The following is a 72,089-nucleotide window of genomic DNA, read 5'->3' as shown; positions in this document are numbered from 1 at the left end:
TGCCATAGTTTATTTTTTGACGCTGCACAATCGTATCAAGAAACACGTTTCGGCGTTGCCGCCTTCGTCAGTGTCGATAGATACAGACTTTCAAACTGTTTAAATAAAGTTACAAAGCATCATTTTCACGTGATTAAAGTCAAAATAAGAATGAAAATAAAAGAAGGCACAGTGAATTTTCTGCATTACTGTGGCAGCCATCTTAGAATGTCAGAGGAACGCCTAATCCAGTTATAACATCTATTGCCACATAATGTGCAATTGATTACAGACATTGTATTGTTAAATTTCAGCAATATAATACAATGTACATTTCATTCTGAATATTGTCATATTTACATTTCAATTTATTTCGCCCTTAATGGGCTTTCCCTGTTCTAATCACAGGATGTTCTAAGCGCTTTTTTCTCACTTGATGGCCTATGTATGTGCCAACGATTTCACATTTATCCCCTTTGACTATTGCCCTGAATGGGCCAAATGTGAAAAACCATGTTCTCATAGAGGGAGTAGTCTTTGCAGGTTAACATTTTACTTTGTTCTCTTTTTCTTACAGTACAGATAATCACCTTACCCAATATGCACCCACATTTCTTCCTCATTGTTAAGGCCTGTCGGGCTCTTTGTCTGTAGCATTATTATGTATCGTGATTCGAGGGTTCTTAATTTTTTATCCCAGTCTCCCCCACATTCTGTTCTTGTTAACTGGTCTAGGATGAAGAATGAGAGCAGATTGCTATTGCTTTGGTGCATTTTCTCATAGTGTCGAGCTACCGGGTAGCTCTGGTCTCTGGTGTTAATCCTTCTCATATGCCCCAACACCCTAGGTTTTGTCTGTTTGATCATGCTTCCCATATATCTTTTACCACATGGGCACACCAGACAGTACACAGTGAACTTTGAGTGACAATTTAAGAGTTTGGATGATTATAATTGCGGACCGGACCTGGGAGTGAGGACCGTGTGTGTTTGGAAATATTTACACACTTCCTCGTGCGGTAAGGAGGCACCCGAGGCAAAGAGAAGTGACGGGTGGTGAAAAGGAGAAACGGAATATATATATATGTATATATATCACTGAAAAAACCATAGGTTTCACACCAGTTATAGTTAGGAATTAGCATTTAAAAAACCTATTAAATTCACTGAAAAAACCATAGGTTTCACACCAGTTATAGTTAGCTGGAAATTTTACTGACATAAAACCATTGAAGTTCCCACATTATAGTTAGTTGGACTCACTATAACTTGTGCGTCTGCAATGCACGGCTGATGACGTCACATATTACATCACTCATGACATGGTCAGTGACATCACTCATGACGTCACTGATGACACCATCCTTGTGACAGAGTGACAGACCTCCTTTCAGTGTAATGTAACCCTTGAAACACATATTCAAAAATAGAAACTAACATTTTCAAAAAAATGGAGATACCCATACCAGTTACAACAACCAATTCAGTAATTCCACCATCTATATACACATCCACTCATTCACCAACAGTTCTTTATAGTCACTCATACATATACTCACTCATCATATGTAGTGATACACCTATACATCCTGTTACACACCGACAGTCATCCAAAAGTTACTCACACACATACTCACACATGAAACCATTGACACACCAATACCAGTTACTACATACGCACTCACTGATTCCTAGGTCTACACACACATTCACTCATTCACCTATAAAATCACTCATACATACAGTCACTCATCAAAACAACACTATCATATGCACTCATACACCTATACAGACACTCACAGACTGCCACTCATCCATGGAGTTACTCACACACCTAGTCAGTCATGCAAAGAATCAATCACACTTCCATTTCCTCAACTATACAGTTATACACACAACACCTTACTTATTCAAACATATACTAACACATACTTACTCTCTTATACAATCACTGATACAAGTACACAATGATCCATATAGCCACTCGCACATTCACTGGCTCTCATGTATAGTCATTTATATATGCCAACTCTCACATGCACTGTGTTTTACATATGTACTTACTTGCACATGTAGCACTGAGTAAGGAAAAGAGAAGTAAACATGAAGGATAAGAATAAGTGAGGGAAGCAGAGTAAGGAAACAGGGGTGAGGTAGGGTGAGAGAATAGTAGTGAGGTTAAAGCAAAGGGCGATGACAAACTACATTTTTTAGTCACACTTACCATATAATTATTGTAAACTTAATTACATGTTTTTACTACACTTTATATCTGTGAAAGAGAGAAGAAAAAATAAGTTATAATTAATAAAATATATATTTTAAAATAAAAGAGACAGGTCAAGAGGTTAAAAATCATAAACGTGTACTAAGAAATGAAGTAAGAATGAGGGACACAGAAAGGGAATTAAAGTAATGTAGAAGGACAAAAAGAGGGAAAAAGAAATAGAAGGAGAGCAAATTACTAAGAGTAAGGCAGATACATTCAGTGACAGAGTGGAAGAGAAGAAGAGAGAAATGAACTGAAGGTAAGTAGGATACTAAAAAATTGTGAGTTAGCAAAACTAAATCAGGAAAGAGGAGTAAATAAAAGGGGAATGAGTGAGAGAGAAAGGAGTCTGATTGAGGATGCATTTACAAGAATGAGGAATGGAAGATGACTGAGAGTGAGTGAAGGGGAGTCACAGAGTGAAGGGGTGAAGGGAGTGAGGATAATATAGAAGGATTGAGGGAAAAGGAGTGAACTATAGAATAAATTGTACAACATGTTAGATAGTTTATTTTTGCTGTTCTCAGAATATATTGAATTTCACTGAAAACAGTGAGTTCAAACTATTCATCATATGACAGCGGGAAAAAAAACACAATCTAAAAGATTGTGTTTAAAAAAAACCATATAAACTTACAAATCACATATGTACACTAATCTTTGATTCACATACTTTTCCTTTAAGCCAAATAGTAGATCGTGAAGGTCCTTTTCGTTGGAAAATACTCTGCTGTTCTCTAAAACTTCCATTTCATCGACTTTCTATAAAAAAAAAGCTGCAAGAACATCTGAAATATGTCTCAAAGTTATCATTTCCTCCTTGTGTTAAGCCATGACTCTTTGCTCATTCCTTCACCTTTCCTTAAGGCCAAATAGTGTCAGATATATCAGTATGTTTTCAAATTACTCAAAACAAACTCTGAAATTACTGTTTTCCCGACGTTCTGAAAGAAAAGCTCATACAACATTTTCATAATGTTTAAATATTCATATTCCCATCTCTGGATCACTTATGTTCAACATTTCCTATAATACTTATATCACTTACTATGAGATCCACTTAAGTACCTATATGAGAACTTGATTTTTTATATTATGTTGATCACTTTTACTCACAATATAATTTTAAACAGTAGACTAACTTTTATTAACTGCTCCCGTCTTCATAGGCCAATTACCTTTACTTAAATTTTGGTTCTAAAAACACTAGGTTAGAATTTTTTAAGTCAAAAGGCAAACGTTTGAAAGTCAAATGAGTATCATTACAGTAAGTCCAGCCTTTTCGACATTTTAAATAAGCCGTATAATGCCCTGATGTTGTCAAAGGACCGTTATGATAAATAATAGCTACAGTTGCAAAGGTTCTTCTTGAAATTGATAACTGAGAAGCCACAACATTTTTAATAGAAGTTGTCAATTTAGTTCCATCAGGTTCACATCGTTGGAACATTAAAATGACATACTGACCATAAGTTTGTATAAATAATGTAGATAGCATTGGACATTTACATTGGGTACACACCATATTATGATCAGCTGCTTTAACTAGATTATTAAAAGACACTGATTTGCAGTCTGTTAAAGTCAAATATATAAATCTTGCAGTGTCTATTCTAGTACTACTTGATAAACTACAATTATCGCAGCCATGCTGCCATTGATAAGAAAGGCTAAAAAGATTTTGTACATCTAAACCTTCATCTTCCAATACACCAAACATATACATTAAAAATTCCTGACAATCCTGCTGAATGTTCTGTGAAATATTTTTTTGACCAGAACATATGTCTAAAAGATTTCGAATTTCTGAAACACTTTCTATTTTTGCTCTATCACTGCTTCATTTCTCAAACACAGAATTCAATAAACCGCAGAATCTTTGATTCCGATTTTCAACAATCTGTTCTTGTAAAGTTTGAAGAAAAAAAACAACATTAACCACTACATTAGCATAGCAGTTGACACCAGAACTGTTTTCAAACTGAAATCCAACAACATCTTCAACAGAATCCTTTTTCTTTCTGCTTACAATTATAGTTTCATCTACTTTTTGTCTTTTTGCTACTACCTCACTGCAATTATTCTTATTTCTTCTTTTTCGGCCTACCATACATTTTTCAAACAGAGGATATTGAGGCAAATGTGGAGCATACTCTCTTCTTAACCTATTGTATTCTTTAACACAATCTAGATCTCCACAAATCTTTGTCCCATCACACTTAATCAAGTGCAATCCTGATAAAGTTCTGACTCATGATAATGCCACATATGCCATACCCTCTTTAAACACAGAACATCCAATGTTCACCAAAGCACTATCTACCCTTAAACCTTGAGATTTATGAATTGTCACCGCATATGCCAAACAAACAGGAAACTGTTTTCGGCGAACATAAAGGTCTTTTACAAGCAGAAATCTAGCAGAACAACGACTGATTTGTTGTACTTGCAAAATGCCATCAAATTTAATTTTTAAAAATTCAATTCCATCTTTATTTCTATAATTCACAAAATCAACAACATGACCCATTGCTCCATTTAGCAGACCTCTTTCAACATTTAAATTCTTTCTCAAAATGATACGACAATTTAAACACACATTCAGAGTCTTTTCAAAACCAGCAGTTTTAGATATACTCTTCTCTAATGAATTCAATTTTGATTTCAAATTTTCTGACAAAATAATTGTTGCTCCCATATGCTCTATTTTATCTATAGCTTCCAGTTTCACAATCTCTTCGATTTCTAATTTTAACATTTTGTTGTTGAAAATGGAACATTCTTGCAGAGTTGGCATCAAACATATCCCAGATTTGTTTTCAGTAATTTTCTTTAAAATATTCTCTAAAAGAATGTTTTCATTTGGATACAAATTTGAAATTAATCGTGCATGTAAAGCTTCTTTCCCATGCTCACTTAGTTTTCCGATTCTTACATCTTGTAGAATATTTTTATAATCTTCATCCTTTGCCTGTCGCATATTTTGAAGCAGTTCTGCATATTTGAAATATAACCATATATTAATGTTTCCAATGCTTCCTAGGGACTTCCTGGTATCTTCATGCGTGAGCATTTTAAACACTGGTTGTCCTTTCACTGGAGTCAACTGCAGTAGATCTCCAAAAACAATAATGTGTTTCCCTCCAAATAACACATCATACTCTGTTCTAAGAATTTCTTGCATTCTCAAATGCACAAAAGCAAGCATTAGATTTGAGACCATGCTTACTTCATCAATGATAAGAAGTTTCATTTTCTTCAGGACTCTGGAAACTTCAGAACCCGCATCTCCAGATAGCTTGTTGTATTGCAATTTATTATCATGCTCAACTGGTAGCATCAGTAAACGATGTAGAGTAATCCCTTTAATGTTATGTGCTGCCAGCCCAGTTGGAGCGGTAACAACACAAGACAGCGGTGATTCAGTCTTGTTCTGCCGATAAGTTGCAATTGCTTTAATCAGAAAACTTTTTCCAGTTGCCACTTCTCCACTCACGTACAGTCGGACAGGCTTAAATGATGTACATGAGCACTCTTTTTTCTCATGACTGAATCCATGTTCAATCTGTTCTGTGATTTCGTCATATATCTGTTTCTGCTCAACGTTTAGTTGTTTCACCAAATCTTCTAAGTTAACTACATCCTCTGGAGCTTGTTCCATAGCTCTTTCCACCTCATCCATGGCAGTGTCAGCTTAATTTTGGATAATTGGTCCTCCTAGTGGATCCTGATTCAATGAAGTAGAACTCTGACTGTCTTGAGAACTGTCTCTAGCAATCTCTGCAGCAATTGTGGCTTCTTGCTCTATTTCTTTGTTCAACATTTGCAGATCATTTGGAAAAACAGGACATTCTATGGTATCCTTGGTTGCATTAAAAGAATCTTCGTAACAGAGAAAATCTCCAAGTAATTCCTCTTCTGTACGCCATGGCTTAAAGAGTTGCAAAAGAGCTAAACAGTAAAATTCCCTTTTGTCTGGAGATTCGCAACTCAATTTTCGATGATTAATCAAATGGCCTTTTCTCTGCTTCACTAGACATCCTTCACACCCAATGACAGCAATATTTTCCATTATTGATATCTTCTGTGATGTTCCTCTTATAACTATAGTTTTGCAGAACAGAGACAGTGAGGGTAAGAGAGACGGAGTGAGGGAACAGGAGTGAGGAACTGTGAGGACAGAGGGACTGAGAGAAGAAGTGAGAGGAGTTGAGTAAGGGAAAGGGAATGAGTGAGGGAGTGAACGAAGCGAACAAAGGATAAGGGAAGTAAAGCAGGAGGACTGAAAGAAGTTGAATGTGGTAGGAAAGTAAGGAAAAGAGAAGTAAACATGGAGGATAAGAATAAGTGAGGGAAGCAGAGTAAGGAAACAGGGGTGAGGTAGGGTGAGAGGATAGTAGTGAGGTTAAAGCAAAGGGCGATGACAAACTACATTTTTTTAGTCACACTTACCATATAATTAATGTAAACTTAATTACATGTTTTTACTACACTGTATATCTGTGAAAGAGAGAAGAAAAAATAAGTTATAATTAGTAAAATATATATTTTAAAATAGAAGAGACAGATCAAGAGGTTAAAAATCATAAAAGTGTACTAAGAAATGAAGTAAGAATGAAGGACACAGAAAGGGAATTAAAGTAATGTAGAAGGACAAAAAGAGGGGAAAAGAAATAGAAGGAGAGAAAATTACTAAGAGTAAGGCAGATACATTCAGTGACAGAGAGGAAGAGAAGAAGAGAGAAATAAACTGAAGGTAAGTAAGATACTAAAAGAATGTGAGTTAGCAAAACTATATCAGGAAAGAGGAGTAAATAAAAGGGGAATGATTGAGAGAGAAAGGAGTCTGATTGAGGATGCATTTACAAGAATGAGGAATGGAAGATGACTAGGAGTGAGTGAAGGGGAGTCACAGAGTGAAGGGATGAAGGGAGTGAGGATAATATAGAAGGATTGAGGGAAGAGGAGTGAACTATAGAATAAATTGTACAACATGTTAGATAGTTTATTTTTGCTGTTCTCAGAATATATTGAATTTCACTAAAAACGGTGAGTTCAAACTATTCATCATATTACAGCGGGAAAAAAACCACAATCTAAAAGATTGTGTTTAAAAAAAACATATAAACTTACAAATCACATATGTACACTAATCTTTGATTCACTTACTTTTCCTTTGAGCCAAATAGTAGATCGTGAAGGTCCTTTTCGTTGGAAAATACTCTGCTGTTCTCTAAAACTTCCATTTCATCGACTTTCTATAAAAAAAGCTCCAAGAACATCTGAAATATGTCTCAATGTTATCATTTCCTCCTTGTGTTAAGTCATGACTCTTTGCTCATTCCTTCACCTTTCCTTAAGGCCAAATAGTGTCAGATATATCAGTATGTTTTCAAATTACTCAAAACAAACTCTGAAATTACAGTTTTCCCGACGTTCTGAAAGAAAAGCTCATACAACATTTTCACAATGTTTAAATATTCATATTCCCATGTCTGAATCACTCATGTTCAACATTTCCTATAATACTGATATCACTTACTATGAGATCCACTTAAGTACCTATATGAGAACTTGATATTTTTATATTATGTTGATCACTTTTACTCACAATATAATTTTAAACAGTAGACTAACTTTTATTAACTGCTCCCGTCTTCATAGGCCAATTACCTTTACTTAAATTTTGGTTCTAAAAACACTAGGTAAGAATTTTTTAAGTCAAAAGGCAAACGTTTGAAAGTCAAATGAGTATCATTACAGTAAGTCCAGCCTTTTTTGACATTTTAAATAAGCTGTATAATGCCCTGATGTTGTCGAAGGATAGCGACTGTTGCAAAGGTTCTTCTTGAAATTATTGCAGATAATTTGGAAAAACAGGACATTCTATGGTATCCTTGGTTGCATTAAAAGAATCTTCATAACAGAGAAAATGTCCAAGTAATTCCTCTTCTGTACGCCATGGCTTAAAGAGTTGCAAAAGAGCTAAACAGTAAAATTCCTTTTTGTCTGGAGATTCACAACTCAATTTTCGATGATTAATCAAATGGCCTTTTCTCAGCTTCACTAGACATCCTTCACACCCAATGACAGCATATTTTCCATTATTGATATCTTCTGTGATGTTCCTCTTATAACTATAGTTTTGCAGAACTTCATACAAACAGGTGTTCTCAAGATGACTACTTCTATTTGGATACTATGTATCCAACATGTTTGTCTTCAAAATATCTGTACTGTTTGGTTCTTTCTCCACCAAATACTCAATTTCTTGTACAGATTTCAAAACTCGGTTTCGTGTTGCAGCAAGACCTAGACTCACCCAAATGATTGTTCTAGATTTGGCATAGAGACTTGCTGATGATAACCGATCAGAACATTCATATGCTCCAATTTCTTGATGCGACAACATCTTCAGACTGAAACTGTACAATTTTTTACTTATACTCTTTTCATGTGAAATGTCCTCCCACATTTCCTTCAGTTCTGTCTTTTCTTTTTTTGTGATGTAAGACGTCACATATCGAGCCACAGCAATAGAGTTGTCAGCAACGAACTGAATATCCATGTTAGCATTCCACATTGACAAAATCACTGGGTTGTAGTCGTTGATGTACTTGGACTCTTCGTTTCTTTTTAAATTGTATGTATTTTTTGGTGATTTCCTCGTCACAGTATGTAGCAGAGAAGACATCAAATGATTTACTTTTCCTTTAGAAATCACTGGTCGTGGAAACCCTAAACAACATTTTGTGTAGAACTTGTCCTTGTTTCTGAATTTTTGACGACAGTACTTTCCACAACGATGGGATTGAAAGCGTAAAACCTGTTGCCTTAAACTGTTTTCTTCTGTAGTTTTCGGAACAGCACATGTTGAATATTCTTCAATGAAACTCATCACTGTGTCATCCGAATCAGTTCCAAATTTGGGTGCATCTTTAATCCATAACAACATATGTATGTGAGGAACACCTCTCGCTTGATACTCCTTTCTCCAAAAGAAATCCAAAACCTCTCCAAGGGGAGGATTTTTTTTGTTGGTAATAAAAGACATCATAGCTTCAAATCTATGATTGAAATATCTGCATACATTCACTGGATCCAAAGAACACAGTTCTCCAGGTGTTTTGAATTCTATATTTTGTAGTCGTCCCATGCATACTCAGCACAGCTAAGAGTGAGGAACAATGTAGGAGTTCCTACGTTTCTTAGCATACATTTCAATTCCCCATGACGACTGAACCAATACTCGTTTGTACCACGCTGACATGCCATGAGATTGATTAGCTGAGATTCCAAATTACTGCCTTGCAGATTGACTTTCTCCATAAAGTCCCTCGCCGAAATATTTTGCAGATGTGCTCCACTTTTCAGTATATGGTTCACTGCATAGGAAAGCCCAGACAAGTCACTTTCATACAGTAGATGAAACAAATACGGAATGCATTGATGAAACCTTGGATCTTCAGCATATAATCTTAAAGTCTGGTATTCAGCAGCAGGAATTTGAACTGGCCGATCGTCATATCGTCCACCTCGACCTGTTGGAAATAACTGTGGAAAACAACGAGCTTCCAAACTTTCTTTCCATACACTAATGGGACTTCCTTTTGCTGCTTTCATTTGAAACAAGTCAATTGCATTCCCCATTAATTCTTTGGAATGCAAAGGATGAACAGTATAATGTTCATATATTTCTTCACTTCTAGACACATCAACTTTTTCAATTTGGCCGGCTGAACAATCACTGTCTTCTTCTGTAGCTGTTTCCTCTGCTCCAACACATACATGTTTGTAGTACTCATTGTTTTTGACCAAATACAACGTTGTCTTTTTGACTTTCCTAACATCCACTAAATCTTGCCAGATTTTCTTACTCTTTGTCGGAATCCCATTAACTAGAATAACCAGAGGTTCCTCTTCCACTCTTTCTACACCAATTGTATCAATATTTTTCTTGAAATCTAGAGGCAAAAAAACAACTCTTCCCTTTAATCCTCTCTGTAAACCTGAAGGAGGCAATTTCTCTATCTTAAGCTCCATGCGAACAATAGCCTGAAAAGGATGGACACATTGAATCTAAATAGATTCATAGGTTTTTAAATCCATCAATTCAGAAGGAATGTCTACCAACTCAAGATCATTATGAACAGCTCTAGCAGGCATTCTGTTTTCATTTAATTTTTTAAAACAATAATTACAAATACGCTGATCAGAACTCAAATCAAAAGAATTCTCTACCAACAAATAAGTTACAAAATCCTTCCATTCACTATTATTTTCCATTTCACTTTTTGCATATAAATCAACTAACCTAGTCTGAATCTTATAATGAGTCCGTCGACAACACACACAAGTAAAATTAGGCCTTTCACTTGATTTTACCTTAAACTTGGTAATTTCCTGGTCAAACTTTTCTGTACTTGAAATCTGTACATTGTCTTCCACATTACCTTCTATTACTATATCAATGTATACACTGTCCTCTTTGTCACCAAAATAACAAAACTCAATTTCTTCACAAATGTTTTTCACATCTAATTCAGATCAATGCAAAAGAGCACTGTTTAACTGTTTAAGCTTAAGTGCTGGACTTTTTGCATAATACAACCTTCTCACTAATTTCCTCATTTTATTATGATGCACTGCTAACATCCTAAAATGATGAAAAACACCCTGACATACTTTTCTAGAAAGACAAGCCAGTGAATGCCCATGCAAACCTGTGTTTTCTCTCACTCTGCCAAGGATCTAAGTCTTGCAACATCTTCATTTTCTGTTTAAGACTTTTCTTACTATATGTACATAAGAGATTATGAAGCAAATCGATTTTATCCTGTCACACACTACAAATACTACTACACTTCCAAGTGTAGACAGGACCCTTAGTACGTCTCCCTAAAACTTCATCAGCTAACACCTCTTCTGCATCTCTAGACACAAGTTTCTCTTTTTCCATCGGACAACAGTCTTTCACCTCATATGCTCGACCATTGGTGTCAACTGCATGCACAAAAACATTTTCCTGGAAGTAACTCTCCTCATTAAAAAATGGATCAGAACTTGAACTATGCATCCATTCTCCAGAAAAAACTTCACAAAAACTAGTCTGATTAATTATTCTTTTCCATCTACTGTTCAATTTGAAAACATCAATTGCCTTGTTAAGTATCCTAATTCTATTGATTACTAAAATAAATAATTGTTTCTTAACTTCAAAAGCCTGATCAACAATCTTCTCTACACTTTTCTTTTTCTTGTAAAAAGCAGCTCTCTGTTTACCTTTCTTAACATTTTTTAACAAATTTAAAATTATCCTATTGCGAAACATTCTTCTACGAATGTCCCTAAATTGGTTTTGCCTTCTATTCCTATACATACTGTTCTCTCCTGCTCCAGTAGTAACATTTTTGGGGGGCCTCTCCTTCCTTTTCAAATTTGCTCTCTCCTTCTGTATATTCACATTCCCATTAACATCTTTTTTATCTACATATGTTCCGAAAAAAATACTTAGTTGTCTTACCAGGAGCTTTTTTTGTGTTTTTTGAAGTACTTGTTGTAGGGGAGTGCTTTAATTCCGTTGCTGTTTTTGATTTTTTCCGCTTGGCATCTTTCCTTCTCCTCTGCCTTGAGGGCATATTTCCTTACTATTGAAATCTTGATTTCAATCTGTGGTAAAGAAAAAAATAACACATTATAGACCACTATTAGCAAACAACAAAGCAATGACAATAAGCAAACGATATAAACACTAGTTTACAACATATCTAAGTTTATACCCCAGCAGCTATATAACTAGGAGTAAGACAGAGAAAAAGAGCTAGAGGGAGTAACACAAAGAGACAGAGAGAGTCAGGCAAAGAAACAGGTAGAGGGAGTAAAACATAGAGAAGGAGTAAGACAGAGAGAGTGTATAATATGTTGTAAGACAGAGAAAGGATGTAATAGGGAGAGGGAGTAAGTCAAAGAAAGGGAGAAAGTCAGAAAAAGGGTGTAACAGGGTGTAAAACAGAGAAAGGGTGTAAGAGGATGGAAGACAGAGAGAGGGTGTTAGAAGGGAAGAGGATGTAAAAGAGACTCAAACAGAGAGAGCCTGTAAATGGGAGAGAGAGAGAGTAAGTTTGAGAGAGGGTGTAAGAGGAAGTAAATCAGAGAGAGGATATAACAAGAAGTAGGTCAGACAGAGGGTGTAACAGGAAGAGAAGAAGAGAATAAAAAGTCAGAAAGAGGGAGAGAGGGTGTAAAACAGACAAAAGGTGTAATAGGGAGTAAGTCAGGGAGAGAATGTTACAAAGAGAAAGGTTGTAAGACGGAGTAAATCAGGAAGTGGATGTAAGAGAGTATGACTTAGAAATTGCTGTAAAAAAGAGAGAGGGAATAAATCAGATACAGGGTGTAAGAGAAAGTAAGTCAAAGAGAGAGTGTAAGAGAGTGTAACACAGAGTCAGGATGTAAAAAGGAATAAGTCAGAGAGAGGGTGTTAGAAGGGGACAGGTGGAAAAATAATAATAATGCTTGGTAAAGAAATGTTGGTGCATAAAGGAATTGTATTTTGTAAATTAGTGAGGTTTCAGTAGTGTGATGAAATGGTTGTACATATGACCTGTGCTCTGTTTTTTTTAATGGTATTTAAAAAAAGATTTCGGGCACCTGAATTGGTTTTACATTATTGACAAGGATTAGATAGTATCTGCATGATTAAAAAATTATATTAGCACATTTCACAATCATGTCACCTGTGTTTCCTCAGATTAGTAAACAGATTGTGCAGATGAGGTGAGGCCTGTCCAGGGGTGCAGAGGAGGTGAGGCCTGTGTCCAATAGTGCAATGGACAGGACTCACCTCCTCTGACCCTTGGGCAAGCCTTACCTCCTCTGTGCCCCCTGGACAGGCCTCAATGTATTGGGTATAATTGATGGTAACAGGGTGCAGATGAGGTGAGGCCTGACCAGGAGTGCAGATGAGGTGATGCCTGTCCAGGGGAACAGAGGAGGTGAGGCCTGTGTCCAAGAGTGCAGTTAACAGGACTTCATAAAGCCTCTTCCCCACTGCACTCTTAGACACAGGCCTCACCTCCTCAGCACCTTTCACAATCATGAAAGCCATTTGGGCTTTCCTCACCTCCTCTGCACCTTTCGCAATCAAGTCAGGTGTGTTTTCTCAGATTAGGAATCAGATTGTGTTTTTTATTGTTGCTTTCTGTTGGACCTGCGATGGCTCAAGTGTCAAGGCAAGTGAAGGCTATCGTGTTAAGCCGGCTTTGACCCAATAATATCTCCTTGTACAACCACCAAAAAGAAGGACACCACACCACTGTTGTAGAAAAATACGATTCCTTTATGTAAAAATTCTCTGTTGTGAATGGTGATCAATTAGGAAAACACATACACATTTCTTTTGGCCACAATTTGCTGGGTTTCGATTTCGAGTTAAATACAATAAATAAGCTCAGGAATAAATATCATCAATAAATCGAATAAATATCAGGGATAAATATCATCAATAAATAGAATAAATATCACTTTTTGTTTAGCAGAATAAATACTGGTTCATTTAAATAAACAAACACATGTTCATTCTGGTATCGCTGCCACCAATTAAATACTTCAGGAACATTAACTTGCAATACGTTTCAGGATGGAAAGATTACTCTTACAGTTTATGATGACTTCACTGATAATGAATACAGGCTTCTCTGGGCACAAAAGGAGTGTTGGGACTCTTTAAGAATAACTCGGGGGATATGCGCGTGTATCTAAAAAGCAAGGAAACACAGTGATCACTTCATTTACACTCGGCTGCTCCGGGTTGAGTTCTCTGTTTGCCGGTGGGGTCTAAGCGCGCCTACGGGCTTTGTCACCGCTAGCACTCAGGCGGCACCAGTTCAAAGTCTTTAGACTGACGAACGGGGCTGCCGAAGAGGTCACACAATCTTCGCGCTCAGTCAAATAAATGCTGGTTCACAGTTCCTTTATAGCACCGCTTCCCACCTGAAGAAATGGGCCCACCTCACATCGGCTGCAATCGGAAAGCGATTCAGTCGGGTTCAGCACTTCTCTCGCCAGCGACGGGTTCTCAGGGGCTCCACGGACCTCCCTCTGACTTCCTCAAACAGGGATGGTTCCCGCCCACAGCGACAGCCGCCGATTCACTGGGGAGGGGCAGAGACAGTAGTCTCGCCCAACGAAGGCCGGCCTTTCCCCGCCCCCGTGCACCACCTCACCTCAGTCTGCGCAGGAAGCACTCTACGCCGGTGGAGCTCGAAGACATCCGAGCTCCTCGCTGGAGGCGCCTGTCACAAAAGGGGCACAGAAGACGCTTGCGGCGAACTTGCTCTTGCCTCGCGACCCGAGTCTGTCGTAATTCACCACCGGGGGGCGGGGAAGGCACACGAAAACGGCCACAGTCTCTTGGGGGTGACGAGGCACTCGCTGGGCAGGCGCTGTAGGCGCGAGGTCACCGCTCACACAGCTGACTGGAACGCCAGTCAGGATCCACGCCAGTGACCCTTGCTTGCTCTACTGCCCGCGCTACCAGCCGCCTCAGGGGTCAACAGGGCAGGTGTCAATCTGGTGTCAAGTCTGGAATCTCCTTCTTCACCTAGATCTGGAACATCATTATCCTATCTAGTCTTCTGGTCATCTAAAATGGCCGCCAGGGACTGGACCTTATATAGCCAGTGCCCTGAGGTGCTGGCTCGTGCCAGTAGGTTCTAGAACCTTCTTTGGGCTAGGCCAATGACATGGCACTTCTGAGAGGTATTTGGGACCCTAACAGCCACCATACTGGGGTTCTAGAGCAGCCATTTTGTGTACCTGAGGAAAATAAAGTAATTCCTGTCAGGAATGCGCGCCAAGTAAAAGGGCGCCAAAACCTTGAAAGGTCAAGGTTCATGGAGGCACCAAGGGGAGTCACTCACATGAGGAAAAGGGATGGCCACCATTTTGAGGTCATTCATACAGGTTGCCAATCCCAGTCTATAATGTCACAGGTTTCGCTAGGTGCCTTGTAAATAGGTACCAAAAACCTTGTGAACAACTGGGCGTCAAGGAACATCTAGCCCCATGAAACAGCACACAAAAGGTCCTGGTATACAAAGAAAAGCGAGAAATTTTGGGAGGTACAGGGGAACAAAAGAAATCATAGTGGTGAGGGGACTCTCAGAAGCAGACGGGTCTAACACGCGTCCCCCCAGCTGAAAGTGGGGAGAGCTACCCAACCCCTTGGGAGTTCTCAACACTAAGGCGGAAATACCTGGAGAGACCGTCTGCATTGGCGTGGTCAACTCCGGGTCGGTGTTCCACCCGAAAGTCCATTCCCTGTAGGGAGATAGACCACCTCAACAGTTTGGGGTTTTCCCCCTTCATCTGCATGAGCCAGCGAAGGGGTCGGTGGTCTGTCTGAACAAGGAAGTGTGAACCAACCAAGTATGGTTGCAGCTTCTTCAGTGCCCAGACCACCGCAAAGGCTTCCCGTTCAATGGCACTCCACCTCTGTTCCCGGGGAAGCAGTCTCCGTGACAGAAAGACCACGGGTTGATCCAGACCCTCTTCATTGAGTTGCGATAACACAGCTCCAATGCCAATGTCGGATGCATCTGTCTGGACAATGATTCCTTCGTGAAGTCTGGAGCCTTCAAGATGAGAGCGTTACACAATGCTTGTTTCAGAGTGTCGAAGGCTCGCCGACAAGCCTCCGTCCAGATGACTCTCCTGGGTTGCTTCTTGGCCGTGAGTTCAGTAAGGGGTGCCACAATAGTGCCATACCCCTTCACGAACCGTCTGTAGTAACCTGTGAGGCCCAGGAAGGCTCGGACCTCAGTCTGGGTCTTGGGGGGTTTCCAGGCCATGATTGCCTCAATCTTCGCCTGAAGGGGCTGCACCTTTCCCCTGCCCACCAAGTGACCTAAGTACACTACCGACCCCTGTCCAATCTGACATTTGCTGACCTTGATCGTCAAGCCAGCCCTTTCCAGGGTTTGGAGAACGGCTTGCAAGTGCTGCAAGTGATCCTCCCAACTGCTACTGAAGACAGCTATGTCATCCAAGTAGGCAGCAGAGAAGGACTCCATCCCGGTGAGGATCGTGTTCACCATCCGCTGAAAATTGGCAGGAGCGTTCTTGAACCTAAAGGGCATGACGCAGAACTGGTAGTGTCCATCAGGTGTGGAGAAGGCTGACCTTTCCTTGGCTCCATCAGTCATGGGAATCTGCCAGTACCCTGCAGTGAGGTCAATGGTACTGAGATATTGGGCAGCTCCCAACCGGTCAATCAGTTCATTCGCCCGAGGGATCGGATGAGCATCCGTTTTGGTTACCGAATTTAGTCCTCGGTAATCCACACAAAATCGCAATTCTGGTGTGGCGCCAGGTGGAGCAGCTTTGGGCACCAAAACCACCGGGCTAGACCAAGGGCTACTTGAAGGTTCAATGACTCCTAGCTCCAGCATCTTAGCTACTTCACTTCAAATGCTGGCCTTCACCTTGTCAGACAGCTGGTAAGACTTGGACTTCACAGGTGGGCTGTCTCCTGTGTCCATATCATGGGTACACAGGTGGGTCTTACCCGGCACAAGGGAGAACAGAGGAGCGAATGACCCCAAGACCTGGCGACATTCCTCCTGCTGCTCAGGAGTCAGGGATGGCGAGAGTTTCACTCCCTCCACCGACCCATCCTTTTTTTGAGACGCAAAAAGGTCAGGGAGAGGCTCTGTGTCCTCTTCCTCTGATCCGTCAGTCACCATAACCAACATGACTTCGGGCCTCTCATAGTGGGGCTTGAGGCGGTTGGCATGTAACACCCGATGTGGGTGCGGAGGGGTCTTCACGTCCACCAAGTAGGTAGCCTTGCCCATCTTCTCCAACACCTCATAGGGGCCTGTCCAACGGTCCTGGAGGGCACTCAGCTCCCCAGGCTCCAGCACCCACACCTTCTGTCCAGGCTCCAGCTCCACCGGGTGAGCATTGTGGTCATACCACGATTTCATCACAGACTGGCTGGCTTCCAAGTTGTCAGAAGCTTGCTTCCACAACTTAGCCATTTGGCTCCGGAAGGCCAGCATGTAGCTCACCACGTCCCGGGGAACTTTCCGAGGAGACTTTTCCCAGGAGTCCCTCACCAGGCTGAGAGGTCCACGTACAGGGTGCCCGTACAAAAGCTCAAAGGGGCTAAAGCCCACTCCCTTCTGCGGCACTTCCCTGTAAGAAAAGAGCAAGCAGGGTAGGAGGACGTCCCATTTCCTTCGCAGGCTTTCGGGTAGACTTCTGATCATAGCCTTCAAGGTTTTGTTGAACCTTTCCACAAGGCCATTGGCCTGTGGGTGATAAGGAGTGGTAAACCTGTAGGTCACCCCACACTCCTTCCACATTGCCCGCATGTACGCTGACATGAAGTTGGTCCCCCTGTCAGACACAACTTCTTTGGGGAATCCCACTCGGGTAAAGATCCCCATCAGGGCCTTCGCCACTACCGGTGCAGTAATGGTTCTCAGAGGTATTGCCTCCGGATACCTTGTGGCATGATCCACCAGTACCAGGATGAACCTGTGACCGGATGATGTCGGTGGATCTAGGGGCCCAGCAATGTCGATGCCCACCCTTTCAAAGGGGGTGCCAACGACGGGAAGTGGTTCCAGGGGAGCCTTCAGCTTCATCCCTGTTTTCCCACTGGCTTGGCATGACACACACGACCAACAGTATGTGTCGGACGCCACCCTCATTCGAGGCCAATAAAAGTGGGGGACAAGCCGTGCAAAGGTCTTGTCCTGTCCCAGGTGTCCTGCCAAGGGAATCTCGTGAGCCAACTCTAATAGGAAGGCACAGTAACACTGTGGGACTACCAGGGCCCGTGACAGTCCGTGCACTGGCGCCCTGGGCTCACTGTAGAGGAGACCATCCTCCCAGTAAACACGATAGTTCCCAGACTCATTACCTGCTGCCTGGGCTTCAGCCTGTTGCCTCAGACCCTCGAGGGTGGGACATTCCCTCTGTCCCTTGCTCAGTTCCTCCCTGGATGGTCCCCCCTCCACTCGCCACTCAGCGGGGATAGGCAGATCCTCCAACGGAACCATGTCCTCCTCCGCAGACTCCTGGTCCATCTCCTCCGATGGCCTATCCGTCTCACGGGGCACGGACATCGAGGCAGGCTCCTCCTGTCCTCGAGATGCTCCCTCATCGGCAGCTGTGTGGGCCATTGTTCCAGGCTCCAACCCATGCGACTTCTCCTCCCGAGCAGCCGCCGACCTGGTACTCACACAGACCCAATCAGGTGTACCTAGCATCTCAGAATGAGTCCGGTATTCCACCTCCTTCCAAGCATTGTGCTCCATATCATTGCCCAGCAGACAATCGACTGGCACGGCGGGGCTTACGGCAACTCGAAGTGAACCTGCAACCCCTCCCCACTCAAAGGGAACCTCAGCCATGGGATAGTGGCTCATTCTGCTGTCAGCCATCGCGGCTGGATGAAGTACGCCTGGAATCACCTGCTCTGAGGACACCAGATGACTCCTGACTATAGTCATACTGGCTCCTGTATCTCTCAGAGCTTCCCCTCCATGGCCATTGATGGTGACCCATTGCCCATACTTGGTAGTATTTGGGGGCACCTGGATCTTTGGAACCATCTCCCGATTACCCAGGGACACTAAGGTGACACCCGCCCACTCCCTCCCCTTAACTAAGGGCATCTCCTCCCCGAGCGCTACACTAGCAACTCCCGGGGCCTTTCCTCCAGTGGGAGGGGGTGGTCTCTTTGGGCATTTCGCGTCTCCCTTATAATGTCCAACACCACCACACTCAAAGCAATGGACAACCCTTGGCTGCTGACTCTGGCCAGGATTAGGGTTCTTTTGCGGGCTAGCCTTAGAGTTGGAGAAGAAACTTTTCCCCTTAAAGTTATTTTGGGGGCCTTTGGAGAACTCCTGTTTCTTATTATCTCCCCCCTCTTTCTTCTGGGGGGCGCCCTGTCCGGACTTCTGAGAATCTCCTCCCGTCCCCTTCGTGGACACTCGGGTACTTACCCAAATGTCTGCCTCCTCAGCAAGCTTACGGGGGCAAGTAAGTTTGCTGACTACCAGGTGCTGCCTCAGCTCGGGAAGACACTTCCCGAGTAGATGTTCCTTAAGTATGAGATTGTACAACCCTCGATAGTCTTCCACCTCACTACCTTGGACCCACCCATCCAGGGCTTTCTTGGCATAATCCAGGAAGTCAACCCAATTCTGTGAGCTCAGTTTGTGGCTGCCTCTAAACCTCTGCCGGTATTTCTCGGGGGTCAACCCAAACTTTCTGATGAGCGCCACCTTCATGGTGGGGTAGTCTACCTGATCCTCCCGGTCTATGGCCAATAGGGCATCCCTACCTGTGGGAGGCACGTAGCGATACAATCCACCACCCCAATGCTTCTCATGGATCCCATGGGCTCTTAAGGAGACCTCATAGGCTGCCAGCCACTTAGCTATATCATCTCCAGCGGTATAATTGGCGACCACGTCCTTGGGTAAGTGAGGCCTGAGCTCCCTGGCAAATTCCTTAGACTCGACACCCTCCAGAGTGATGTTATGGGCCCTGAGGTCGAGCTCTCGTAGCTTGAGCTCGTGTTCCATCCTCTTCCCTTCCATCTTCAGCTTGGCTAACTCCCACCTCAATTGTCTTTCCTCTCTTCTGTCAGCTAACTCGGTCTCTGACAACCCTCCTGTTGATGCACTGCTGCCCTCCCGTGAGGCTACCTTGGGGCTGATTATCATATCACCCACCCCCAGCGGACATTCCGCAGTCCTCTCAATGACAGTACCCCTGTCTGACTCCTCCTCCTCTACCGTTCCCTCCGGATGCGCTTCCACCCAGGCTCGCAGACTAATACGAAGCTCCTCTCTTTTGGCCCCTCACCTAACGAACACTCCCCTTTCCTGACAGAACTCCTTGAGCTGCGCCACAGTATAGGTCTCCAGCTCTGACATATCGAATTCCATCTTGTCAGTGAAAAGTGTGGACAACCACCTCAAAGTAGGTTACAAGGATAGGAACTCTGAGGGTCACCTCCACCCACCTCCAGAAGAGAATTTGGAAAAAGCTAAATATTGAATTGGAGGGCCGCTGGGAGAAAACTCTGGGTGTGTACCTGTGGCGCACACGGAATTATTGTGGGGTCCAAAACAAGCACGGCTCGTAATCCCGCCCGCTGCGCACCAATTTTATGTTGGACCTGCGATGGGCAAGCCCAGCACAAAGGGGGTAGCTTGGCTCAAGTGTAAAAGGCAAGTGAAGGCTATTGTGTTAAGCCGGCTTTGACCCAATAATATCTCCTTGTACAACCACCAAAAAGAAGGACACCACACCACTGTTGTAGAAAAATACGATTCCTTTATGTAAAAATTCTCTGTTGTGAATGGGGATCAATTAGGAAAGCACATACACATTTCTTTAGGGCACAATTTGCTGGGTTTCGATTTCGAGTTAAATACAAGAAATAAGCTCAGGAATAAATATCATCAATAAATCGAATAAATATCAGGAATAAATATCATCAATAAATAGAATAAATATCACTTTTTGTTTAGCAGAATACATTTTGGTTCATTTAAATAAACAAACACATGTTCATTCTGGTATCGCTGCCACCAATTAAATACTTCAGGAACATTAACTTGCAATACGTTTCAGGATGGAAAGATTACTCTTACAGTTTATGATGACTTCACTGATAATGAATACAGGCTTCTCTGGGCACAAAAGGAGTGTTGGGACTCTTTAAGAATCACTCGGGGGATATGCGCGTGTATCTAAAAAGCAAGGAAACACAGTGAACACTTCATTTACACTCGGCTGCCACCGGGTTGATTTCTCTGTTTGCCGGTGGGGTCTAAGCGCGCCTACGGGCTTTGTCACCGCTAGCACTCAGGCGGCACCAGTTCAAAGTCTTTAGACTGACAAACGGGGCTGCCGAAGAGGTCACAGAATCTTCGCGCTCAGTCAAATAAATGCCGGTTCACAGTTCCTTTATATCACTGCTTCCCACCTGAAGAAACGGGCCCACCTCACATCGGCTGCAATCGGAAAGCGATTCAGTCGGGTTCACACTTCTCTAGCCAGCGACGGGTTCTCAGGGGCTCCACGGACCTCCCTCTGACTTCCTCAAACAGGGATGGTTCCCGCCCACAGCGACAGCCGCCGATTCACTGGGGAGGGGCAGAGACAGTAGTCCCGCCCAACGAAGGCCGGCCTTTCCCCGCCCCGGCGCACCACCTCACCTCAGTCTGCGCAGGAAGCACTCTACGCCGGTGGAGCTCGGAGACGTCCGAGCTCCTCGCTGGAGGCGCCTGTCACAAAAGGGGCACAGAAGACGCTCGCGGTCGCGCCGAACTTGCTCTCGCCTCGCAAACCGAGTCTGTCATAATTCACCACCGGGGGGGCGGGGAAGGCACACGAAAACGGGGGTGACGAGGCACTCGCTGGGCAGGCGCTGTAGGCGCAAGGTCACCGCACACACAGCTGACTGGAACACCAGTCAGGATCCACGCCAGTGACCCTTGCTTGCTCTACTGCCCGCGCTACCAGCCGCCTCAGGGGTCAACAGGGCAGGTGTCAATCTGGTGTCAAGTCTGGAGTCTCCTTCTTCACCTAGATCTGGAACATCATTATCCTATCTAGTCTTCTGGTCATCTAAAATGGCCGCCAGGGACTGGACCTTTTATAGCCAGTGCCCTGAGGGGCTGGCTCGTGCCAGTAGGTTCTAGAACCTTCTTTGGGCTAGGCCAATGACATGGCACTTCTGAGAGGTATTTGGGACCCTAACAGCCACGATACTGGGGTTCTAGAGCAGCCATTTTGTGTACCTGAGGAAAATAAAGTAATTCCTGTCAGGAATGTGCGCCAAGTAAAAGGGCGCCAAAACCTTGAAAGGTCAAGGTTCATGGAGGCTCCAGGGGAGTCACTCACATGAGGAAAAGGGACGGCCACCATTTTGAGGTCATTCATACAGGTTGCCAATCCCAGTCTATAATGTCACAGGTTTCGCTAGGTGCCTTGTAAATAGGTGCCAAAAACCTTGTGAACAACTGGGCGTCAAGGAACATCTAGCCCCATGAAACAGCACACAAAAGGTCCTGGTAGACAAAGAAAAGCGAGAAATTTTGGGAGGTACAGGGGAACAAAAGAAATCATAGTGGTGAGGGGACTCTCAGAAGAAGACGGTTCTAACACTTTCTGTTATGTTTTTTGTTAATGCTTGGTAAAAAAATTTAGCTGCATAGAGGAATTGTATTTTGTAAAAAACAGGTTTCAGTAGTGAAATGGAATGCTTGTACACATGACCTGTGCTCAGTTTTTTTATGTTAATTTAAAAACGATTAGGGGGCAAATGAATGGCTTTAGCGTTTTTCAGAGGGATTAGAAAGTGCCTGCATGATTAAATAAATATATTTGCACTTTTCACAAACATGTCAGCTGTGTTTCCTAAGATTAGAAAGCAGATTAAGCTTTTTTATTCTTCCTTTGTGTCACATTTCTTGATAATACTTGGTAAAGAAATGTTAGTGCATAGAGGAATTGTATTTTGTAAAAAAGTGAGGTTTCAGTAGTGTAATGAAATGCTTGTACATATGACCTGTGCTCTGTTTTTTAAATGTTAATTAAAAATCGATTTAGAGCACATGAATTGGTTTTACATTATTCACAAGGTTTAGATAGTGTCTGCATGATTAAATCAATATATTTGCACGTTTCACCTGTGTTTCCTCAGATTAGGAAGCAGATTGTGCAGATGAGGTGAGGCGTGTCCAGGGGTGCAGAGGAGGTGAGGCCTGTCCAGCGGTCAGAGGAGATCAGTCCTGTTCAAGGTTGTAGAGAAGGTGAGGCCTGTGTTCAAGAGTGTAGTGGGGGAGAGGGTTGTCCAAGGGTGTAGATGAGGTGAGGCCTGTCCAGAGGTGCAGAGGAGGTGAGGCCTGTCCAAGGGAGCAGAGGTGGTGAGGCCTGTGTCTAAGAGTGCAGTGGACTGGACTTCATGAAGCCTCTCCCCACTGCACTCTTAGACACAGGCCTCAACTCCTTTGTACCCCTTGACAGGCCTCTCTCCCACTACACTCTTGAACACAGGCCATACCTCCTCTGCACCCCTGTACAAGCCTCACCTCATCTGCAACCCTGAACAGGCCTCACCTCATCTGCACCCCTGGACAGGCCTCACCTCATCTACACCCCTGGACAGGCCTCACCTTATCTGCACAATCTACTTCCTAATCTGACGAAATACAGGTGACATGATTGTGAAAGGTTCAAATATATTTATTTAATCTTACAGACACTATTTATTCCTTCTCAAAAATGTAAAAGCCATTCATTTGCCCCAAAATCGTTTTTTAAATAACATTTAAGAAACAGTGCGCAGGTCCAGAAAGTGTCTGCATGATTAAATAAATATATTTGCACTTTTCACAAACATGTCAGCTGTGTTTCCTAAGATTAGGAAGCAGATTAAGCTTTTTTTATTCTTCCTTTGTGTCATATTTCTTGATAATACTTGGTAAAGAAATGTTAGTGCATAGAGGAATTGTATTTTGTAAACAAGTGAGGTTTCAGTAGTGTAATGAAATGCTTGTACATATGACCTGTGCTCTGTTTTTTAAATGTTAATTAAAAATCAATTTAGAGCACATGAATTGGTTTTACATTATTCACAAGGTTCAGATAGTGTCTGCATGATTAAATCAATATATTTGCACGTTTCACCTGTGTTTCCTCAGATTAGGAAGCAGATTGTGCAGATGAGGTGAGGCATGTCCAGGGGTGCAGAGGAGGTGAGGCCTGTCCAGCGGTCAGAGGAGATCAGTCCTGTTCAAGGTTGTAGAGGAGGTGAGGCCTGTGCTCAAGAGTGTAGTGGGAGAGAGGCTTGTCCAAGGGTGTAGATGAGGTGAGGCATGTCCAGAGGTGCAGAGGAGGTGAGGCCTGTCCAAGGGAGCAGAGGTGGTGAGGCCTGTGTCTAAGAGTGAAGTGGACTGGACTTCATGAAGCCTCTCCCCCACTGCACTCTTAGACACAGGCCTCGCCTCCTTTGCACCCCTGGACAGGCCTCTCTCCCACTACACTCTTGAACACAGGCCTCACCTCCTCTGCACCCCTGTACAAGCCTCACCTCATCTGCAACCCTGAACAGGCCTCACCTTATCTGCACCCCTGGACAGGCCTCACCTCATCTACACCCCTGGACAGGCCTCACCTCATCTTCACAATCTACTTCCTAATCTGACGAAACACAGGTGACATGATTGTGAAAGGTTCAAATATATTTATTTAATCTTGCAGACACTATTTATTCCTTCTCAAAAATGTAAAAGCCATTCATTTACCCCCAAATCGTTTTTTAAATAACATTTTAGAACCAGAGCGCAGGTCCTATGTACAAGCATTCAATTTCACTACTGAAACCTCACTATTTCACAAAATACAATTCCTCTATCTTGCATATGTTGATGTCAAGCATTATCAAAAAACATGACACAAACCAACAAGAAAGAAGCTCAATCTGCTTCCTAATCTGAGGTAACACAGGTAACATCATTGTGAAAGGTTCAAATATATTTATTTAATCATGCAGACACTATTTATTCTTTCTCAAAAAGGTAAAAGCCATTATTTACCCCAAAATCGTTTTTTAAATAACATTTTAGAAACAGAGCGCAGGTCATATGTACAAGCATTCCATTTCACTACTGAAACCTCACTATTTCACAAAATACAATTCCTTTATCTTGCATATGTTCATATCAAGCATTATTAAAAAACATGACACAAGCCAACAAGAAAGAAGCTCAATCTGCTTCATAATCTGAGGTAATGCAGGTAACATCATTGTGAAAGGTTCAAATATATTTATTCAATCATGCAGACACTATTTATTCCTTCTCAAAAATGTAAACGCCATTCATTTACCCCAAAATCGTTTTTTAAATAACATTTTAGAAACAGAGCGCAGGTCATATGTACAAGCATTCCATTTCACTACTGAAACCTCACTATTTCACAAAATACAATTCCTCTATCTTGCATATGTTCATATCAAGCATTATCAAAAAACATGACACAAACCAACAAGAAAGAAGCTCAATCTGCTTCCTAATCTGAGGTAACGCTGGTGACATCATTGTGAAAGGTTCAAATATATTTATTTAATCATACATACACTATTTATTCCTTCTCAAAAATGTAAAAGCCATTTATTTTCCCCAAAATCGTTTTTCACATCACATTTAAGAAACACAGCACAGGTCCTATGTACAAGCATTCAATGTCACTACTGAAACTTCTCAATTTTACTAAATACAATTCCTCTATGCAGCAAAATCTTTTTACCAAGCATTATCAAAAAACATGACACAAAGCAACATTAAAAAAACACAATCTGCTTCCAAATCTTTTCCATAGAGCATACAAGTCTCTATCTATATTAAATGAATCATTACTCACCTTTACAAATGCTTTGGGAGATTGAGAACAGTGTCAGACACACACACCAATTTTTCTTTAGCAGAGCAAAAGGTATGCACTCCAGACACTGCAACCATGACTGGCACAGAAAACCTCTAATTCTACACACATATGCCTCATGTCAACCAATTAAAACGCTTCCCTCACTATTTTCAAACCAACACCCTTCCCCCTTCAGCCCTTTCTACCTGTTACCATAGCATCTCCCTCCTCATTGAACTCTCAGGTTCAAAAGTTTATTCTACAATGTTGCAAATGAACTCAGCAAGACTGTTTGACCTCTCAATACACCAGCTTATCCGTTGCAATGTTTCTTTGAATGACATTTTCTTAACCATTCAAATTACTTCTTTCACAGAACACAACCATGCACCCTAACTTTCAGTTTTTAACTATCTGAATCCACCAATCATTGCTTGTGATTCAAGAGCAGTGAAACTCCACAGTCATTTTTTTTGTAAACTCCTACTATTCCAACTGCCATTTCATTCCCACATTCATCTGACTGCACCAGAACCTTCTCTCACCATGTATTTTGTCTGGATTATTGGACATAGCTACATCCACTGGGCTCAAAGGTATGCAGCTATCAGAAATTTTCACAACCATGATTTACCAAATGTGGACATCAAGTGGATTGGCCAGAGAGGATTGAGATGTCACCAATTGATACCATTGGTGAAAACCTTTTTGCATCTGCCACACCCTGACCTCTCAATTGTGCACTGTGGTTGAAATGACTTGGGCACTTTGACTGGGGTAGGTCTGGAAATGCTTTTAAAGGACACCTTTGGTCAATTGATGGCACTTTTTCCATAAACTGCCTTGGTATATTCCAATATATGTCAAAGACAGAAATGGAAGTGGTCCAACCAATTTTGTCCACAATTTGAGAAAGCACGGAAACATGTGAATAAATCTGTTTCTGCTTACATGAGAGACTATGGAAAGGGTTCAATATACAACAATAACTTGTGTTACAACATGCAAGATATCTACAGAGGAGATGGTGTGCACTTCTCAGATGAGGGGAATAGAATATTCCTCCTGAATTTAAATCTGTGCATTGGAACCTACATGTAGGTACCTAAATCAGCCACAGAACCCAAAAGCTTTTTTCAGGGCTACCCTACCTCTGATCACTCAAAATGCTTATCTTACTCTAACTTTTTTCACTATTTTTCACCAAAGTACGCTACCCGGTACGCTCCCAGGTGCGCGTACTGGGCGCTCCCCCCGCAAAATAAAAAAAAAAAAAATGTTGGGCCTATATGGGCCTCCTAAACTCCCCTCAGAAAACCTAGAGGGTCAGGGGGTGTCTACCGTGCCCCCTTTTACCCATTCCCAACATTGTTTGTCCTCCATCTTGTGTCTCAATTCTACCAAAACACAAAATGGCGGACTCCCGTAGTGCTCCCGGTGCGCGTACCGGAGCGCGCACCGGTAAGCGCTCCCCAAAAATGTTGGAAGTTAATTTACATAAAAACCACTGGAGACACTTTCACCAAATATAGAATAGGCCCTACTACATACCAGTCCCTACCATTTTCCCAAATTTGATGAAATTCCATTGAGCCATTTGGGTTGTAGCCCTGTCTAAATATCCTGAGGTAAATTACATGACAAAAACGCATATGAAAGTGTTAGAATTTACAACCAATTAAAATGTTACTTTCATTTTGTACTTTTATGTGCTGACATTTGATTGGTTATGTACATGAATATATATGAAAAATGAGAGGGAAACACAGCCATTTTGACTAGTACTACCTGAGGTACATTTGGAAAGGATTTTCACTAAAAACTTCAACTGCTTTGACAAAGGTAAGTTGTTAATTTGTAAGGGGAACTATGTTGTGCACTTTAAGTTAATTTGGAAAAACGTTTTCTGATAGTTATTTACTGTCCCTCTGTTATAGTTATAGATTGAGATAGGCTTCTCTGTTATAGTTATGGATTGAGTTAGGCTTCTCTGGTATAATTATGAATTTACTTAGGCTTCATCACATGCACTTTTTAATAGTTCTACTTCCTGCCTGAAACCATACACTACCCAAAAATTACTTCACTGTTAAAAACTCAGAAGTACCTGTCTGAACTTAAACCCAACAGTACCCTAACTCTACTGATATAGTTATTTTTTATGCAATTTACAGAAAGAAAATGGAAGGGAAAGAAGAGTCCAATAATATTTCTTTCGAAGTTATGGTTGAGAACAATCTGTAGTGTAGTTCCTATTTTCCCAATAGGCCCTGCGCATTGGAATAACATAAACAATAGTATGGACGTAGAAGTGCGGTCTTCCAGGTCTCTACTGACTATGCTAAACTTAATTGGGTTTGTTACCAACTAGCTCAGAGGTCACTGGAAACTTTCTTGACTGAATGGGAAGTGATCAGCTTCCCTGGTACAGACAAGAAGGTATTCAGTTTTCCAACAACCGCATAAACATGACAACTTTGCTCCTTAGAATAAGAGTCAATCTCTAGAGTCGTGTGAAACAATAGACAGTTATTTTACTCAGTCAGTTGTGCAGATTACTTTCACCAAGATGCAGAGAAATAGAGAGACGGGCGTTTTCAATAAAAGGTATTATTTATTGAACAGTCTTTCTTCTCATGCAAGAGAAATGAATTGCCACAATCGCAGGACTAGTTATTATAAAAAGTGAGTACAGTAAAATGAGGATTGCGAAATAATACTGTAAAAGCATTGATATGGTTTCTTAGCAATAAGATGGTTAAAATGAATAAAATATATACATTCATATATACATTTAGCTAACGTACTCAAATGGTGCTTCTAACTACGCCTACCCCAGTGTACCTGACCTAAGCCTAATACTTGGGAGGGAGTAAGTAAGTAGCAGTTTTAGTTAAGTTGGTTTTGCCAAGGTTTGCTTCAAGAATTCTCTCTAAGGGTTTAGTCCAGTGGTTCCCAAACTTTTTTGACCTGTGGCTCCCTTGACCTAATCGGCAGTTGGCCGTGGCTCCCCGCCATTTTTTTTACTGGTGTACACGGTCAATGAGCACGTGCATGCATTCGCCTCGCCTGTCTAGGCATGCTAACGGCGGTATGTGCACACTTCACATGCTCTCTCTTTGGAATGTGTTTATCCTGTGTGTGTTAGCAATCTCAAGGGTGTGCACGTTACCTATGTTTGTATGCTCTTTGCTCACGGGTGAACGCTCTCTGCTCAGAAGTGCCTGCCTTCGTGCACACTTTCGAGATTCTCTCTCTGAAGTGTGTGCACTTTTCTGTGTGTACGCACAGCCATTCAGTGCTTAAGTGTGTACGCACGCTCTTTGATCGTGTGTGCATGCCTCACCTGGATGCTAGTTGAAGTGTGCCAGGGCGCAGGACTATGAGTGACACTTTCTCATGAGCAAAATCAAGCAATGACGAGGGAAACATATAAATATCAGAAATTGCTCCCATTTGAGCAACAAGCAAACTCTACAAAGATCTTGGAACTGGTGCAATGCACATGATCTTTCCAGCAGGGCACGAGTCGGGGTACATGCAGGTACACGGCGTCCACCCACTATTTTCGCAGGGTGGACGCCGTCCCCCCTGCCAGGAAGTTGGGTCCCACAGAAATATGCTGAACTTGTCCAGTGAGGGGGCTTTTTTTCACCTCCAGCCAGGCCGAAGTTAAGGGGCCATCAGGACTCCTCTTGTTTGAAACTCCTGACTGGAGGCTCCTTGGAACCTCACACTTAAATGTAAATGCAGCAGAGGGGAAACAAAGGCACACAGCTTGCAATCTCTTCACAGGTATTCGAAGGGCATGCTTTTGCCTTTCTTCTATCCCTGTATATAAGTGCAGCCACTGTAAGACTGTCAGGTAGGGTGGTCTGTCCCAGTATTTACACAAATAATTTAAATATTTTTTTTAAATTTCTTTTATAGCGCTACGTCATGATGTCACTTGCATAGTGTCTAACTTGGTCAGTCCCCCACTTCTTTTTATTGGACTTATGCCCTGCTTTACAGAGTGCATTTTAACCCCCTGCGCTTCTTTATGGTGGGTCAAAACTGCTCCTAGACAAAACTCTGATCTCTCTCCAGCAGGAGCATCAATCATAAGTTAGCTTTGATGTTTTTATTGTTGTGTGAGAATTGCTGGACCCACAAGTAACTCTAGCAGGAGCTTTTACACCGATAAATTATGTTTAAGAACAGCACCCCCTCCCCCAGCTCAGTCACAGGTGCAGCTGAACCACAAGTAACAAAAGGATCTCTGTGGCAAAAGCAATAACCGTTTGGGCTATCTACATAAAATACATTTGAGTGATATCAAGGTACTACGGGGCATATTACCAAGCAATAGCGATAATTATCGCTATTGCTTGGTTAGAGAAAAAAATTTACCGCAGCGCTGCGGCGATTTTTACCGCAAATAAACCTTGGTATTACCAAGGTTTAACGCAAATGCAGTAAAAATCGCCGCAAAGCATGAATATCGCTGAAAAGTCCGCGATATTCATGCATTATCGAGCTAATGCTCTTAGCCATGTTATCCACCTCCCATTGGATAACCTGGCTAAGAACTGCTCAGGGCAGGTGTTAGCTTTTGGAGATATTCCCGCTTAGCGCGAATATCTCCAAAAGTTGGTTATAGGAGATAGCGATGTTAGCGACTGTTTTCAGTCACTAACATCTTGGCACGCCCACTTTGCATGTCATTAGTGATAAATATCACTGACATGCAAAGTGGGGCCCAAGATGGTCGCTATCTCCTACTAGCTGTCGCTAACTGGTGTTAGCAGCAGCTAGGTAATAGGGAGATAATTTTATCTCCGCTTTCTTGGCTTTTAAAGCCAAAAAAGCGGAGATAAACCCCCTTGATAATATGCCCCTACATTCCTTGTTGCAGGCATGCTAACTCTCTGCAGTAGTTGATGGTGAGTCTGAGACAGGAGGGCAACTAGAGACATTTTTGGGATGGGAGGGGGGGGGGCTAATTTTTCCACCCGTAACCAGAGCGGCTGTAAAAAGGGATGTAAACACAACAAAAGCCTAATTCACAAGTACACGGTCTTTTAAAGACGTGTGAAGTACTTTGGGTGCTACCTTCTTAGCTGTGACGTAAAACCCCGGAGCTGCACAAAGAGACCTGTTAAAAAACAGTGGAACACTGACAGACTGACAGATCTTACAGCTCATGAACGCTGAAGACTGACTCAACAATGGATTGGGGCTGTGGCAGTACAGTTAACAGCAGGCGCTGTATTATTTCAAAAAGCATGTTGATGTGCGGCTCGTCGCTGCCCTAAACAGTGTGACCTGAGTCCAGACAGCATGAGACTCTCACTGCGTGTGACTGGAGAACAAGAGCTGTGTAACGCAGCAGGGCAGGCAGCTGATGACTGTGCGTTAAATTTCACACATCGTGCCGCGGCGCCCCTGGCACCTCATTACGGCGCACCGGGGCGCCGCGGCGCACAGTTTGGGAACCACTGGTTTAGTCAACACCATACCTCTGGAATAGAATGTTGGAGGTCTTGTATCTCCTTCCAGGACTCGATATCCCAGCCACTCGCAAGAGTAGGCTGGAAACGCCGGAGCTGGATTTTCTCAGCAGGAGAAAAGACAGCGTCTCTCTCAGCGCGTCGAGGAGGAGGAGGGGTAGTGTCCGTGGGCAGCTTGCATCTGCTGGGCTCTGCACTGGACAGCTGATCTGCTCCTATGTTCACCACACCATCGCTATCATCGATGTTGTTGAGGCAGCGTTTGCTTAAGGCAACGTTGGTAGTATTTATACCTGAAAGGTGCCTGGTTTGACGTAAGTTTTTGGACATAAGACGTCAATAAAGATGTCACTAGGAAGAGATCTCAGTGCTCATTAGAGTTCTATTACTAATCAAAACATAGCAAGCGGGGCTTTCCCAGGTTGCTGAGTTTTATCTTGTTGAAGAACTCGGAGTGTAATCTAGGAATCTTAGATAGTGGCTTCTGCTGTGTCATTTGCTCTAATGAGCTGCAGAGGAAGAGATTCTGAAATGTGGCTCTGATCGTGTTAGGCCAGAGACGAGTTTCTGAAATATCGCTCTTGATCGTTTATGCCATTATAGGGGAATAAATGGATTATAGCCGTATAGGGGCATAAGGTCACAGTATTGATCGGGGTCCTAGATTAGAACACAACAAATCCTGAAGAAAATATAGATGACTTGGATTTCATAAATGACTCTCTGGACCAAGAATTAATTGACTGTTTGGAAACAATAGAATCAGGCAATCAAAATTATGAGGACATTCCAGACAATCTGATGTTGGAAGTTTTATTAAATAAAATACTGAAGAATAAATTCATATTTAATAATTAAAAATGGTTTGAGACATTATTCATTTTTATATGTAATTCATGAAGTAGTACCAAAATGATTATAATATAAAGTGAGACTTATAGTATACTGTGCAACTTTTTTGTGTTACATAGTAAGTTTGCTCATAGTTACTTCCTTTCTCCCACTATATTATCTCCAATGTGTATTTGACCTCTCTTTTTCATCTCCTGCCTCCTTTCTCTCACTGTCTGTCTCTAATGCACCATAATACCGCCAATTTCGTGTAGATTCAGAAGCGAGTAACATTTAATTATATTATTAATTATTAATACTTGAAAACATCATAAGGGAGCAGGATAGACTACCCATGATCCCCTAGGCCTTCTCAGGGAGTGCTTAAACGATCTGTTTCTGCTTTCCTGACAGACTATGGTATGGATTCCATATACCACAATAACTTCTGTAACATCATGCAAGATATCTACAGAGGAGACGGTGTACATTAAATGTAAGACTCTGCATTGGTACCTACATGTTGGTACTTAAATCACCCACACAACACAACAACTCTATTCAGAGCTACCCTACCTCTAAGCACTTTCAATTATTATTTTACTGTTTCACTGGGTTTTCCCCATGGTACGCTCCCCGGTGCGCGTACCGGGCGCTCCCCCCGCGAAAATCGAAAAAAAAATGTTTTGCCCCGCGGGGCCCTTTTATGGCCCCCACATCAAACCTAGGGGGTCAGGGGGGTCTACCCTGCCCCCTTTTAGTCATTACCCCCTTTGTTTTTGCCACCTCTTGTGTCTCGATCCTACCGAGACACAAGATGGCGGCCGCTCCGGACTGTTTGGAATGTTGACAGACACCCGAGAACCAATCAGCTTTCCGCACGCGAACTTGCGTAACGCGCTGGAGCGCGCCCCGTGCGCGTACCGGGGCGCACTTATAGATATATATATTTTTTTGAACCTAAATTACTCAAAATCCACTGGAGGACATATCTTGAGACATAGCAAAGGCACATTGGGCTACCAGTCCCTACAATTTTGCCAAGTTTGGTGGAAATCCATTCAGCCGTTTCGGGCTAAAAGTGAGTCCAACCGCCCTATGGAAATTAACATGGGGAAAACATGTTTTGGGACCCCCCTTTTATCTCGGCCCCCGCTTGACAAATCCCCCCCAAACTTTCAGGGAAGGAGCGGAGCACAGCGAGGCACATTTCAGGAAAATTTCAGGCAGATTCCTCAACTGGCGCCAAAGTTATTCCCAATAGAATGTTTCGGATTCCCTATGGAAACCAATCCTAACTAAAACTACCTACTGGCGACCGCCATTAGGTAATAAATAAAAAAAAATGTATATATATACATATATATATATATATATATATATATATATATATGTATATATATATATATTACCTACTGGCTGTCGCCAGTAGGTAGTTATAGTTAGGATTGTTTTCCATAGGAAATCCTCAACATTCTATTTGGAATAACTTTGGCCCTGGTGGATGAGTCTTTGCGAATTTCTCAAAGAAGATGGCTAGGTTCGCTGCACTCCTTCCCTGAAAGTTTGTGGGGGATTGGTCAAGTGGGGGCTGAGATATAAGGGGGGTCCCAAAACGTGTTTTCTCAATGGTATTTTCCATAGGACCTTTAGACTCGGCTACAGTTCGAACGGGTGAATGAATTTATAAGAAATTTGCCAAAACTGTAGAGTCTTGTTCGCAGATTACGCTTTTTTTGGAATGGTGTAAATCCGTTCAGTAGTTGTTGAGAAAATTAAAGTTAAAGTCAATTATATATCTATAGGCGCGCACACGTGCGCGCACCCAAGCGGCTGCGCGTGAGCGGTATTTTTTTTGGCTGCGTGACGTCTGTTAACGTTCGATTCGAAGGAAATCAGGAAGTTTTGTCCGCCATTTTGTCACTGCGAGTAAATATATTGTTCATTTCAAAGCGTTGAAACATGGAAAGGGGAGAAGGTAGAGATTGTCTTCTTGCGTAGGTTTTCTCGGGGTGTGCAGTAAGGCCCTTAAACGCAAAAAGATATAATTTTTCCCCGAAAAAAAAAATACGGGGTGCGCGCACCCGGTCGCGCACACCTATTTACAAGAGTGTGAAAATGGAGGTAAATCAGAAGTTTGAGTGCTTAGATATAAGGTGGCTCTGAAAAGAGCCCTTGTGTTAATTGAGTGTTTTCTGCATTTATAAGTAAGTACCGATGCAGAGCCTGATGTTGCAGAGGAAGATTCTGTTTCCCTCATTCGTGAAATGAACACCGTCTCTCCTATAGAAGTCTTGCATGTGGTATCGCAAGTTGTTGTGGTAAATAGAACCCATGCTATAATCTCTGAGGAACGCAGAAACAGATTTATTTACATGTCTCCTTGCTTTCTCAAATTGTGCACAATGGTGATTGGACCAATTCCATTTCTGTCTTTGGCATATATTGGAATATACCAAGGCAGATCGAGGAAAAAGTGTCATCAATTGTCGAAAGGTGTCTTTTAGAAGCATTTCCAGACCTACCCCAGTGATTGTGCCTAGATCGTTCCCACCACAGTGCACAATTATAAGGTCTGGTTCTGGGAGATGCATAAAAGTTTTCACCAATGGAATTAATTGGTGACATTTCAATCCTCTTTTGGAAATCCATGTTATGTGTACATTTGGTAAGCTGAGGTTGCAAATTCGTCTGCTTACTGCATATTTTTCACTTCAGTGAATATAACTGTGTCCTATTAGCCAGACCTTCATTTTCAAGGGATTTGTAGTCGTCCTCCGATCGGTTCTGGAAGTGGAATGGTAGTTAGAAGTTGAAATTTTAAATAAAGAAAAAGGAAGAGGCTGGGTGTGGTTAAAAAAATAAAAATGATTGGTTGATTGTAACAAGTGGAGAGTGAACAGGTCAATGTTTATGTTAAACGAAAAGTACTATTGGGTGTGAAAAAACAAGACATGTAACAGAGCTGTGTATTGGCAGGAGTTTCTGGAGGGAAAATAGTGTTCTTAGTTTGCTGTAGAACGTTGAGAGATGAACTTTTGACCTGTGCCTTCAGCAAGGTGCAGAATGAGGTGTAACCATGGAAACAGCCGGAGATGGCAGTTGGTGATGGGTTCACTCTTTGGTGCCTCTGCATCTGAGTCTGTTCTCTGGTGGTTGGCGGACAACTGTTTGTTATTGTGGAGATGAAAGGGTGATAAGGAGAGAAATACGACATAGCGTCTGGCCTGTAGAAGCGTGGGAGCAGTGATTAACTCTGAGTAAAGCGGAACTGTGTCGGTGCTTAGTAACAGTAAAAAAAAAATGTTAACAGTGGTATAACTGTCTTTACGGTGCGCAACCTACTAAGAAAGGGTTCACGGGCCGTAATTGGTTTGCAGGTTCTAGTATCAGTAAGTGAGGTCGAGAAAAGAAAACATTCAGGACTTTATTTATGAAGGCCTTGCGCCACCGGTGCGTTACTTTTTCCCATTTTAAAAAATGAGGCACTGGCGGCGGTAGGTCTTCATAAATAAGGTCCTCAGTGACTACAGTTAAGGTTATGTGGAACCCATGAATAGTTTTTCAATATGAAACCATTTCAGTTGAGATTATGGATTAAAAGAGAAACCGTGAATATTTGAAATGTTTATTTAGAAATGTACTGTTTTAAAGGCAAATCATTATGTAATATGAGTACAGAAATTGCAAAAAACACAGTAATTGGTATTGTCAGTAGTACATGGAATACAAACGCTATAGTTGAAGAAAAATGAATATAGTTGGAAAAAAACATTGTACACTCTTATAAGGAAGTATACTATATTTTAATAAATGGAAGAAGGTTTCTGGCCTTTCAGTTTAGGAACGATATATGAAAATGCAAGTGGTTATACATCATTACTTTATGAATCAGCTGTCTAATAACACGAAATCATAATGTCCACTGTTAGTAAAGCAAATAGGTCTGTTCTTCAAAAGAAAATATGGAAAAGAACGTGAAGAATATAGAAAACCAAAAGGAAATGAGGACGTCAATGGCTTGTTTGAGAGTTATTGAAGCATTGTTTAGGCAAAATAGGTAGTTTCTGCTTGTAACAGGAAATCAGTTTTATCATTTGAAAGTATGTCAGCTATCCAATGGAAAAGAGTAAAGCAGTACTTGATGATCTGTTATAATCGGAGCCTCTTTTACCATCAGAGGGCAGCTCGGTGGGTTTTCGATGTAGCTCGCTGTTAGGAAAGAGTTAAGCGTCCATTGTGTAGGCAAAGTATGCAGCAAGTGCCTCTAACATGAAATCATTGTTATCATCTGAAAACATGTCAGCCATCCAATTGAGAAGATGAAAGGAGCATTCATGATCTGTCATTATTGGAGTGTCTTTTACCATCATAGGGCAGCTCAGTGGGTTTTCGATGTAGCTCTCTGTTAGGAAATCTTGCGCCGCTGCGAATATATTCCAATGACCCAGAACTCCTTGTATCGCTGCAAAGGCCATAAACCCTCCGTTGTAACAAAGCTGTTCATGATCAAGTAACGGATTCATGAGGTGATTGTAATTCGGTTCAGGAGGTACCAAATTGCAGAGACATAAATCCAGGGCCCACGTGAAATCACAGCTCAGGCAATGAAATACAGGCTGCACACAGGTGAAATGCGAATATCGAAATGATAATCAATATGAAGTATTCAAAGTTGAGAGTGGTAAGATGCCGTAGTAGTCAAGCATCCTCTGGCGAAATAGTTCTAAGTGGCCCGGCTCGTTTGCGAAGGCAGGAGGGACATCCATTTTGAATTTCCCAAGATGGTACAGGAAACGGCGCAGCACCGCTGGTTGTATAGCAACTCCACAGAATTAGGTCGTCGGCTATGCAGTGGAGAGGAGCAGAATGACTTGATACATTTTCTAGGAGTCTAGTCACTTATATATTGCTTAGTGGTTATTAAAAAAGTAGCTTTTTTTTAACTGGAGGATGCGTTAAAAAATAAGGGAGTGATTTGAGGGAGTTGTAAAGCAAGGTCAATTTTTTTTTACATCAATGCTGTTTTCTGTGAATGTTAGCTTAGTGAAAGATATGTGTGTGAGCAGATGCAACGTTCAGTTTTAAATGTGACAATGGCGCTCTTGTTCATGTCTTCCGATTCAAGGTCGGTATTCGCTGCCAAATACAAAGATTAAGAAACGCATGCGTGGGGTACATAGTGTGCATTCTTAAAGGAAAGTAAATGAAGGGTTATTTTTACCGCGTTAGCATTGTCGTTTAAAAAGTTATAGTGATTTGTATTGTATGTGAAGAAAGTGTCACTGATGAAGACTGAAAATAAATCCTTATAAATGATACGGACTGGTGTATTTTAGAAAAGGTTTGTAACATTACATGAATTGTGGAAAAAAAATAATGTAATTGAAAGTGTATGGTTTGAAAATGAAAAGTAGAGGTTTATAGTTCATGTTTTGAAAGCAGTTCTAGAGGGTCAGAAGAAAGTGTATGGTTTGAAAATGAAAAGTAGAGGTTTATAGTTCACGTTTTGAAAGCAGTTCTAGAGGGTCAGATGCATGATAGATTTATTAAAAATAGAACATGTTTTTAAATAGTATTTTGGAAAAAATATGTGTCTTTATGTACTATTTACATTATGTGCCTCTTGCGTATTCTTTGAGTTTTAGTAATCCTGTGTCTTATAAGTTTTCTAGGGGCGGTTTGAGGTTCATGGTGGGTTTGGGCAGGGAGGGTAGGTTGGGGGTTTGTAATAGGGGGTTTGGCTGGGGTGGAGTGCGGAGTTTAGTGAAAAGTGAGGGGGGCTGGGAGTTACGGTGTTTGGTAATGGAGCAGAGTCAGAGGACGCCACATTTGTGTTATGGGCTGCCACGGAAATATGTATTTATTCTCAGAGGTTTATTATATTAAGGATATATATTAGCATGGTGGCTCTTGTCGTTTTGTTATTTTGTGTATGTTTATAATGCTGGCTCTGTAGTTTTTGTTTATGGACCTTATTACGACACACAGGGGATCTACGTTGCACAGTTGGAGATCAGAGACTTAGGAAATAAAACTTTATAATTGTAAGGGCTGTAAGCGATAGAAATCGCCCGTTCTCGGTGTAAAAAATATCACCGCTATTGGTGGTATTTTCTACGGTGTTAGTACTCGAAGGAGACTAGTAACATATATGTGTAATAAAATTATGTAATAGGCTCAGCATTTTACATTATCTTGGAAAGCAAAAGTTGATTTTACATAGCAATAAGTCTCTTATAATTAAGGGACGGAGTGTATATAGTGCTATTTAGTACTCTGCTATGTGATTGATGTCGAATATTTCATAAGAGGAGGCTTTAAAAGATTTACGATAAACTGGTTTTCTAGGGAAGTGGGTGGAGTGTTCCGTGTAAAGTGCAGAATAGAAACTAGTAAGAACCAATTGGAAGTGTTGTTTTAAAGTCACATGACTGCACATGCGTGTCTCGTCGCCTGTACGCGATAGGTGGGTGCGCGCACCCGGTCGCGCACTATAAGAAAGCGGCGAGAAAATATCAGCTAATATGCTCTTCAAGCTTGTTTTGGTACAAAGAGTTAGTTCTGAAAAGAACTTTTTTTTTTTTTTTTTTTTTGGGAAACAAGTGTTATGATGCTTTTTATTTCTTAAAGTTGCGACGACATTTTTCAGTATGTCATACTATCCAAATAAAGTGAAGAAATTTAACTTTTCTTGGAGCATTTATGACTCTCAATTATTTGTTTAATTAGAGTAAAGCTTTGCTCTCCGTATACAAGAAGTTCTCCACAGTTCGTGCATTTCATGTGCACGTTCGCCAGATATGGTCTCAAGTCCATCTCAGCACTCGATGGAGATACAGGTCGTCCACCGGAAGATGTGTTGATTACTTCTGATGGTAATAGCGTGGCCTCCGTTTTTCTTGTGAAAGGTGGTCGCTCATTTTCATCAGATTCGGAAGATGAATGCGGAACGGTAGCCATTGTATCGAAGTCTTCGGGAAGATGTTCGACATTGTTGTCTCTTGAGAGTAGAAAAGAAAGTGATGGTAGTGGGTGGAGTGCTGCGTGTAAATTGCAGAATAGAAACTACCAAGAACCAATTAGAAGTGTTGTTTAGAAGTCACATGACTTCACATGGGAGTGTCAGGTCCTGTACGCGATAGAAGGGTGTGCGCACCCGGTCTCGCACTAAAATAAAGCGGCGAAAAAACATCTTATAATATGCTCTTCGAGCATGTTTTGGTGGAAAGAGTTAGTTCTGAAAAGAACTTTTTTTTTTTTTTTTTTTTTGGAAACAAGTGTTTTGATGCATTTGATTTCTTAAAGTTGCTATGATATTTTTCAGTATGTCATACTATCCAAATAAAGTGAAGAAATGTAACTTTTCTTGCAGCATTTATGACTCTCAATTTTGTGTTTAATTAGAGTAAAGCTTTGCTCTCCGTATACAAGAAGTTCTCCACAGTTGTTGCATTTTATGTGCACCTTTGCCAGACATGGTTTCAAGTCCATTTTAGCACTCGATGGAGATACAGGTCGTCCACCGGAAGATGTGCTGATTACTTCTGATGGTAATAGCGTGGCCTCCGTTTTTCTTGTCAAAGGTGGTCGCTCATTTTCATCAGATTCGGAAGATGAATGCGGAACGGTAGTCATTGTACCGAAGTCTTCGGAAAGATGTTCGACGTTGTTGTCTCTTGAGAGTAGAAAAGAAAGTGATGGAAGTGGGTGGAGTGCTGCGTGTAAATTCCAGAATAGAAACTACCAAGAACCAATTGGAAGTGTTGTTTTGAAGTCACATGACTTCATATGCAAGTGTCAGGTCCTGTACGCGATAGGAGGGTGCGCGCACCCGGTCTCGCACTAAAATAAAGCGGCGAAAAAATATCTCATAATAGGCTCTTGGAGCACGTTTTGGTAAAAAGAGTTAGTTCTGAAAAGAACTTTTTTTTTTTTTTTTTTGGGGGGGAAAGAAGTGTTATAATGCTTTCGATTTCTTAAAGTTGCTACTACATTTTTCAGTATGTAATAGTTTGAAAATGAAGTGAAGAAATGTATCTTTTCTTGGGGCATTTGTGACTGTCAATTTTGAGTTTAATAAGAACGAGGCTCTGCTCTCCATATAAAAGAATTTCTCCACACTTGTTGCATTTCATATGCACCTTCGCAAGATATGGTCTCAAGTCCATTTCAGCACTCGATGGAGATACAGGTCGTACACCAGAAGATGTGCTGGCCACCTCTGATGGTAATAGCGTGGCCAGGGCTCTTGTCGATGCTTTTGCATAATGCTCAGGATGCCTTTGTTTAACATGCCGCTGCATGGTGAGTGCAGAAAAGGAATATTTTTTATTTGGATTTCCCCTTGAGAGCTCCGAATTGCATATCGTGCAGGTTACTTTTGGCGCATTCACTTTCTTTTGATCTTCAGGATAAGTGAAAAATTGCCAAATGAAAGATTACTTTTTTCTTCTTAACGGTGGTCGCTCATTTCCTTCAGATTCGGAAGATGAATCTGGTAGGGAAGCCATTTCAGGAAAGACTTCCGGAAGATGCTCGACGTTGTTGTCTCTTGAGAGTAGAAAAGTTTGTGAGGAAAGTGGGTGGAGTGCTTCGTGTATATTCCAGAACAGAAACTACTAATAACCAATTGGAAGTTTTGTTTTCAAGTCACGTGACTTTACATGCGCTTCTCAGGATGTGTAGGCGGTGACACTATGTAGTTACGAACGTGATTACATACTTAGGAACTAGCATTCAAAAAAACTATGAAATTCACTGAAAAAACCATAGGTTTTACACACGTTATAGTTAGGAAGTAGCATTTGAAAAACCTATGAAATTCACTGAAAAAACCATAGGTTTGACACCAGTTATAGTTAGCTGGAAATTTTACTGACATAAAACCAATGAAATTCCACGTTATAGTTAGTTGGACTCACTATAACTTGTGCGTGTAATGCACTGCTGATGACATTACATATTACATCACTCATGACATGGTCAGTGACATCACTTATGACACCATCCAGTGAATGTGTGTCTTTCTAAAAAATAAATATGTTTTATATATGTATATGTAAAGGTCGAGGAAAGAATAAATGTTTAAATTATTGTCTTAAGGGGGGCGCTAGGTGGCGCCAGACCGAGATGGCCGCACCGATGTGAGGCTCCCGCCGGACCGAGCGCTCCAACCTCTCCTTCAGTGATCCTGCCCTGATAAATCCGCGTTTGCATCGCACCTACGCCTGCCTCTCATCGCGCTGCTCACGGCGATCCCAGACTCGCCCTGTTTGCCTGCTTTCTGCCGGGACCGGCTGCCTGTTTGTGCTGGGGCGGCCAGAGGTGCTGCTGCGGTGTTCCTCCTGTCCGGCTCCTCTCCCTCAGGACAGTCCGGTGCTTTGCGGCCTTGCTGTGGTGGTCTGGAGGTCGGCCCACGGCGGAGATCCGGCCTGCGGGGCACCTGAGGACTACATCCGATACCCCGGGGGGGGGCCACGACTTCCCAGGTGAGAGCTGCCCGATTTCTCCTTGTCTCTCCGGCTGCTGCCCGGCCCTCCCTCCCTCCCCCCGCCACCGCTGCTGGGCCCGACTGCGCCGAGCTGTGTCCTTGGTGCTCGGACCTCCCGCCATCTTGGGCTGACTGCTGCTGGGCTGTGGCGGCTGGGAGCGGTACCAACGCTGGACTTGCCCTCCGTGCTTTGACCAACCCCCCCCATACACCTGAGGCATTGACTGCACCATCCGCCTGGGTTCCTCCTTTGGTGCTGGAGTACTCTCGCTGCTTGTGCTGCAGACGCCCGATCCCGGGCTGAGACTGGGTCGCACCGGGCCTTGCCTTGTGGGGTTGCTGCGAGGTCCTGGACCCTTCCTGGGACATATTTTCTCCCCACTTTGGACCCCCCCCCCCTCTCTGCCTGGCTCGTCTTCCCTGCCGCACTGCATGTCTGCCTTGGCTTTCTGCTGGTCCTCTCAGCTGGCCTCCCCCTCGCCCCCTTCTCATTGCCACTGCTGCTGGATCTGCGTCCTCCACCCCTGTGCGAGAGGCACAGACTATCTGTTGTGAGGCCTGCACAGTCGGTGGCGCTGCGTGGGACGCCGGTCCGCGGTGCTGCCGCTCCTGCAGGGCTAACATCCTCGCTGGCCCCCTGCGGGGGTGCCATTTGGAGCCTGGGCCCCGTAGCTGGGCTTCTCACTACTGCCTGCGAGTGCGCGGCCTGAAGGACATTGTCTCGGCCTCCACCATCCACTCCTTTGCGTCCTGGCGACTGCTTCTCCTCCGTCGTCTCGGGCGCCCAGGGGAGTCATGGGCCGCGGGGATGCCAGGCAGTCCAAGATCCCTTTTGAGACTAAAAAAACTCCAAAATCGACGCCGGAGCCTGATGGAGGCCCGGCCTCCCAGGCGCCTCCGGATGAGGACTGGAGGGAATTGTTGCTGGGCCTGAAGCAAAGCCTTGTTACTATTGACACCAAGATTGATAACATCAACATGCGCATGGACAGTGTGGTCACTAGGCTTGAGCAGCATGACACTCGTCTTAAGAACACGGAAGATAGGATCTCTGTCCTGGAAGATGGCGCCACCTCGACAAGCAACCAAGTCACCCAAATGGACAGACTGCTTAAGCTCATCGCAGATAAGAACGAGGACTTGGAAGCGAGGTCTCGGCGGAATAATGTACGCGTCCTGGGCCTTGCGGAGACCACCAACACTGGTAAAATGGAGACCTTTATGGAGAACCTCCTTGTCGAACTGTTTGGGAAAGAATCCTTCTCGTCGCACTTCATTGTTGAGAGAGCCCACAGATCACTTGCGGCGCGCCCACCTCCCGGAGCGCAACCTCGCCCAGTAATTGTTCGCTTTCTGAATTATAGAGACAGAGACTCGGTGTTGAGACGGGCAAGGGAGGTGGGGACTGTGCATTACTGTAACACCACTCTCTCCTTCTTTCCCGATTTCACCTCCGCCGTACAGGAGGCCAGGCGCAAATTCACGGCGGTCAAGAAGAGGCTCCAGGCGAGGGAGATGTCATATGCTATGCTCTACCCTGCCAGACTGAAAGTCACGTTTCAGGGTAAACATCACCTCTTTCAAAATCCTCATGAGGTGGAGGACTTCCTTAAGAGCTGCAGAGGGGAGGGGGGTGGCGCTGATGCGGCTCGGCGCAGATCAAGATCGCAATCACCATTGTCGCAGCAAGACTGAGATGGAGCTGGCAGACAGTGCGATGTAAATCACCTTGGACACACTTGGGCTGGTGTGATTTGTATTGGTTACTAGTTTGATGCAGGGTCTCACTGTCTAATGTCACATGCCTGCGCTCGGTCACCCGCCTCCGTCCCACGTCAGACGACAGGTTCACCTGTGGTCAGTGGGTGTAAGTAAGGAGGCGGTTTTGGCGCGTCTGGGGCCCCTAGTTTCGGTCCCCCCAATGGGCGAACCCCTGAGCACTTCTTCCCTCCTGGGAAGTGGTTTTGTTGTTCTACTCTGTTTCGAGAGTCACTGGTTAGGGTTTCGGGGTACTGGGTGGGGGTTGACTTCCCGGCCAGTTGGGGTTGCCGGTGTGGGTGGGAATGTTTTTTGTTTCCTTACTGACGACCTAGCCGTACGTGTTGTGTTGTATCTGGATGGGATATGGGGGGGTCATCTGCGAGACAAGCTTACTGCGCTTGGAACTTATTGTGCTCTGGTCTTCAACGATGTGTTTTCATGCTACAGGATGCTACTTTTGTGTGAATGGGTGACGTAGAGAATGTGTCACCGGCGCACCAACTCCAGCTGGTGTCGTGGAATATAAGGGGGCTGAATGACCCACGGAAGAAGAGGCAAATCTTAGGGTACCTTGATAGGCATTGTATTTCCATTGCTTTGCTCCAAGAAACACATTTACGGTCGGATAGCTCGCCCCTCTTTGCATCTAGATGGGCTTCTTGCAGGGTCTTCTCCTCCTACTCTAATTATGCCAGGGGAGTCACGATCTTGGTACGGCGGGGCGTAAGGTTTGTGCCTGTGGGTACGGAAGTGGACCCGGGGGGGCGATACTGTATGGCCTGGGGGACGCTACACTCTCATTCGATTCTCCTTGCATGCTATTATGGCCCCAATATTGATGACACTTCGTCGCTGCTTACATTATGGGGGGAAATTCAAACCCTGGGCGTGAGCCATGTGATCCTCGGTGGCGATTTCAATGCCGTCATCTCGCCGTGCATGGACCGCTCTCACCCTCAGGCGGTACACTACTCTCGTACCCAGCGTGTACTCTCTTCCTTTATCACGGACCACTCCCTCATCGATTCCTGGAGGCACTTGCACCCGTCCCTCAAACAGGGCACTCACTATTCTGCTGTACATTCCACATGGGCGAGAATAGACTACGTGTTCTTATCGGTGGGCCTCTCTCCCTGGTTGACCAAAGCTATTCTCCTACCCAGGACATTCTCCGACCATTCCCCGGTCCTCATATCACTTTGCATCCCCATTGAGACCTCCCCGTATCTTAGCTGGCGCCTCAATCCCTCCCACCTTGCTGATTCCGCCTTTCGAGCTGACCTTGAACAGGACATCCAAGATTTTTTTGACCGAAATATGGGGTCGGTATCGGACCTCACCGTGGTCTGGGAGGCTTTCAAAGTCACTGTCCGTGGGTGGTGTATTTCTAAGGGGGGTGGGGTCCTTAAATCCCTGCGGGGTGAGCTTCGCAAACTCGAATCCGAACTGAGGGAGCTAGAGCGCATTGCCGCGCGTGGGCCCCAAGACCATGCCTCTAATGCTCTCCTTCGTGAAAAACTGAACGATTACACCGAGGCGGCGGAAAGGGAGAGTAAATTCCTTGGCAAGCACCACACAGCGCGTGTCTTTGGTGAAGGGGACAGGCCCGGAAGAGCGCTTGCCTCCGCGGTGCGGCCCCCTAGGTACAATGGCTATGTCACCACTCTGCTGGATGAGCACCAAGTCCCACAGCGAGATCTGCCCGCACAACTACGCATCCTTACCGATCACTATTCCACCCTCTACACCTCTCACAAGCCGGTCCCTATTAACCTAGGCTCCTACCTGGACGACACTGCCATTGCCTGGCTCGGCCCGTCCCAACAAAAATTTCTCCACCATATACTCGAAGTGGATGAAATCAAAGATGCCATTATGTCCATGAAGTCAGGTAAGGCGCCTGGATCTGATGGACTGCCAGTCGACTTTTACAAAGCGTACGTCCATATCCTAGCCCCTATTCTCCAGCAGGTATACTATGCCTCTCTCGAAGGCGGTCTCTTACCCGCATCTATGCGCGAAGCCCTCATCACTTCCCTGTTGAAACCGGGCAAACCTCCGGAGCACTGCGACTCCTACAGACCTCTGTCCCTACTTAATACGGATGTTAAAATCCTAGCGAAAGTCCTGTCGTCCCGCCTTAACCTGCTGATGGAGCGCCTGGTCCTTCCCGACCAGGCAGGCTTCGTTCCCAATAGGGCAACCTCCCATAACCTACGTACCCTCCAGGCAGTACTACAGGATATTAATCCGAGATGCGAGGCTGCGGCTGTGTTCCTCGACGCCACTAAGGCGTTTGATTCTCTTGAATGGGATTATCTATTTGCCCTCCTTGAACGCATGGGGATCCCTTACAGCTTCCTCGACTGGATTAGACTGCTTTATGGTGAACCGTGTGCTTCCGTCCTCCTCAATGGGGCACGGTCTGCCCCTTTTCCCATCCAGAGAGGCACAAGACAGGGGTGTCCCCTTTCCCCCGTCCTTTTCGCGATCGCCATAGAGCCGCTTGCTGCTAAACTCCGACAGCACCATAACCACCGTTCTCTTATCTACCCGGAGCGGCAGCTCCTTGTGGCATTATATGCCGATGATATCACCCTATATGTCGACAAACCACGCGATAACCTCAACCCCCTGCTACGCGAAATCACTAAATTCGGCGCTATCTCAGGAATTCAAATTAATTGGGCAAAGTCTGCACTCTTCCCCTTAACAGATACAACCGTGCAATTTCCCCTAGACTACCCCCTGATGTGGGAATCCGAGGAAGTCAAGTATCTTGGTGTGATAGTGTCCCGCGACCGCGAGACCCTCATCAGGGCTAACTATGGCACGGTACTTGACAAGCTAACTGATAACATTACCAAATGGATCCATCTCCTGTTATCAATGGCAGGGCGCATTTCCCTAATAAAAATGGTTGTCCTTCCTAAGTTATTATACCTTTTCATTAACATACCTTACAGCCCGGGCCCCCACTTCTTTCGCTCCCTCAACTCCCAACTGTCGAGACTGATATGGGGTGGCAAGCAGGCTAGGATTAGTTTAAAGACGCTAATGTTGCCCTATCACCAAGGCGGGTTTGACGTTCCTGACTTTCAGAGATATTATGATTGTGCCCAGGCCCACTTTGTGGCGTACTGGTTACATCCCCCTCCCTTCATGGCCCACCTTGCGGTGGAAGATGGCTACATGCGTCCGGTACAACCGTCGGGATATCTTTATACCGACTCGAAGATATCGGAACGAGATCCCACTACAGTGGACTGTACTGTCCATGCTTGGCGCCGCATCGCGGCCCGCATGGAGGTTACCTTTTTATACTCGCCATGTATACCACTAGCGCACGACCCTAGATTGCGAGTCACCTGCGAGGAGATAGGGCGCAAGCTCCTCAAGAGACTAGCGATTCACACCTGGGGAGATCTCTTCCTTCAGGGGCAGTTCCGTTCTTCGGCACAGTTCTTTGGGGAGACCCACCCCACAGTCATGGACACATTCCTTTATGTCCGCTTACGACAAAACGTCAGGGCAGTCATTCCGAACTTTCCTGATGAGCCGGACGTCCTCCCCCCCTTGCATACACTTTTACAAACTGACGCCCCTAAACACGTGGTGTCCATGCTTTATAAGCACGCCCAGCCTGCCCCTTCCCCTCCCCCGCTTAGGGTCCGTAGCGAATGGGACGGTGACCTTGACGCACCGCTCTCTGACGAACAGTGGGAAGAAAGTTGCTCACATACCACCGCAGTGACGGGTAATACTCGCTTGCGGCTAATTCACTTTAAATTCCTGCACCGCACTTACTTCACTCCTTCCAAATTATTCCGGCTTGGCCTCCGTGATAATGATTGCTGCCTACGCTGCGGGGCAGGAGGGGCTGACTTCTTCCATCTGGCGTGGACCTGTCCTGCAGTAGCGGAGTACTGGCATGCCGTTTTTGAAGCATTATCTGATATGGTTGGGATTGGTATGGCCCCCTGCCCCAAGACTGCCCTGTTGGGACACGCAGTCCCGGCATTGAAAACTAATAAAAAACTGTTTGCGTTGGGCCTCCTGCTGGCCAAACGTCATGTTGCATGTAGATGGGGTAGAGGCCGTGCCCCAAAATTCAAGGTCTGGCTCAACACGATGTCTACCTGGCAAGACCACCTCCACAACTACTCTGAACTCTTACCGCACAAGTCACGCCCCAGGGACATATGGGGGCCCCTCACTGCCTACTTGCTCCGACACCAGTGCGATGACCCTCCAAATGACTGAAGCACTCTCCCCTTCTTCTCTGCCCTTGGCCTGTTCCCTGCCCTGACCGCCCGGTTCCCACACCTACCTCCTCCCTTCCCCCCCCCCCCCTTCCCAGGCGGCCTTCCCGTGGACGGTCCTGCTTGACATCTGCGCCCTTGGGCCCCTGTTGCCCTTATGCATTCCTTGCTCACCCTCGCTGCCCGGCCTCTACTAGCTTGTGTCCTGCTGCTCGCGGCACCTACATCTTACACGTAGCATTACTCACATGACCTCTGCACTCTACCGTCCTCGCAGACTCAGTTACATGGTGTCCCTCCCCTCCCCCCCTCCTCCCTTTTCCCCCTCCCATCCCGTGTTCATCATAAGCATCTCATAGGTGTGTACCACATTTATGCTGGCGCAGTTCGTCTTTACCTATTGCCTGTACTCTATGGTACCTCGCCTTCTACTCCTCTGATCCACATACAGGTTATGGTGGTACATTACGGGTGGGAGCGTCCCCAGTTTTGTTGTTTGGGGGGAAAGAAAAATGATAAAAGAAGCCTCAATTCCATCCTTTTTGTATATGGTTTGCCTTCTCTCACTGTTAAGATATGTGCTTTTCCTGACTGTGCCTCCTTTATATCGCGGCCGGCCCTGGGGGGTTGTAGGCGACAAGCTGTGTCTACTTATCATGCCATGGTTTTTTTTTTTTTCAAGCACGTGTCTTCTTTCGCCTCCCCCCCCCCCCTCTTCTTTTTCTTCATAGCTGCCGGCCTGACGTCCCAGGTTGTAGGCGAAAAGCTGTGTACTGTTTCTACTGCTTTGGCACTTAATAAAGGCTTCAAAAAAAAAAAAAAAAAAAAAAATATTGTCTTAATGAATGTTTTTTTCAAAAAGAAATGATTGGATAACTGGCTTATTAAGTGTACCTTAGTGAATACATATATTAGCGAGTAATGTTTAAATATTTAAATATATGTATCAGTGTTTCACTTTGTGAATAACTGGCTGCATGGGTTGATGAGTACCTACATGTGTAGGTATTTGGGTTCCTAGATGTTTTTTTAGTATCAGTATGAGTGTTTCTATGGTTTCATGGGGGTATTACTAATCACATAGATGCATGAATGACTAACTCTCTCTTTGTATGTGTTTAGAAGACACCATATGTGCAGGACTGTATGGGTGGTTGAGTGTGTATAGTTTTATATGCAAATAAATGGATGTTCAATAGTTTATTTCCATGTGTGAGTAACTTTTGGATGATTGTCGGTGTGTAACAGGATGTATAGGTGTATCACTACATATGATGAGTGAGTATATGTATGAGTGACTATATAGAACTGTTGGTGAATGAGAGAATGTGTATATAGATGGTGGAATTACTGAATTGGTTGTTGTAACTGGTATGGGTATGTCCATTTTTTTGAAAAAGTTATTTCTATTTTCCAATATGTGTTTTAAGGGTTACATTACACTTAAAGGAGGTCTGTCATCAGTGATGTCATAAGTGATGTCACTGACCATGTCATGAGTGATGTAATATGTAATGTCATCAGCAGTGCATTACACGCGCAAGTTATAGTGAGTCCAACTAACTATAACGTGGAATTTCATTGGTTTTATGTCAGTAGAATTTCCAGCTAACTATAACTGGTGTCAAACCTATGGTTTTTTCAGTGAATATATATTTGTATTTGTATTTGTATTTGTATCGCGCAACTGTCACCCTACGGGTATCCTGGCGCCCAAACAGGAAGTAGTCAGATGGAACAACAATACACTGGCTGTCATGACATCTAAAACAGACGCCAGTTCCATTAAATGGAGTTAAGGGGATTAAACTTTGGCAAACAGCCATGTTTTCAGACTCTTTCTAAATCCAAGCAGGGTGTCAATTTGCCTGATGTTCTGGGGAAGCTCGTTCCACATCCTAGATGCGGAGGTGCAGAAGGCTCTGCCTCCCATCCTCGATCTCCTGATCCTGGTGGTTGCTGCCAAACCCAGGCTAGAGGAACGCAGGGACCTGGTAGGCTTATACCAGTTGAGCCTTTCCTGTAAAGGAATAGGTCCCGTGTTGTGCAGGGCTCTAAATATATATATATTCAATGAAAAAAACATAGGTTTTAGCCCATATATAGTTAGGGATTAGCATTTTCAAAACCTTATTTTACTCGCATAAAACCATTGAAATTCGCATATATAGTTAGATGCGCTAACTATATATCCCGCACCCGCAATCCACTGCTGATGATGTCACATATTACATCATTCATGACATGCTCAGTGACATCACTGATGACATCACTGATGACATCTCAAATGACATCACTGATGACATCACTGATGACAACATCCAGTGACTGTATGTTTCTGTAAAGTTAAAATATGTCTTACATATTGAAGAATGAGTGGATGTATAAGTGTCTGGATGAAGGATTTAGAATGTGCATGACTGACTGTATGAGTGAGTGATTAAATGTGTCTCACTGAGTGAATGGGTTAGTGACTAAACTGTCTTAATTTGTGCATCATTATGTCTGTTGTTCTGTAAACTGCTGCATGTGTTGATCAGTAGCTATATGAGTAACTATATGGGTTATTGATTGGTTGCCCAAGTATTTGTATGGGAGACTGAGTGTGTGTGGGTGACTGGGAGGTGTATGACTTTGTGCATAGATGTGTGAGCAGTTGATTCACTAGATGTATAGGTTAAAAGTGCATGTGGAAACAGCTGTATGGGTGGTTGACTGTGTGCATGAGTGTATTGGTGAGTGAATGGATATCTCAGTGCTACATGTCAAAGTAAGTACATATGTAAAACACAGTACATGTGAGAGTTGACATATATAAATAACTGTGCATAAGAGCCAGTGAATGTGTGAGTGGCTGTATGGATCATTGTGAACTTGTATCAGGAATTGTATAAGAGAGTAAATATGTGTTAGTATATGTTTGAATAAGTAAGGTGTGTATAACTGTATAGTAGAGGAAATGGAGGTGTGATTGATTCTTTGCATGACTGACTAGGTGTGTGAGTAACTCCATGGATGAGTGACAGTCTGTGAGTTTTTGTTTACACTGAGTGTATCTAAGGTTATATTAGAGTCTGAAGAGGTTCATCGTATTATCACATGAATGATGTCATTAGTGATGTGCTCAGTAATGTCAAATGAGATGTCAAATGAGATGTCATCAGTGATGTCATTTGAGATGTCTTCAGTGATGTCATCAGTGATGTCATCAGTGATGTCATTTGAGATGTCATCAGTGATTTCATCAGTGATGTCATTTGAGATGTCATCAGTGATGTCATCAGTGATGTCACTGAGCATGTCATGAATGATGTAATATGTGACATCATCAGCAGTGGATTGCGGGTGCGCGATATATAGTTAGCGCATCTAACTATATATGCAAATTTCAATGGTTTTATGCGAGTAAAATAAGGTTTTGAAAATGCTAATCCCTAACTATATATGGGCTAAAACCTATGGTTTTTTCATTGAATTTCAATGGTTTTTTAATAACAAATATCAAAAGCTGTCAAATGTCAAGTACGTGATAGGTAAAAACATTTTCGTATTTATGCACGCTGATGTGCTTTAAACGCTGCCCCCCCCCTCTTTTCTCTTAGAAGTACTCTCTCTTTGCAGATAGTGAAGGGTAGTTAACGCAGGCCTTTGCCCCCGTTGTAATCCGTCGTGCCTGCTTGTCTCTCCATTTGATTGATTGTTATCCAAGCATTTACTATTTTAGAATTTATTCTCTTTGGTTCATTCTCTATTTACTAACAAACACAAAGCCGCAATACTCTGTTTAGTCTTTGCAGATAGTGAAAAATCGTGTTAAAAAAAAAAATTATCGAGCAAAATCAGTAGGCCACTAATGGGATCTCTTTTTGACCTCGCTAAAATAGAAACATTAGGAACAACCCTTCATGAGAAATACGAAACTAGTGAGATGAACTGAGCTCCACACCATGATGGCTGCAAGACAGCTCGGCTCCGCCACCCACCCCGCCCAAAATAACGATAAACTCTATGCAAATATTATAAATATATACAACACACCAGCAAAGTAACAGGGTAAAACATTTTATTAAATAACTATTTACATAACTATTTTATACTTTTTGTTGCCTGATCCGGCTAGCTCAATCGATCGAGCATGAAACTCATGCATTCTGATAGCAAGCGTTGCTGCTGATGCTATGCAAACAAAAACTGGTTTTCAGTTTGTACATTCTTCAAGATTTTTCATCCAAGGCTGGTTGAGAGTTTGTAGAACGATGGCTTCAGATTTTCAACATACGGTGTGGTGGCGCGGACTGGGAGGGTGCGCTTGACTTCTGCCCCCTCCCCAAGACGTGTTGCCCTGGCGTGGCCTAAGATCACCCCCGACATAGGCGGCCGGCTCCCGGGGTCCGGCGGAACTTTTTGCCTTTTGATGACTCTTCCATTCTGGACCTTATCCCACAATCCGTTTGACCTGAAGACACACTGTAGTGGGGCGCCCCTTTACCGTTTCAGTTGCCATTCCGCCCGCTTTTGCTACACTGTGCCTCTTCCGCCATTCAGCTGTTTACTGCCCGCTCTTGCGACTACAGCGTCTCGCTCACCATGTAGTTGAGTTGCTCCCGCTCTTGCGATGCAACTATAGGCGGCTGCCACAGGACTCTCAAAATGGCGGCCGCCTCTTCAGATTTGGGCGTGGTCCACTAAAATGGCCATGGGACACCTTGGAACTCGGACGCTTGTCTGCTAGGGCTTGGGCCCCATTCTCGAAAGCGTCCACTGAGCCTTGAAGATTCGACAAAAGTCTTGGGGGCCCCCGACTCCCGCAGGCTTCTGGTGGGGAGCGGCTGCCATGATTGCTCGTGGAATGGCCACGACTGAGATACGAGATGGTGGTGCTCTCATGCTAACGCCAGCTTCAGTCTGAAACATCCAGAAACACTGTAGACTACCAATTCGATCGGTTCCGGTAGCGCCCCAACGTGACCCGGTAGGGAAGAACTTGCCCTCCCCTCTTTGACTGATGGTTCTTGTTGCCTGTCCCTTCTGTTGTCATTTAACAGAACTTTTTAGACTGCTGAAAGGGGTTGTGTTCCGACCGCTGGTTGGTGGAGGCTTTTTGACTATATTCTGGACCTACGTTGTCGCGTAATGCGTTATATGACACGCCGCGTTAGCGCACCCGGAAGTACTCCAGTGCGCGAAGCGCAGCTTCCCGGAAGGGATCCGGGGCGCGGCGCGCAGCGCGTAACGTAAGCATAACAGGTCATGTGACTTGTTAATAAAACTTTTCATTGGTTCATTTTACTTTTGTTATACTAATGATGAAAGGCTTGGTCATATGACCTAAAAATTACGCTTTTTATTGCTTTCGAACATTATTTTTTCTTAAACATATATGTTATAATGTTCCAGGCTAATGTATTTTCCCGGAAAATTTACAACTGTCCTGCAAGTAAAATATATTCCTTTTTCTAGCAAAAGGGCGTTTCTTCGTCCCATGACGGAGCCGTTGAGCAAAAGATGCTCGGCCTGCTGTCTTAGTCGCCGATACGCCCAAATATCAGATTCTTATCGATCACTTTATGTTGCAGGAGTAAAAAACACAACAGCCCTTGACCATTTATCTTTACTGCGTTCCTGCGTATTATACCTTTTATCCGTCATGTAATTGGACTGCTTTATTTCACTTGCCTTTTACTGATTCGAAAACAGTGACTAAAATTAAAAACTTTACCAATGTAAATACTACTACCATGTTTTGTTTTAAAAACCTTTATTGTGAAAATGTCAGTATACAAATACGGGCCTATAATCACGTGGGCCGGCCACGGAGCAAACTGGAATCGTATATGATGAGGAGACATTTACACTGTAGAGGAACGCAACGAGCGGGCCATTAGGTTGCAAGAACTAAGGTGTCTAACAGTTGCGGAATCGGTGGACGTACTTTTTGTAATTAAAATACGACAGGGCCACTTACAATAAAATTATCTAGATATACATTTGCGGGCAAGTACCATGGGTGACGTTAATTCGAACTTTCAATAGTACAGTAATCAATACCACATCAGAACTTAATATCAATAGGGATGTCGCAATATTCAATCAATTCTCATTCCCGCCCGCCATGTGTTTCAAAACTGCATACGTATCTCGTGATATCAAGGTTGTGCAACCAGTACACAACAAGGAGGTACGAGTCCCATTTATACCGGCGCCATTTTGGGCGAGGCCGGGCAAGTCCAGGATATAGTCAAAATATCTCCACCAACCAGCGGTCGGACCAGAACCCCTTTCGGCAGTCAAAAAAGGTTCAGTTAAATGTCAACAGAAGACATAGGCAACAAGACCAACAGTCAAAAGAGGGGAGGGCAAGATCTAAAGCCATTGTTCTACAAACTCTCAAGCAGACTTGGATGGAAAAATCCTGAAGAATGTACAAACTGAAAACCATTTTTTGTCTGTATAGCATCACCAGCAACGCTTGAGTCAGCTTTGTGTGAAGCCGCCATTTTGATTCAATCAATAGCGTCCCCCTGCACACATTCAGGGACTTGGTCGTGTCTAAAGGTTAAACGGATTGTGGGACAAGATGCAGAAAGGAAAAGGAAAAAAGTTCCGCCGGACCATGGAACTTTCGGCGCAGCATTGTAGGATGGCCACACCAGTGCGGCAACTTGCTAGACACCACCTCGGTGCCATCCAGATCTCGGCGCGTTGTGCTTCCTTCGGCCTACTGTAGCCGCAAGTGCGGACGCAACTCAGCTGGATAGCGAGTGAAACACCAAGGGGCGCCCCACTGCAGCCGAGGAGCCTCCATCTTGGGGGCGAAGCACAGCATCACATTGCTTTCTCAAACAGCCCCCACTGACTGACGCGACCTCACAGGCCAATGGGGCGCCCCACGCCGAATTTCGGCGCAGCATTGTAGGATGGCCACACCAGTGCTGCAATTTGCTGGACACCAACTCGGTGCCATCCGGATCTTGGCGCGTTGTGCTGCCTTCGGCCTACTGTAGCAGCAAGTGCGGTCGCAACTCTGCTGGACGGCGAGTGAAAAGATAATGGGCGCCGCACTGCACATCAGGTGCCTCCACCTGGGGAGGCGAGAGAGGCCAGTTTGCGCCACCTCCCCCCCCCCCCCGGCACCCCACGCCGACTTTCGGCGCAGCATTGTAGGATGGCCACACCAGTGCGGCAACTTGCTGGACACCACCTCGGTGCCATCCGGATCTCGGCGCGTTGTGCTGCCTTCAGCCTATTCGCACATTGGTCCACTACTGACGCCGCCTCACGTGCCAACGGATTTTCTACGCTTTTTATAGCAGCGTGTAACGTAAGCATAACAGGTCATGTGACTTATTTATAAAACTTTTCATTGGTTCATTTTACTTTTGGTTTCCTAATGATGGAAGGCTTGATCATATGACCTAAAAATATCACTTTTCATTGGATTAAAATATTTTTTTTTCCCAAACGATGAAAGCCCCACCTTGTTTCTAGATGTTTCAGACTAAAGCTGGCGTCAGCCTGAGAGCACCACCATCTCGTGGCTCCGTCGTGGTCATTCCGCGAGCAATCATGGCAGCCACTCCCCACCGGAAGCCTGCAGGAGTCGGGAGCCCCCAAGACTTTTGTAAAATCTTCAAGGCTCAGGGGACGTCCGAGTTCCAAGGTGTCCCAGGGCCATGTTAGTGGACCAGGCCCAAATCCGAAGAGCCGTCCGCCACCCCCCGGGACGCCCCACGCCGTTTTTCGGAGCTGCATTGTAGGATACCAAAAACCAGTGCGGCACCCAGGTAACATCACCTGGGTGCCCTCCAGAACTCAGCACGTTGTGCTGCCTTGGGACTATTCGCACAAAACACAGCTACTGACCATTGTTGCTTCTTTTTTCAAAAAAATGTTTAAATGTATTTACTGTTTTTGTTGCGTTCTATATATTTAAAAGTTATTAAAGTGTTATAATCCTACTTTGTTGGAGTACTATATATTTATAATGTGACACATAATTGTAAAAACTTTGATGTACAAAGAGGCATCCCTGGAATCTTCCGCTTCAGGCTCGGTCCCACACACCCTCACAGTAAGAATCCCCTCCCCAAGCACAATACAGGATGGTTATCAGATAGTAGGAACGCGTGTGGTGTGACAGATCTACTGTAACTCCGTTGAAGAGGGGTGATTCTCTACAGCTGGGGCCATAAACTACATCTGCAGGGCTAGGTAATAGCCTGGGACCGGCCTGAACAATCGGACACAGAGGAAGAAGAGTGTCAGAGGGTGCGGTAGTGAATAGGGTGAAAGGGTGGTGTCGGGCAGGCACAGGGTGTGATTCTCAGGGAAGAGCAGCGCACATGGGAGGAGGTTTCTGGCCCATGCATGAGAGAGAGAGCGGGGGTGACCAGTGCGTGGGGGAGATGCTTGCGAGGGTGAGGAGCCATGCTGAGGATTGGCGGCGTGCAGAGAGTGGGTCAAGGCATCTAAATTGGCTGCCGTGCTCAACAAAAGTGTGGCATTGCAAAAAAGACAAGATGGCGCAGACAATGTTTATCAATAAGGATTCATTTATAACAATTATTTAAAACAAAATATTTACTCGCAGTGACAAAATGGCGGTCAACACTTCCTGATTTCCATCGAATTGAACGTCACGCAACAAAAAAAAACGCTCACGCACAGCCGCTGGAAGACATGTATCAACATATATGAGCCTCCTCAGCCACCCTCAGAAAACAAAAGGGGTCAGGATACGTTTCCCGTACCCCCTTATACCTAGTAATTTAATGAAATCGAAACACAAAATGGCGAATTCACGTTTCGCTACCAGTTTGCGAACCGAGAAGCGCTTCTACCTCGAAAAATCAATTTTTTATTATTTGCCCCACGGGACCCTTTAATAACCCCAACATCATTCCTAGGGGGTCAAGAGAGGTCTACCTAGCCCCCTTTCATTAAATTCCCCCTTCGTTTTTCTCCTCCTCTTGTCTCTCGATCCTACCGACAGACAAGATGGCGGCTGCACCGGACTGTTTAGAATGTTGACAGACACCGGAGAGCCAATCAGCTTCGCTACGCAAAGCTCCGTTACGCGAAAAGTACGCGATCTGGGACGCTGTCACAGATATACCTGTTTTTTAAACGTTAATTTCTCAAAATCCACTGGAGCACATATATTGAGACCCAGCAAAGGCACATCGGGCTAACAGTCCCTATAATTTTGCCAAGTTTCGTGCAAATCCATTCAGCCGTTAATTTGCGAACCGAGAAACGCTTCTACCGTGAAAAATCACATTTTTTTAATTTACCCCACGGGACCCTTTAATAACCCCAACATCATTCCTAGGGGGTCAAGAGGGGTCTACCTTGCCCCCTTTCATTAAATTCCCCCTTCGTTTTTCACCTCTTCTTGTCTCTCGATCCCACCGAGAGACAAGATGGCGGCCGCTACGGACTGTTTAGAATGTTGACAGACACCGGAGAGCCAATCAGCATCGCTACGCAAAGCTCCGTGACGCGAAAAGTACGCGATCTGGTGCGCTATCTGGGACGCTGTCACAGATATATAAGTTTTTTAAAACGTTAATTTCTCAAAATCCACTGGAGCACATATATTGAGACCCAGCAAAGGCACATCGGGCTAACAGTCCCTACAATTTTGCCAAGTTTCGTGCAAATCTATTCAGCCGTTCGAGCTAAAAGTGAGGCCAAACGCCCTATGGAAATTAACATGGGAAAAACGGTTTTGGGACCCCCCTTTTTTCTCGGCCCCCCCTTGACCAAAATTTCAGCCGATTCCGTCAACAAACGCCAAAGTTATTAGACATAGAATTTTCAAAAGTCCCATAGGAAAAAAATCCTAACTATATATACCTACTGGCTATCGCCAGTAGGTAATATATATATATATATATATATATTCACTGAAAAAACCATAGGTTATAGACCATATATAGTTAGGAATTCGCATTTACAAAACCTTATTTTACTCACAAAAAACCATTGAAATTCCATATATAGTTAGTTGCACTAACTATATATCGCGCACCCGCAATCCACTGCTGATGATGTCACATATTACATCATTCATGACATGGTCAGTGACACCACTGATGACATCACTGATGACATCTCAAATGACATCACTGATGACATCTCAAATGACATCACTGATGACATCTCAAATGACATCACTGATGACATCTCATTTGACATTACTGATCACATCACTGATGATATCATTCATGTGATAATACGATGAACCTCTTCAGACTCTAATATAACCTTAGATACAATCAGTGTAAACAGACACTCACAGACTGTCACTCATCCATGGAGTTACTCACACACCTAGTCAGTCATGCAAAGAATCAATCATACCTCCATTTCCTCAACTATACAGTTATACAAACTTTACTTATTCAAACATATACTAACACATATTTACTCTCTTATACAATCCCTGATACAAGTTCACAATGATCCATACAGCCACTCACACATTCACTGGCTCTTATGCACAGTTATTTATATATGTCAACTCTCACATGTACTGTGTTTTACATATGTACTTACTTTGACATGTAGCACTGAGATATCCATTCACTCACCAATACACTCATGCACACAGTCAACCGCCCATACAGCTGTTTCCACATGCACTTTTGAAACCATACATCTAGTGAATCAACTGCTCACACATCTATGCACAGAGTCATACACCTCCCAGCCACCCACACACACACTCAGTCTCCCATACAAATACTTGGGCAACCAATCAATAACTCATATAGTTACTCATATAGCTACTTATCAACACATGCAACAGTTTACAGAACAACAGACATAATGATGCACAAATTAAGACAGTTTAGTCACTAACCCATGCACTCAGTGAGACACATTTAATCACTCACTCATACAGTCAGTCATGCACCTACTAAATCCTTCATCCAGACACTTATACATCCACTCATTCTTCAATATGTAAGACATATTTTAACTTTACAGAAACATACAGTCACTGGATGTTGTCTTCAGTGATGTCATTTGAGATGACATCATCAGCAGTGGATTGCGGGTGCGCGATATATAGTTAGTGCAACTAACTATATATGGAATTTCAATGGTTTTTTGTGAGTAAAATAAGGTTTTGTAAATGCGAATTCCTAACTATATATGGTCTATAACCTATGGTTTTTTCAGTGAATTTTCAAGGTTTTGTAAATGCTAATTCCTAACTATATATGGTCTATAACCTATGGTTTTTTCAGTGAATTTTCAAGGTTTTGTAAATGCTAATTCCTAACTATATATGGTCTATAGCCTATGGTTTTTTCAGTGAATATATATATATACATACATATATAAACATATATCATCTGTATATCTATATAAATACAAACATAAATGCATGCATACATATACTTATATGCATACAGATGCATGTTATTTACATGAAAGTTGAATAAACACTAATAAAAGCAAAGCTAAAAAGCCACCTCATTACAAACAGAATGGCTTTAACTTAAACGAGGGCGAGATCTATTGCATTTTCAATGCTTGTTTACTTTGGTTCCATCAAGAAGGCATTCAGATGTGTCACACATTTGCCATAAATTCTGAATGTTAGCACTCTAGTTGCACATTAGATCACTGTAGTAAAGCTACTGCTCACTAGGGACGTCTGCTGCTGGTATTCAAAGTGCATGTTTCAGTCTGCATGTCAGAATTTTTTTAATGAAATAGAAGAGGATTTGAGAAGTCACTCAAAATGATCCCTAATTTTTCTTTCTGAAGCACTAATCATACTTTCTATGGCAAAATTAACCCCCTCATGTTGTTCCTTTTTAAATTGAGTGTTTTCAGACTTACCACTTCATTCCAATCAAGATGGCTTCTGGTGTGCCATACTTTTGTCATAAGTAAGACTGTTAGCGCTCTAGTTGTTCTTTAGAACACTCTGGGACATTCTGTCATTGGGCTATACTTGGGGTACATCTGGGTGATATTTGGGCTACATTTAGGCTCTTTTGTCTCTGGTGGCCATCTTGGGAGACTGTATGTCAGAATGTTTTAATGAAATTGAAGAGGGTTTGAGAAGTCACTCAAAATGTGCCCTAATTTTTCTTTCTGCAGCACTAATCATAATTCATATGGCAAAATATACCCCCTCATTTTGTTCCTTTTTAAATTAAATGTTTTAAGAGTTACCACTTTATTCCAATCAAGATGGCTTCAGGTGTGCCATACCTTTGTAATAAGTAGGACTGTTAGCGCTCTAGTTGTTCTTTAGAACACTCTGGGACATTCTGTCATTGGGCTATACTTGGGCTACATCTGGGTGATATTTGGGCTACATTTGGGCTCTTTTGTCTCTGGTGGCCATTTTGGGAGACTGCATGTCAGAATTGTTTAATGAAATAGAAGAGGATTTGAAAAGTCACTCAAAATGTGCCCTAATTTTTCTTTCTGCAGCACTAATAATACCTTCTATTGCATAATATACCCCCTCATTTTGTTCCTTTTTAAATTAAATGTTTTAAGAGTTACCACTTTATTCCCATCACGATGGCTCCAGGTGTGCTATACCTTTGTAATAAGTAGGACTGTTAGCGCTCTAGTTGTTCTTTAGAATACTCTGGGACATTCTGTCATTGGGCTATACTTGGGCTACATCTGGGTGATATTTGGGCTACATTTGGGCTCTTTTGTCTCTGGTGGCCATTTTGGGAGGCTGCATGTCAGAATGTTTTAATGAAATAGAAAAGGATTTGAGAAGTCACTCAAAATGTGCCCTAATTTTTCATTCTGCAGCACTAATCATACTTTCTATGGCAAAATATACCCCCTCATGTTGTTTCTTTTTAAATTAAATGTTTTAAGAGTTACCACTTTATTCCAATCAAGATGGCTTCAAGTGTGCCATACCTTTGTAATAAGTAGGACTGTTAGCGCTCTAGTTGTTCTTTAGAACACTCTGGGACATTCTGTCATTGGGCTATACTTGGGCTACATCTGGGTGATATTTGGGCTACATTTGGGCTCTTTTGTCTCTGGTGGCCATTTTGGGAGACTGCATGTCAGAATGTTTTAATGAAATAGAAAAGGATTTGAGAAGTCACTCAAAATGTGCCCTAATTTTTCATTCTGCAGCACTAATCATACTTTCTATGGCAAAATATACCCCCTCATGTTGTTTCTTTTTAAATTAAATGTTTTAAGAGTTACCACTTTATTCCAATCAAGATGGCTTCAGGTGTGCCATACCTTTGTAATAAGTAGGACTGTTAGCACTCTAGTTGTTCTTTAGAACACTCTAGGAGGCTGCAGTAGAACACAAAGGAATCAACTGACAGTCTCTGTACTTGTTGGATGTACATGTTTTACTGAGAATGTCAGACTTCATTTTCACATGACTGAGAAAGATAATGTGAATTTACAGAAAATATGCTTTCAGTTTAGCTTATAGATCCCCTTCCAAACCACTGTGAGAAAATCATGAGATATTAGTTTTCTTTCAAACAATATTCATGATATCACAGCAGAAGGTTTTTTCACATGGTAAAATCACCTTAGAACCCACCACAATTCCTAAAACGAGTATGGTACCATCAACAAATGATTTATAATGTAACTAAAGTCCTAAAACCCTCTATTAACTACAATGCTTTTTAATGAGGTGCTATCATGTATATTGGTCCCAAGATGGCTGCCAACACTTCTTGGATGAAGTGCTGACAGCCAATCAGATCAGATGTGTGGTTAGGCTCCGCCCAGATATATATCTTTTTTTTAACCTAAATTACTCAAAATCCACTGGAGCACATATATTGAGACCTAGCAAAGGCACATCGGGCTAACAGTCCCTACAATTTTGCCAAGTTTCGTGCAAATCCATTCAGCCGTTCGAGCTAAAAGTGAGGCCAACCGCCCTATGGAAATTAACATGGGAAAAACGCGTTTTGGGACCCCCTTTTTTCTCGGCCCCCCCTTGATGAAACCCCCCCAAATTGTCAGGGGCTGCTCAGAAACAAAATGTTCCATTTTCCTGAAAATTTCAGCCAATTCCGTCCACAAACGACAAAGTTATTAGACATAGAATTTTCAAAAATCCCATAGAGAAAAAATCCTAACTATATATACCTACTGGCGACCGCCAGTAGGTAATATATATATATATATATATATATATATATATATATATATATATATATATATATATATATATATATATATATATATATATATATATATATATATATATATTCACTGAAAAAACCATAGGTTATAGACCATATATAGTTAGGGATTAGCATTTATAAAACCTTATTTTACTCGCATAAAACCATTGAAATTTCATATATAGTTAGTTGCGCTAACTATATATCGCGCACCCGCAATCCACTGCTGATGATGTCACATATTACATCATTCATGACATGGTCAGTGACATCACTGATGACATCACTGATGACATCTCAAATGACATCACTGATGACATCACTGATGACATCTCAAATTACATCACTGATGACATCAATGATGACATCTTAAATGACATTACTGATGACATCCCTGATGACATCTCATTTGACATTACTGATCACATCACTGATGACATCATTCATGTGATTATACGATGAACCTCTTCAGACTCTGATATAACCTTAGATACACTCTGTGTAAACAGACACTCACAGACTGTCACTCATCCATGGAGTTACTCACACACCTAGTCAGTCATGCAAAGAATCAATCACACCTCCATTTCCTCAACTATACAGTTATACACACCTTACTTATTCAAACATATACTAACACACATTTACTCTCTTATTCAATCCCTGATACAAGTTCACAATGATCCATACAGCCACTCACACATTCACTGGCTCTCATGCACAGTTATTTATATATGTCAACTCTCACATGTACTGTGTTTTACATATGTACTTACTTTGACATGTAGCACTAAGATATCCATTCACTCACCAATAGACTCATGCACACAGTCAACTGCCCATACAGCTGTTTCCACATGCACTTTTGAACCCATACATCTAGTGAATCCACTGCTCACACATCTATGCACAGAGTCATACACCTCCCAGCCACCCACACACACACTCAGTGTCCCATACAAATACTTGGGCAACCAATCAATAACCCATATAGTTACTCATATAGCTACTGATCAACACATGCAGCAGTTTACAGAACAACAGACATAATGATGCACAAATTAAGACAGTTTAGTCACTAACTCATGCACTCAGTGAGACACATTTAATCACTCACTCATACAGTCAGTCATGCACCTACTAAATCCTTCATCCAGACACTTATACATCCACTCATTCTTCAATATGTAAGACATATTTTAACTTTTACAGAAACATACAGTCACTGGATAATGTCATCAGTGATGTCATCAGTGATGTCACTGACCATGTCATGAATGATGTAATATGTGACATCATCAGCAGTGGATTGCGGGTGCGCGATATATAGTTAGCGCAACTAACTATATATTTGTATTTGTATTTAATTTATTTATAGAGCGCTAACAATCATCCTGAGTAGGATATCACGGCGCTAAAGTTGGATGCTGAGAGGTACGATAACCACACTGAGTGATGATTTATTCTAGTTTAGGGAAGAGTAGTGTCTTTAGTTGTTTCCTAAAAGACAGAAGGTCATCTGTCAGTCTAAGACTGGGAGGAAGTTCATTCCACTTAGTAGCCGCCAGATGCGAGAAGGCTCGCTCTCCCATCCTGACAGTCTTCACCCGGTTGGTGGTGGCTCTTCCTAATGTACTGGATCGGAGGTTCCTCGGTGGTCTGTGGAATTCAACTTTATTATGTAAAATGGTAGGGCCTGCGTTATATAGCACCTTGTGTGTGATACATAGTAATTTAAAATTGGCACTTTGTCGCATCGGGAGCCAATGAAGCTCTCGCATGCAGCTTTTAGCCGAATCAAATTTCTTTTTATTACAGACAGCCTTTGCCGCGGCATTTTGCACTATCTGCAGTTTGGAAAAGAGATAGTCTGCCATTCCGACAAACAGTGAGTTGCCATAGTCCAATCTGCTCATCAGCAATGACTGAACCAGAGTTTTCCTACATTCAGTCGGGATCCAGGGGAAAACTCGTCTGAGCATTTTCAGCAATGCAAAGCTTTTGCCGCAGACAGTGGAGACATGTGATTTCATGGACAGAGCACTGTCCAATACCACTCCAAGGTTTTTTGCTTTTGGGGTGGGATTCGGAGGCAACCCCAGGTTGCTTGGCCACCAGCTGTTATCCCAGAGCTGGGGATTTTTGCCAAACAAGAGGATTTCTGACTTGTCTGCATTTAATCTCAGACAATGCTCTTGCATCCAGTTGGCCAGTTCAGTCAGGCAGTTTATCAGTCGGGTTTTAGGATCATCCTTTTCATCAATGGTAACCATTAACTGGGTGTCGTCAGCATAAGAACACATTTCGACACCCCACCGTCTTCCAATGGCTGCCAATGAGGAAATATATATATATATGAAATATATATATATGAAATATATGAAATTTCAATGGTTTTATGCGAGTAAAATAAGGTTTTGTAAATGCTAATCCCTAACTATATATGGTCTATAACCTATGGTTTTTTCAGTGAATTTTCAAGGTTTTGTAAATGCAAATTCCTAACTATATATGGTCTATAACCTATGGTTTTTTCAGTGAATTTCATTGGTTTTTTAAAAGCTAACATCTGTAGCTGTAAAATGTATTCTTCTTTAAATCCCAAAATATATTTTAGATGTTTATTGATAATTTTTTTTTAAATATTTTTTTTCTTCGCTTCCGGTAAGCGAACCGGGAAGCTTTCCGTTAGCTCATCTTGATGCCGCGACCTAGTCCGCGAACCGGTAAACGTTTCGTTAGCACAACTGTGACGCGTCGCGGAAGCGCGACGTATCATTGTCGCGTAATGCGTCTTATGACGCACCGCGTTAGCGCTCCCGGAAGTGTTCCGGACCGCGAACCGGAAACGATCCGGGACGCGGCGCGCACCGCGTAACGTAAGCGGAACAGGTCATGTGACTTGTTTATCAAACTTTTCATTGGTTCATTTCACTTTTGGTTTCCAAATGATGTATGACTAGGTCATGTGACCTAAAAATAACACTTTTCATTGGTTCAGAACTTTTGCTTTTCCCAAATCATGAAAACCCCTCCTTCTTTCCTCACTCTGACTTTCATCTTGGTGAGAGAAAGACCATTTTCCTGTAGTTCAGCAATGGCTTCTATCCTTGCTTCAGCTGGTGGACCCCCACCACCACCTCAACCTCCTCATGAGAAGAGAGGACTGTAGGAGAGTAGGGTCTGCTATCCTATGGTCACCCCAAATTTTTGCTTTTTGCTTCACTGGTTTCTGACTTAATGTGGCTGTGGGCCTGCTAATCAGACCCACAGCCTGCTGTTCTCTCTCTAAATTGATGCCAATGCACTTTAGGTGCATTACGAATTGGAACTGGTTCACCTTATGAGCCCCTGTAATAGTGCACCCTAGGTGCCCAGGGCATAGGTGTATCCAAGGCCTACCAGGGGCTGCAGCACGTATTGTGCCACCCCTGGCCTGGCCTCCATCTTTGACACAACTGGCTGATCACTCAGCTGGGGTAAGTCGGTGTAACCACCTCTTACTTAGGTACAGTATGTCTGTGCCTAACCCTAAACTGGACACATATGTTCCTATCAGCCACTCCTATGGAAGGCCTCATCAATCCTGGAGGCAGAGTGCTTGGAAATATGTGAGATGGTGCTCTGGCATGAGCTGAGCCTGTCTGCAGCTGTCGGGAACAACTCCCTAAGCTGTTCCGGGATATTGCCATACCATATACTCTTAAGTGGATTATAATCCTCGCGGTTAAATGCTATCTTTGGTTTGGCTTTATCAAAACATGTCGAGTAAGGTGTCATACGAATTGGAATACTATCCCCTCGCCAATTCTGGCGACGGGGATAGCATTCCACCCTTCTAGAGGGACACGACATGTGTGTAGCCTTAACCCCGGTTAAAGTTAAACAGAGCCTCAGCTTCACAAAATGGACGCTGCCACCACAGACACAAGTCTGGCCTCCTGCTGCTGACCGAAACTCGGCAGATGGTGGCCTGGACAAAGGGTTTCCTGCCTTGGGAGGTGCGAGCACCACCCCAGACAGGATTTTGTGTATTAGGTAGGACAGGGCTGAAAAGAATCAGACATGCCCGGGGCACACAAGGTGTCCCCGTGCATAGGCCAGTCCAAACCGGTTCTGGGGCCTTCCAGCCCCAGTCCTGGCGCGGAGCTGGACAAAGGAAAGGGGGTGTAACCGCCCCCCTTCCTGGTTCCTCCCAGAGGAGGGACCTAGTAGGTGATCCACCCCCAGTTTGGGAATAAGAGGGGGAGCAGTGCCATTGCACGGCAGATCATCCCGAAATCAACTTAAAACTAAGAAGAAGACTGGACTTCGACATTCTGCTGCACAGAAGACTGAAGAAGAATCTCCCTTGTGGCCAAGGAGTGACCACCCTGTGAACACAGGTACCAACCAGCGACTCGACGCCTGCTTTGCCGCCGCCTCCCGCCGGAGACCGAGCCCAGAGCCCGACAAGAACCAGACTCCCAGACCTCTCAGAGCCCGATCCACAGTCCCTGCGAAGAAGGGACCCGTGGAGGCATCGAGTGACGTGGGACCGGACCTCTTGGAAGACACTCGACAAGCTGACTGCGCAGCTCCTGAGGTATCCTCGACGTTGTGCTTTGGGGATTGAGAACCCCCACCACCGAGCAGCCCTTGCACCGAAGATCAGCCCTCCAGCATCTCCACGATCTGCGTGGGGCCCTTTTGCATTGTGCCACTCGACGCGCCATCCCGGCCACTAGCCACGCGGCCAGCGGCCACCTTGGCGACGAACCCGAAGATTTAAACAGCAGGTCTGGTTGCTCCAGACCTACCCAAGCTCCTGTGAAAAGGAGCACCCGCTCTGACCTTGCTGGTCCGAGTGAACAGCATCTTTCAACTTCTGCGTGGCTTGCATTTGCCAAGGCCTGTTTGCTCCGATCAGGTCGCCGACACCGCCAACAGCGAGAAGCCTACGTGGGACAGCTCGTGACCGACTCCTGGACGTCCTCGACCCCGGGTATCCACGTGGCTGCAGAAAGAAGCTACCCGACAACGCCTGTTTGCACCCGACATCGCCTGGTTCCAATCTGGTTCCACGGTAGTCACTGGCTAGTGACTTTGAACACTGTCCCCTCTGCTTTCAGGTCTTCAACTCTCCTGATCCACCCTTGGATCCACCGGAACTCTTCTCATCGAGCCGCCTGCAGCATCTTCAGCTCCAAGCACCATCGACCAGCGTGACGAAACCCGACACATCTTCGACCCTGTGCACCCGCTTCCTGTGGGTGAGGTAACTCAGCTCCGCCGGTGCTCCTGCACTGGTACACATCCCAAGGGCCTGTGTTTTAAGTTTCAGCTCCGTAGGTCACTCGGAAGGTTCCTAACTTTCTAACTTTGTGCTTTTTACGCACCATAGACTTTGTATTGAGAAGTGCGTGCACTTTGAACACTGCACCCGAGTCCCGTGGGCCTTTCCCGACTTAGTTAACGCCAGTCTCGAATAGCTCCAGCGATTCCCAAGGCCCTAGGCCTCTTCACTTTCCTCTAGGTATCTCTTATACCACTTTCTTAGTATATGGTTTAGGTGGCCCCTAGGGCTCATCCATATTGTGCAACTTTTGTGTATTTTAAACTGTCTTGTGATTTAACGCTTGTGCTTCTGTGCTCATAAAGAGTCCAGGGGATTTTAATAGTTAATAAATCAATATATATTTTCAATATATATCTGTGTGGTGTCCCTTTCATTTGGTATTCAAGGGGGTTGTGTATGGTATAACAGCTGGCTTCACATGCCTTTCAGAGTTTAGCCTAAGACTGCTTTGTCCACGTTACCACTAGGATAACTGGTCTACAAGGTTGAATTACAACCATCATCATAAGGGTTGCTTGGCATGGTACAAAGTGATCACTAGAATTAGTGAGCATTATATACCAGGCCAACTTCTCACATTGGTGAGCAGCGGATTGGGATCTGAGCTTGCTGTTGTTTTACCATTACAATCTTTGAGATTATCATTTGAAAGATCATACAGGTACCTGCTAGGTACATATAAAACAAGACTAGTATACATAAGTTCTACTGAACTTAGTTGTTGTAGAGCAAAGGGAGTAGCACACCCTAGCTACAACTACTAGATAGGTTTAGTAGGTAAACACCAGTGTAGGTAGATTGCAACACATCCACCCACACTAGAGCAATGTCTGGAGCAGAGGGGTCCAGTGGACTTACTCCTGTTGAGAGTGACCCTCCAAGGGCACCATCCAAATTTGCTATTTTTCCCTTTAAGGAATTAAGACAGCTTTGTGTCTTAAGGGGTCTGAAGACAGGGCCTTCCCCTACTACAGACCACCTAAGAGAGCTCTTGGATCAGTCTGAGGCTCTAAAGACCTCTAAAGCAAACCCCACAGGGGATGCTGAAGGAGGCCATCCTTCAGAGGATGACACTGTAGACACCCCTACCCCTATCATCCTAGTAGATGAGGAAGCCTCCACCACTGGAGCTCCTCAAGTAGATGTAGAGGAAGAGGAAGAAGAAGAGGAGGAGGAGGTGGAAAGCAGTGAGTCAGATGATGACAGAGATAGTCAGGTGCTGGTCAGTAGACTGAACCAGGCTAACTTAAGTCAACTTGGGAATGAATCAGGTAACAACCCATTCAGACCCCCAGGTGGACTTAACCAGGGCCATAGGAGGAGAAGGCATCACTCAGGTGAATCCAATACCTCCCATGTCTCTAGAGGCTCTCATGGTCACTCCAGAAAGGAGATGACTAGCCCTCAGAGAAGGGAACATGAGGCCAAGATGAGAGAGGCTGAGCTTAGGATCCAGAGGCAAGAGTTAGAGGTTGCCCTGGCTAAGGAGAAACTTGCTAGAGCAAGACAGCCTAGAGAGAGTGGGGTAATAGAACCCACTGGTGGCAGCAATATCCACAAGGATAAAGACAGGTCTTTTGATAATAGAAACCTGAGTAAGATTGTGCCCCCCTACAAAGCTGGGGATGATATCCATAAATGGATTACTGCAATGGAGAGAGCCTGCAGAGTACAGCAGATCCCTCAGGAGCAGTGGGCAGCAATCTTGTGGCTCTCCTTTGAAGGTAGAGGCCGAGACAGACTCCTCACAGTTAGTGATGGGGATTCTAGAAACTACCTGGTCCTGAAGAGTGCTCTGATTGATGGGTTAGGCTTAACCACTGAACAGTACAGGTTAATGTTCAGAGATACCCAGAAGACACAGACTCAGGACTGGTCTGAATTTGTTGAGTGTGCCACTAAGGCTCTGGAGGGATGGTTGCTGGGAAGCAAGGTTACAGACTATGAAGGATTGTACAATTTGCTGATGAGAGAACAAATTTTAAATAATTGTCAGAACCAGCAGTTGCATCAACATTTGGTTGACTCAGATTTGACCTCTCCCCAAGAATTGGGAAAGAGGGCAGATAAATGGGTAAGAACCAGAGTTAAGCAAAAGAACCAGAACCAGAACCAGGGTGGTGACCAGAAGAAAACAGACCAGAAGGGTGGGGAGCAGAAAGCTAAAGACCAGAAGTCTTCAACAGGGCCCCAAACTGAGACAGAGGGTGGGTCCCAAACTTCCAAGAAGAAGAAGAAAGAAGGTCAGAAGAAACCCTGGTGTAAAACTTGTAAGAACACCTCTCACTGGACAAGTGAGTGTAAAAAGGGTGGAGCCCCCAGCACTGCAGCCCCTAAGGCACCTGCACCCACTAGTACAGTTAGCAGTGTTGGTCCTCAAGCCAAGGGTTTAGTGGGAATCACTTTGGGAACTGAAGGAGATTCTGACCTAGTCAGAACCCTTACACAGGCTGTTCTGGTTTGTGAAGGGGACATAGATTTGACCCCTGACATAAGTCCCAGTAACCTGGGCAAATACAGACAGACACCTTTAATTAACAACAAAGTGGCTCAAGCTTACAGGGACACATGTGCCAGTGTCACTATGGTGACGCCTAACTTTGTGGACCCTGGACAATACATGCCAGGCGATGATTACCTGGTGACCAATGCCAGCAATGTCACTACTACCCATAGTGTGGCACTTGTTAACTTTTCCTGGGGAGGGGTAACTGGCCTAAAGAAAGTTGTGGTTAGTGCTGATCTCCCAGTAGAATGTTTGTTGGGCAATGACCTGGAGAACTCTCTATGGTCAGAAGTTGAGTACAGGACTCATGCAGAGATGTTAGGGATATCATCACATGTCCTTGCTGTGACCAGGTCACAGGCCAAAAAGTGCCTCTCTGAACCTCAGGTCTTGGATCCTGGAACAATGGACCAAGTACCTCCCAAGAAGAAGAACAGGAGGGTTAAGGCTGCGCCTTCCCAACTGCCTACAAGTGAGGATCAGGCTTCACAGGAAACTGATCTTGAGACCCCTGAAGGAACTGTCCCTGAAGAACTTGAACCTGATCAGGTTGAGTTTCTGGGGACAGGGGGACCTTCTAGGGCAGACTTGGGGCAGGCTCAGTTAACCTGTCCTTCTCTTGAACCCCTCAGACAGCAGGCTGCTGCTGAGGCTGCTGGGAATGCTCAAGGTGCCCATAAAGTATATTGGGATGATGGACTCCTTTATTCAGAGGCTAGAGACCCCAAGCCTGGTGCTACCAGGAGGTTGGTTATACCTCTGCAATTTAGGGGCTTCCTACTCACCTTGGCCCATGATATTCCTTTAGCAGGACACCTAGGCCAGAACAAGACTTGGGACAGGCTTGTCCCTCACTTTCACTGGCCTCACATGTCTGAAGACACCAAGGAGTTTTGTCGCTCCTGTGAAACCTGCCAAGCCAGTGGTAAAGCAGGTGGAACAACAAAGGCCCCCCTGATACCACTACCTGTGGTGGGGGTTCCCTTTGAGAGAGTGGGGATTGATATTGTTGGTCCAATGGATCCCCCTACAGCATCTGGGCACAGATTCATACTGGTGGTAGTGGATCATGCCACCAGGTACCCAGAGGCAATTCCCCTTAGGACCACAACAGCTCCTGTTGTGGCCAGGGCCTTACTTGGAGTTTTCTCCAGAGTGGGGTTTCCTAAGGAGGTAATATCAGATAGAGGTACCAACTTCATGTCTGGATATTTGACAGCTATGTGGAAGGAATGTGGTGTAAACTACAAGTTCACCACTCCTTATCACCCACAATGCAATGGGCTTGTTGAGAGATTTAACAAGACCCTAAAGGGCATGATTAAAGGATTACCTGAAAAGCTCAGGCGAAGATGGGACATCCTTCTGCCCTGCCTTTTGTTCGCTTACAGAGAGGTCCCTCAAAAGGGGGTTGGCTTCAGCCCCTTTGAATTGTTGTTTGGGCACCCTGTAAGAGGACCCCTGTGTCTTGTGAAGGAAGGATGGGAGTTACCTCTCAAAAAGCCTAAACAGGACATAGTGGGCTATGTACTTGGTCTCCGCTCCAGGATGGCAGAGTACATGGAAAAGGCATCCAAAAACCTTGAGGCTAGCCAAGAATTACAGAAAGCTTGGCATGACCAAAAGGCTGTCCTTGTTGAGTTTCAGCCTGGACAGAAGGTATGGGTGTTGGAGCCAGTGGCCCCAGCAGCACTCCAAGACAAATGGTCTGGACCCCATACAATTCTGGAAAAGAAGGGAGAGGTTACCTACTTGGTGGACCTAGGAACTCCCAGGAGCCCCCACAGGGTGCTCCATGTGAACAGATTGAAGGCATATGTCAGCAGGGCAGACATGGGCTTGCTCATGGCTACAGATGAGGGACAGGAGGAAGAGAGTGACCCTCTCCCAGACCTGCTCACTCAGAACCCTGAGGATGGCTCAGTTGATGGTGTGGCCTTAGGTGGCAGCCTCACTGAACATCAGCAACATGACTGCAGACAAGTTCTACAGGCATACAGGCATATGTTCTCATTGACACCCAGTCAGACTAACTGGTGTACACATGTGGTGGACACTGGTGACAGTCTTCCTGTAAAGAGCAAAATTTACAGGCAACCTGACCACGTCAGGGACTGTATAAAGACTGAGGTGCAAAAGATGCTGGAATTAGGTGTCATTGAGCCTTCAGAGAGCCCCTGGGCTAGCCCAGTGGTTCTGGTCCCCAAACCTCACACCAAAGATGGTAAGAGAGAGATGAGGTTCTGTGTGGATTACAGAGGACTCAATGCTGTCACCAGGACAGATGCACACCCTATTCCAAGGGCAGATGAGCTCATTGACAAGTTGGCTTCTGCCAAATATTTGAGCACATTTGACTTGACAGCTGGCTACTGGCAAATCAGGTTAGCTGAGGAGTCTAAAGCCAAGACAGCATTTTCTACCCCTAGTGGGCATTATCAGTTTGTGGTGATGCCCTTTGGTTTGAAAAATGCACCTGCCACCTTCCAAAGGTTGGTGAACCAAGTCCTCACTGGGTTGGATGACT

The sequence above is a fragment of the Lissotriton vulgaris genome, chromosome 5 (assembly GCF_964263255.1).
Source record: "Lissotriton vulgaris chromosome 5, aLisVul1.2, whole genome shotgun sequence".
In the NCBI taxonomy this organism is placed as follows: Eukaryota; Metazoa; Chordata; class Amphibia; order Caudata; family Salamandridae; genus Lissotriton; species Lissotriton vulgaris.
The sequence above is the reverse complement of the archived record's forward strand: the minus strand, read 5'-3'. Positions refer to the sequence as shown.